This window comes from Schistocerca americana, chromosome 4 (genome assembly GCF_021461395.2).
Source record: "Schistocerca americana isolate TAMUIC-IGC-003095 chromosome 4, iqSchAmer2.1, whole genome shotgun sequence".
Lineage (NCBI taxonomy): Eukaryota > Metazoa > Arthropoda > Insecta > Orthoptera > Acrididae > Schistocerca > Schistocerca americana.
The window spans coordinates 176,061,485-176,133,573 of record NC_060122.1 but is presented as its reverse complement, the minus strand read 5'-3'; the positions used below and the strand labels follow the sequence as shown (position 1 = coordinate 176,133,573).

The window sequence follows — 72,089 nt, the reverse complement described above, 5'->3', positions numbered from 1 at the left end:
GAAGTGATATAGTGCCACTGCTTGCGCCGTAGTGAGGGGTTCGTCGTGTATGACATCAGGCCATGGATGGCAGTGATCGAGGGATATCTGATGGCAGGGCACATTACATCACAGCCAACCTACACATGCTGCCATATCATGGTCCCATTTTCCAACAGGACCATCCAAAAGTGACTCGTACCTGTGCATGTTGAGTTGCTCCTGTGGCCAGCAAAATCACACATGTGTGACCAGCTTAGCCATCAACTCGATTAGAGTCCTAGTAACCAGGATACTAAGGAACAGTTGAAACAATTATGGGTAAGCTAACCTCAAGAAGGATTATAAGGTTTTTGACACCATTCCCAGTGGAATCAGTGCATGCATGCACGCCAAATGGGGTGCGTCACACTGATAAGTGGTATCATACTGCCAAATTATTCGCAAGTTTGACTCAATGTTATAGTCATTGAAATATCATCACATAGCTCCTCAACCCATGAACCTTCATTTCGTTTCCTTCCCCCTTCATGTGCACCCGAGGTGACGCAGTGGTTAGCATTCTGGAGAATAGCTCAAGTCTCTGTCCGGGCATACAAATTTAGATTTTCTATGATTTCCCTAAATCGTGGCATGCAAGTGCCGAGATGGTTTCTTCGTTTCTAAGACTAGGGCCGATTTCATTCACAGTCCATGAAACATACCAAGCTTGTGCTCCATCTCTAATGACCTGTACAAAATGAAATAAGCTCATTTCAGTCGACGCCACTGTGGGCGACTTGCGTGTCGGTGAGGAGGATGAAATGATGATTAGGACAACACAATACCCAGTCCACGAGCGGAGAAAATCTCCAACCCGGCCGGAAGTCGAACCCAGGCCCCTCTGCATGGGAGTTAAGCACGTAACAGCTCGACTAAGCAGGCCAACTAATGACCTGTATGTCAAGTGGACGCTAATCCCCTTCCATTTCCTCCCTTCATGAATGCTTCAATTTTTTGTTAAGTTGTTTATTTCGCGAAGGGATACAGAGTTTTATTTCAAATCTACAGTACCACAGAAAGAAGTTAAAATAGTTTCATTAAAAGGAAAGAACAAGCTGGTATAGATATGAATGTATTTACTATTAGTGTGAAAAGAGACTTTAACATGCTCAGGGTGGACATTCTTGCATTTATGATTTTTGGAATGGTTCCAGAAAGCAACGCCTTAGGTTACTCGTCCTCTAGATGACAACAGTTGATTCGAATCTTTCGCTGGAGTGCAAAGTATCGGGCCACAGCGCCGCAACTCCCACGAGCTCTGGCAGTCGTCAAACCAATAAATACGGCGCGAAACAGTAGGAATGAAGTTTTATGACCACCCCAAGCACACATTTCTTGTCCACGTCAGCAGACACGGTGGTCCGGAACACGCGTTACTCTGCTCCAGGGAGAGAACCGTATGTTACAGGGGAACAAACCCCCATCACTTGCCCGTACCCACAAATCCTGGCGTTCGTTTTCCATTCCTCTTTGAACGCAGCTTTCCTTTGTTTTGCTTCCTCCCTCCCCCATTTTTTCATTTCTCCTTTCTTCCACCAGTGGCCCCCCGTTTGTCGCTAAGCGCGGTTCGAGGGTCCGGCCTGAAGTACACAGGGAATGACGAATGGGCCGGCGGAAGGATATTGGGAACTCGGCCGAACGTGCGCGCGCGGCGGACGAAATGATGGATGCGGCGGGCGCTACGTGAAGCGACGCGACGCCGGTCCGCCCCCGCTGCCGCCACCGCGCCGCTTGACGGATGGCGGAAGGACGCGTCCGGACGCGGCGGCGGCTGCTCGAGGGTTCCCCGGTACCAGGCCTAATTAGGCACGCGATACCCCCATCCCCCCACTGCCGTGACGTCTACTATTTCACGTGTACCATCGGACACAAGGGTGGTAACGTTAAGAGTGGAATGTGGATTGCGATGTTAAACGTAGAGGAGAGAACGATAGGTGGAAAGAGTACACTGAAGGTCTCTATGAGGCTGACGACTTGTCTGATAACGTAATAGGAGGAGCAACTGGCTCTATAGGGAAGACATGGGGAATCGAGTAGTAGAGCAGAGTTTGAAAGATTTCTGGAAAACTTGAGCCGGCCGGGGTGGACGACCGGTTCTAGGCCCTTTATCCTGGAACCGCGCGACCATAGTGCTCAGAGCCATTTGAACCATTTGAAGACTTGAGATGAAATTTGTTGTGGTTGGTGTGGTCTTCAGTCCTGAGACTGGTTTGATGCAGTGCAACGATATCCTGTGCAACCTTCTTTATCTCCCAGTACCTACTGCAACCTACATCCTTCTGAATCTGTTTGTGTATTCATCTCTTGGTCTCCCTCTACGATTTTTACCCTCCACGCTGCCCTCCAATACTAGATTAGTGATCCCTTGATGCCTCTGAATATGCCCCACCAACCGATCCCTTCTCCTAGTCAAGTTGTGCAACAAACTCCTCTTCTTCACAATTCTAATCAATACCTCCTCATTAGTTATGTGATCTACCCATCTAATCTTCAGCATTCTTCTGCAGCACCACATTTCGGAAGCTTCTATACTCTTCTTCTCCAAAGTATTTATCGTCCACGTTTCACTTCCATACATGGCTACATTCCATACAAATACTTTCACCAACGACTTCCTGACACTTAAATTTATACTCGATGTCAACAAATGTCTCTTCTTCAGAAACGCTTTCCTTGCCATTGCCAATCTACATTTTATATCTTCTCTACTTCGACCATCCTCAATTATTTTTCTGCCCAAATAGCAAAATTCATTTACTACCTTAAGGCTCTCATTTCCTGATCTAATTCCCGCAGCATCACCCGATTTAATTCGACTACATTCCATTATCCTCGTTTTTCTTCTGTTGACGTTCATCTTATATCCTCCTTTCAAGACACTGTCCAATCCGTTCAGCTGCTCTTCCAGGTCCTTTGCTGTCTCTGACAGAATTACAATGTCATCGGCGGACCTCAAAGTTTTTATTTCTTCTCCATGGATTTTAATTCCTACTCCGAATGTTTCTTTTGCTTTCTTTACTGCTTTCTCAATATACAGATTGAATAACATCGGGGATAGGCTACAACCCTGTCTCACTCCCTTCCCAACAACTGCTTACCTTTCCTGCCCCTCGACTCATAACTGTCATCTGGTTTCTGTACAAACTATAAATAGCCTTTCGCTCCCCGCATTTTACCCCTGCCACCTTCAGAATTTGAAAGAGAGTATTCGAGTCAACATTGTCAAAATCTTTCTCTAAGTCTACAAATGCTAGAATCGTAGGTTTGCCTTTCCTTAATCTATTTTCTAAGATAAGTAATTAGTAATAAGTGATATTTCTAAAGCCATTGGGGGAAGTGGCAACCAAACAGCATTCAAGTTGGTGTTTGGAATCTATGAGACTGACGATGTTCCGTCAGAGTTTCGGATGCATGTCATACAATTCCGACAGGTGCCAAAAATCGCACAATCATCCAAGCTGCGACAAGAATGGGAAAAAAAGTAAGGGAACTGGTTCGTGCATGCAAAAGGAATTCTCAAAAAATTGTTTATTTACTAAATAGTGTAGCTCAAATTTGGAAATCTATGGTAAGTTCGTATGGGACAAAACTACTGAGGTCACGGGTCCCTAGGCTTACACACTACTTAATCTGACTAAAACAAACTTGCACTAAGGACAACACACACACCCACGCCCGAGGGAGGACTCGAACCTCCTACGGCGGAAGCCGCATGAACCTTGGCAAGGTGCCTTAAACTGCACTGCTACCACGCGCTTCTTTAGTTTAGAGAATAAGAGTTTAAGACCGTGTAAATGCTTACCGTCTTATAACAGACCATTTGGGAACAATTTCATGCATGAACCACTGCTATTAGTCTCACATTGTTTTCTGAATTGTATTTTGTGTTGCAACTGAAATAAAGCAGGTTCATATTTTATGTCCAACATACTTCGAAATGAAAACAAAGTATAATTTAATTTTTTCTGGAAGCTCTCTATATTATCACGTTTCACGAACACTTTTAAACACCTATTGCTGCCATAAATTATGGTTCAGAAAGTTAACGGCCATTACCAAAATTTTCAGTAATTACTCGTAGTCTTTCTTCAAAGAAGTCCCTAATTTTAAAATTTAAGTCATGCGAATTGTTGTGGATTGGCAGGAGCCAACCCACGGGGTTTGGAGGAAGCCTAAAGGCACGCGTTTAAGCTCACGCAGGCTGGCGTGAGGTCTGGAACAGGACAAGGTAGTTAAACTTCAGAAAAAAGGTGGTACTTGGTGGAATACTTAACTTTAATCCATTAATGTTGAACGTAGCTCTTGTCTGTACATTCTTTACAATATCAATAGCAACTGATAATGGCGCCTTGCTAGGTCGTAGCAAATGATGTAGCTGAAGGCTATGCTAACTAACGTCTCGACAAATGAGAGCGTAATTTGTCAGTGAACCATCGCTAGCAAAGTCGGCTGTACAACTGGGCGAGTGCTAGAGAGTCTCTCTAGACTAGACCTGCCGTGTGGCGGCGCTCGGTCTGCAGTCACTGATAGTGGCGACACGCGCGTCCGACGTATACTAATGGACCGCGGCCGATTTAAAGGCTACCACCTAGCAAGTGTGGTGTCTGGCGGTGACACCATACGAATAGCATATTTTAAGTTCTATTTTAAGATAGCACAAAAAATATAGCCCTTGTCTCTATTTAACCAGTGTGTATCATAATATCAAAAAAGTGAACTTCCTTGAAATCCAACTTCAAGCTTGTTTATCTACCCACCCTGCAAAACACTAATGCGTTCCAGATCCTTATTCATCTTATTTATGGTGTTGTTCTCCTTCCTTTTTCTTTTTCAGACTTCTCGAAGAGTCTCCTGCGTTCAGTCGTAATTAAAGTTCTTTGCATAATTGGTTCACCAAGCACTTTCATCAATTCCATATCCTTGAACCTCGACGCTGCAGCATTACTGAAGCCTAACAGAACATCCATCACATCTATTTTCAAAGAATTTAGTCCCACTAGAACAGTTTCTGGCGTATGTCCCCACATAAAGTTGTTAAAAACCTGATTCGTGCACCGAGTCCCACTACTTTGTTAATTATCTAATAATCTTGTGTCACTATGACATTAATGACCGTAAGGTCATAAGAAACAAACAAGTCAGAACAAAGTTCTGCTTTTAACAGAGCTGTTTGCGTGACATTGGGGCGTCATCATATGAGCAAAGACTTTTAAATTCCTCTGATTTAGAGACTTCCTTCTGTACAATTTCCTCGAAGTAAACCTTTTTGTGTTTAGAAAAATACAGACAATTCTTAAGCTAAAAATTAAAAATCGATTTTTCGACACATTTACGTACTAACCCCCTTAAAAAAGTTGAGGGCACCATGGAAGCCGTTCTGGTTGGTAGGTTAGTGGTGTTTAACGTCCCGTCGACAACGAGGTCATTAGAGACGGAGCGCAAGCTCGGGTTAGGGAAGGAAATCGGCCGTGCCCTTTCAAAGGAACCATCCCGGCATTTGCCTGAAACGATTTAGGGAAATCACGGAAAACCTAAACCAGGATGGCCGGAGGCGGGATTGAACCGTCGTCCTCCCGAATGCGAGTCCAGTGGGAAGCCGTTTTGCCTTTTCGCTTGATAAACGGACACGCTCATGTGATTTGTCGATCTACAAAATGCGTTCATCTGTGTTAAATGGTACAAGACGTTCGAAATTCCGAGAAAAATAGGGGTTAATCTGTAGGGAAAAACAGTTGGGTATACAATATGTACGAGAACAAAGAGGAAACAGTAAGATTGGAAGACCAAGACGGAAGTGCTTCGATCAGAAAGTACGTAAGACAAGGATGCACTCTTTCGCTCCTAGTGTTCAAATTTTCATGGAAGAGACGATGACGGAAATAAACGAAAAGTTCTAGAGAGTAAGTTTCCTTTACTTTACGTCTATGGTCACAAACTTTTTGTTAACAGATTACCGGTTTCGGTCTATAATGACCATCATCAGATCTGTTTCAAAAGTCAAAATGTACTCTTTTTATGAAACAACTCTGATGAAGTTCATTGTAGACCGAAACCGGTAATCTCTTAACAAAATGTTTGTGACCATAGACGTAAAGTAAAGGAAACTTATTGGGTATACGGGTGACTAATTTCTTCGCGACAATGCCGCAGCTTGTGAGTTCTAGAGAGTGATTAAAATTCAGAGTGAAAGGATATCAATGACGGGCTTCACTGGTGACATTTCTATACTCAATGCATGTGAAGACGAATTACAGGATCTGTTGAATGGAATGACCTGTTTTAAGACTCGTCCTAAAACTACAGAATATGGATTGAGAATAAAATGGAGTAAGACAAAAATAATGAGAAACAGCAGAACTGAGAATAGCGGGAAACTCAACATCAGAACTGGTGGCCACGAAGTAGATGTAGTTCAGGATTTCTGCTACTTCGACCGCAAAATGACTCATGATGTACTAAGGAGGGAGGACTTAAGAAGCAGTCAAATACAGACATAGGGAGCATTTCTGTCCAATAGAAGTCTCTTTGTATCAAACATAGGCCCTAATTTGAGAAAGGAATTTTTGAGAATGTAAGTTTAGAACACAGAACTGTACTGTAATGAAGCATGGAGTATGGGAAAACGGGAACAGAAGAGAATCGATGAATCTGAGATGTCGTTCTACAGGAGATTGTTGAAAATTAGGTGGAATGGTAAGGTAAGAAATGAGGAGCTTCTCCGCAGAATCGACGAAGAAAGGAATATATGGAAAACACTGACAACAAGGACAGGAAGATAGGACACTTGCTAAGATATCAGGGAGTAACTTCTACGGTACTAGAGGGAGCTGTAGAGGGCAAAAACTGTAGAGGAAGATAAAGCTTGAGATACATCCAGCAAATAATTAAGGACGCAGTTGCTACTTTGCGATGAAAAGGTTGACACAGTAGAGGAGTTGGGGGTGGCGAGCAACATCAAACCAATCAGAAGATAGAAAACTAAAAAAATTGGTAAATATACTGATAACAAAAAATAAACAAAAATAACTAATAAGAAACGGACACGTCTGTCATCAATAGTACCGTCGTCTTATAGGTAACATTAGCTGGAGCACGGAAGGATCCAATTCGACATGGGTTAGGAGTCGGTAGGGCATTGTAGGAGAAACCATTCCACCCCCAAACCCCCACCCCACGCCCTCCTCTCTCTCTCTCTCTCTCTCTCTCTCTCTCTCTCTCTCTCTCTCTCTCATTCACACACACACACACACACACACACACACACACACACACAGAACATTTTACTAAATTCGTTTATAATTTTACTTGCATTAACTCTTACGTCTCTCCATTTTAATGATGAAGTAATGTAATACATTATGATATGACATTGTCATCAAATTCTAAATACAGATATGTTACTGTAAAAGAGCATTAACTGGAAGGGCTGAAGGTAGGCGTGATACAACAGTTCTAAACATAATTTCATTGTAACTAACCATGCAGTAAAATCAATTGATAGTCTCAAAACCAAACTTTTAAAAACAACACGAAATAATTGATTTAAAACAATATGTCAAAAAACCTTTACAATGAAACGTTTAATTTAATTTAATGTGGTACCTTGGCCAAGAAAAACTTTACAACCAGATGTGAATATAGTATATGCGCTCATCCTATCAAAATTACTGAAGGTACTCATTCGTCTATCTTTGCTCAATGCAAACTGTTACAACAGAATTTGTCTCTGGAAGGGACACGAAAATAACTATCTGAATACACTATATATCAATAGCATGACAAGTTTTCGGACTCCCCCTCCCTCAGAGTTCCCTTAGTTGAACATACTCCACAGCGGAGCCACATAGAACACGCCCGGTATTTAGATCCCTGGGCGATGACCGTTCCAATCACCATAGCTCACTGTAGCTCAAAAAGGTAAATGATCGGTACTTTTCACGGTGTCACCGATAGCTACCAAAGGCATCTTTTGTCCGGAACACGTCGTGTAGCAGGTTGTCGCAGTCCGGAGCTCAGCTCTTCCGTCGTCTCGCTCCCTGGTTGCAACCGTTCTCCACGTAGCTGGCTCCGGCCGTCCCTCATGACAGTCGGCATAGGGCGACACCTGAGTTGCGCTGTTCGCGCCACACTGTAGTACCTGCGCAGAAAAGATGCGCAGAGCATGCATAGGCGTCGCACATGTGGTGGTGATAGCATCGGCGCAGTTATGAAAACATGCGAAAGTTATAACATTATTGTTACTATCATTTCTAAAGACGACGAAGACAAGCACGTAAGAAACAGATATGTGTCTCGAAAATCTGAACTGTCGTGACATGTTGATAAGTAAACTGCTAATCACTAATTTTTAAAAGTGACAGAAAACCCACGATCTCCTCCTGAAGTTATCTGTAAAGCTACTTGACACTTGATATCCCTGGGGTAGAGAGAAGCCGCCTCTACCAGCTAGAGGATTCACGTTTTCCGATGGAAAATCCTGAATGGTTTGCAACCCATCAGTGCCACTTTGGCTGTCAGATAAATATTCCGCCCCCAATTCAATGTATGAACAACAACATACAATAGTTACCAAAGTCACAGTTTCAGTTTTTATATACACTGACGAAAAAAAATCGCAGCATCAGAAAGTAATTAATGCAGAGTAATGAAATTTAGGGAATATATTTGTCTAGGTAAAAGGTTTGTCATTAGCATTGCAAGATCGTAGGTTACTATAAGCGCGAGATAAGCCATTGCAGATGTGAAATTCTGCTACAGCCGGTGTAACCATAATATTGTTGAATGGAGGCATGTAAACATGACTCGTTGTTTGTGCAGGTGGCGGATGTCATATGAAACCGCAACTGGAACCATAACTCGAGGTGTAGGTCCATTCTATCTAGCACGCAGACAGGTAGGTTGAAGGCCGTCAACTGGCCTCGTCCCATTCAACACACGGCCATCAGTGGAACGGAGGCAGAAAGAGCTTCCATTAGAAAACACGATAGACCACCGCCCCGATCTCTTCTGAGCTCTCGCTCTACACCACTGAAGTCGTAAAAGGCGATGGTTTGGGGCCAGTAGAACGCATGCTACGGGTTGTTTGGCTCGGACTCTTCTTGTCGTGACCCACTGTTGACAGTTGTGTTACTGTGGTGCCAACTGCCCCTCGAATTCTTGCTGCTGATGCAGTACCACGCGCCAGAGCAATACGCCAAACACGATGGTCTTCTCTTTCAGTAGAGCCAAGTGGTCGTACGGAATCCTGCCTTCTTGCGACCGCCCATTCTCGTAACCACCGCTGCAAGCAGTCATGTACAGTGGCTACAATCCTGCCAATACTTTCTGCAGTCGTACAGAAGGAGTATCCAACTTCTCATAGCCCCTAGTACACGACGTCGTTAAAACTCAGTGAGGTGACGATAATGGTGTCTTTGTCGGATTAAATGCATTCTCATCAACATCCTACTTCCAATCTCAAAGATAACTAACGCTCACGACCGTTACAGCATGTGTTTAAAGCGCCAATCTTATACGGCTAGCACACCTACAAGCTTTTGTTCATGTCGGACAGCTCTTCCTTGCTTTTGCTTGTATGGGAGTCATGGAAACTTGGAAAGTGGCACCATTTTTCGTTTGCTGAAGCTCTCCTTTTCTACTCACGTGGTATATATGTGTTAGTTTTCTTGCATCATCCAACACTTGCTTTTTGCAATATGGTTTATTGACATTTTCGCTCAGCATAAGGGCTTCGTTATCTACTACCACTTGTGGCAGCAAGATGATCGAACCAAGGGAAAGCTGTGGTGAAAGAAAAGTCGCACCTTCTTGTACAAAAAATCTCGTTTTCTACTTCCTAAACATGTCAGTATCCCGTTCTTTATTACACGAACTTACACCAATAGTCAGTAATTAGGTATTGTCATCACCCACAGCAAGAAGCACAGTTGAAAAATATCCTATGCAACTGAAGAACAAACTTCCAGTATTTGCGGGTGCAACTAATATCAGATGCTTACTATCAATGGCTACAACACAGTTAGGAAATCCCAAACGAGTCCAAATGTCTTTAGCTTCTATTTAGTCAGGGGGAGAAAGAAATACACAGACTTGTTTCGAAGAGCTGTCACTACTTATAGACAAACGTTGATATGATGATGTAAACAAATGACAGTGGCCGTTCCGATTCACTTCTGACAATGGACCTAAAACAAAATGTGTTTGCGTTGGTTAGATTTCAAATAACTGCCCCACGATGTAACAATACTGTACAGAATATTACCACTGTGGTTAGAGTAACAACACTGTGAACATTCTTTCCCTATATCACATGTGGGCTCAATAGTTTAAACGCGTGCAGTTTCATTTTCTGGGAAGGCCTAGATATGCGACGTATCAAAGTTTTGTGTTCCTATCGATGCAAAACAACCTGCCCTATTCGTCTGGCGCGAAGTTCCCGCCAATCCCGTGTTGCTTCAAGTGTAGAAACAGCTGCAATACGTAACACATATGAGAAGGTTACTTTGTCAAGGTGTTCGAAGCCAGCTATTGTGTTGCCATCATACGTTATTCGAAAGGTATTTTATGTTATTATTGTAAAGCCAGCACACCCTTGGGATCGTCACCGGCACTTTGTTTGGCACATTGAATTTCTGCAAACTCTTGGTATGCACGCAGCTGTAGTATTAATTTACTGAACAAATAGTCTCTGTCAGAAACGGATCATCGTCTAGTATAATGTTAAATCATAATAAAATGTAATGCGAGATGCCCGGGTGGAGAAGAGTTAGTACCTCTTTAATTTTGGCGAATTTTGCATGAGAACTGGACATACTCTCGCCCCCCGCCCCCCCCCCCCCCCCCCCGCCCCCTCCTTACCTACCGCCCGAGTGATTATGTGCACAAAGGTAACGAAAGGAATTGATGGTTGACCCTGCTAGTTGGTAAAATAAGGTGTGCCCCACTCACAATAATTTAATAAAAATCATCATCTACTCAGTAAAGAAACAGCGAAATTTTATCATAATAAACGACAGGAAATGAGATTCCGCATCAATCTATGAAATGATATGCCGATTAAATATTACAATGTGATTTATTAAAATCAGAACACAAAGGTACTTGATTGTCAATACGAACAGTAGGCTATAGGGTAGGTTATACAGAACTATTATGAGAATAAGAGTTGGCTCAAGAACAAGGGTCTCCTCCTCTCTGTGATGCAATAGATTGACGATAATAACTGGAGATCAAAATGAATCTAATACTACTCCGCCGACAACAATGCAGTATTGCGATTAGTAGTGCGAGCTGAAGTGTGGTCATATGGAGAAACAAGCAAGGTGAGTGGGCGTGCTTTGAGGGATTTCGTATAAAAATGATAGGTCGTACAATGCCGAAGCCGCAAAATACTGTGCCAGACCTGAAATCTCCAGCACGTCGTCAGTAGGCAGCGTTCTGATGATGTAGGCGCCGACTTTTCCTGTGCAGCAAGTATCAACCCCTGGCCTCGAAGGCTGTCCGAGAATTCTAAGTTCTGCTGACACAGTGCGACTAAGACTCATCACCGTCTGACTTCAACGAATAACAGATCCCGAATGCGCTGCCCTAACAAGAGCGGAGCCAACATTGCCCAACTCCCTACTACCCCCGAAAACCGCGAATCAGCATTCAGTGATGATTCCAAAATTCCCCCACACTGTCTCAGAACATCATTCGCGCCAATAGCGACTGTTCCCTCCAATTTCGAGCAGGGCTTTATAACGTCAACTAGCCTCAGCTTATGTTGACCAATCATGCCTCTGCTATTCAGCTGAGGGCACTGAACTTTTCGGTTGACCGGCTACGAAAACAACATGCCTAGACCACCGGCCATCCGACGCCAGACAGTCGCGCCCAGCAGGGCACAGTCCTCAAGTATTCTCAGAATCATGCGGGCAAAGCTGTCAGTCGTCGCCAGCAGTCTTCGTTCCAGATGCGCCGGAGCGGTAAACATCTAAATTGCGGCGACAGTCCGCAGCTCGTGGTCGTGCGGTAGCGTTCTCGCTTCCCGCGCCCGGGTTCCCGGGTTCGATTCCCGGCGGGGTCAGGGATTTTCTCTGCCTCGTGACGACTGGGTGTTGTGTGATGTCCTTAGGTTAGTTAGGTTTAAGTAGTTCTAAGTTCTAGGGGACTGATGACCATAGATGTTAAGTCCCATAGTGCTCAGAGCCAATTTTTTTTTTTTTTTTTTTTTGCGGCGACACTCAGACGTCTCGCAGATCGTTTCGCCCTGCAAACTCGACCGACGTCAGCCAGGCGCTTAAGACCACTGATGTACGACCCTCTCAGTATTCGCAGAAGTGCAGACCCCAAAAAGAAACGCGGTTTGCCGCGTCCTCCGATGTTTGCCTTGCACAGGCCACCCAGGGAAGTAAGCCAACATGCACAGGAATCAAGTAAAAAGTATTTTGAGCTCTCAGTACAAATACTCTCATTACAATAACCTTATTTGGCTTGTTACCACCGTGAAATGACATAAAACATTAATAAAATTGATGAAAATGAGAGGCGACGTGCAAAAGAGAGCATGGAATCTCTCAGTAATACAAACCAACTTATTGAAAGTATCGTGTCATAAAGTAACATATTCATTGAACTATAAATCGGGTGAACATACAGATTACAGAAGAGCTGTGGAGAAACATATCGCCGAACATGGTCATCCGCACATTCTTCATTTACGTTTTCTGTGATTGCCCTCACTTGCTGTCGGAATGGTCCCTTTAAATAGGGCACTGCTGATTTACTTCCCCATCCTTCAAAATTTCCAATGACGTCACTAACATAGGGAAACTAAATTCCAGTCATCCTTCTTTGTTCTTGAAATAAAAAATAAACAGAAAATTTGCAGGGCACTACACAACATCTAAAAACGTCAGAGCGAAATTTTGCATCTGTTGCTGTGCATGGGGTGGTTATTATTAAACATTCGCTACTTCAGAGGGCCCCCATGAAAAAGGAGAGATCATGGGACAATGAAACTTCGTGGAAACATTCTCAAGGACATGCGGAAGAGAAAGAAGTACATTTTAATTTCCACATGAGAGGGTAACGTTTGTTAATCGCGTATCGTGTTAACGTTCCGGGTTACAAATGTAGCTCAAAGTGACTACCATCTTCGTGCAAGAAAGCCTGGAACTGCACTAGACAGTTCATTTCGCAACTGTTCACAGCAATTTTTGAACGGTGAACCATGGAATGTTCAGCTGTCGTGACACAGCTCGTGCACTGCTTGAAGATCGCACATTACGTCCAGCATCCTCAACCATGGCAACAATATCTTCTTCAACAATTCGTGGCGTAGTTACGCCACGAATTGTTGAAGAAGATAGGCCTCTCGCAGGAGAGATTCCCAAATTGTCAGTTTTTCATACTTCCGAATCTGTTCACCACCGCTGTGCGGAAAGACGGCCTCTCAGTGTTCCTTTAATGCGTCGCTCCTCGCGAAGAGCATGAGGACTACTGCTGTTGCTTTGGTGAAACAGCTTTACGAGTAAAGCCCTGCTCACTGTAGTTCCATGTTGAGTGGTTGTACCGGAATGTACCGTGGTGCTTCTGTTTGAACCAAATGTCATGTCAGCAGTACCGGAGTCTAATGGTAAGTCACGACACGAATACTACTAACGGAGCAAATCCTTCAGCGCATAGTGTGAATGTGGTGTCACCGCCAGACACCACACTTGCTAGGTGGTAGCCTTTAAATCGGCCGCGGTCCGTTAGTATACGTCGGACGCGCGTGTCGCCACTATCAGTGATTGCAGACCGAGCGCCGCCACACGGCATGTCTAGAGAGACTTCCTAGCACTCGCCCTAGTTGTACAGCCGACTTTGCTAGCGATGGTTCACTGACAAATTACGCTCTCATTTGCCGAGACGATAGTTAGGATAGCCTTCAGCTACGTCATTTGCTACGACCTAGCAAGGCGTCGTTATCAGTTGCTATTGATATTGTAAAGAATGTACAGACAAGAGCTACGTTCGACATTAATGGATTAAAGTTAAGTATTCCACCAAGCACCACCTTTTTTCTGAAGTTTAACTACCTTGTCCTGTTCCAGACCTCACGCTGGCCTGCGTGAGCTTAAACGCGTGCCTTTCGGCTTCCTCCAAACACCGTGGGTTGGATCCTGCCAATCCACAACAGTGAACGCCATTCCTGTAAAGCTGGGTGCCGATATGACAAATAATCTCCCGTCTACAACGGCTCACGTAGCGAAAATTTAATTGTGTCCATGCTGTACGAGTTACAGGGATAATAAGGCATCGTAGAACGTTCTAATGCACTGGGGAGCTCTGTCGTTTCTAGAAGAGTCAAATACGAATGTTTTTATCTCACTTACACTTGTGCATAATACTAGCTACGACCTCTACTGATGATGAAGAGAGATTTTCAGACATCCAGTATGCTTGTGGAACAGAAATTTCGGAGCACTCTAATTGCTTATAATTTGCGCAACCAGTAGAAGTGTGGAATCGGAATTGAGTTCTATTTTGAGTACCTATTTAATAATGTCTAAATGTGTGAAACAGAAGCTACGGGAGACACTTTTAAATTAAGGTCTCCATAAATCTCTGAAACTGTGAAACAGGAAAGTGTGGACCACCCTGTGACTATGATGATACGGGTCGAGTTTGAATCACTGTTGCCACCAGGCACATCCTCTGAAATCCTGTTCCGCTGCAAAGCGATCGCTCGCGGTGCACTGCCTCCCAGGTGCCTTCCGCCCCCGCCAGCTGTGAAAGGGCGGCTGCTGACCGCTGACGCGTGACGAACGGCGAGCACTCGGCGGCGGCGCCGCCCCCACACGCCGGGGCGGACGACCACAACGCGCCGCGGGCCCCCGCCCCGGCGGCCAGAAATTATCCGATTGATTTCTGATAAGCCTGCAGACAAATCCCCGGGACCACCCCTGGCGAGGCTGCCAATACTTCCACACCCTCGCCGGCCGCACCCCCCTTTCAAACTGTATTGATATTCACGCATATTGATTCAATGTCCGGTTCCGCGTCGCACCGCCGGAATCCTGATTAATGAGTTTTGGCGCCGGAGGTGACTGGGCGGCCGCGGCGGCGGCGGCGGCGGTGGTGGAGATCACATCTCGGCTGCGTCACTGAGAGCCGCCCGTCTGTGGCAGCGTGAAAAATTGGGGGCGAGCCGCGGGGCGATGTACGCTGTCTGTGGGCTGGTCTCTACGAGTTGATCTTTATCATTCAGCTGTGGCCGACAGAAAACGAAGCCACGAGGTGCTACATGCTGGCTTTCTGTAGGTTAATCTCACCTCGGTCATTCAGAACCTGACACTAACCACTTCCCTAAAGCGCATTCGGATTTTGATACATTATTAAGAAATATAAAAGCAATAAACAGAAGTTACGCAGATTAGTGAAACCAGAATTACCTGCTGTTCAACCAAAGGAAAATGGTCTTAATCGTAGATCTTGGAATTGTATTAAGGTGAATCATTTTAGTATATCGACGTTTACTTGCTAGTATGACCTGTAACTCTTAGAAGGAATACGATTAATAACTTAACGATTTCGAGAGATGTAACACTAGGACAAAGATCTCGGAAAGCATTTTGTGACTGTGAGATATGATACTCAAGGGCTGCTAATTTTTATCACATGGACATTGTCCGAATAGACTGAAAGAAGAAGAAACAGCGATTTCATCACTGAGGAGAAGCTGTTCACGGAACTCACAAGTCAAAGCAGTCACTGATTTTTTTTATGTCATTGTTAGTTAAATGGAGAGATTCTTCAGTTCGCGTTACAAGTAAAAGTAAATAGAGAAAATGAAGACAGAGCCCAAAAGTTCTATCTGTAGTATCATTGCCACACATACTACTACAACGCCGCGCAAACACATAGTTAGCAGCCCGTCGTCTGCTGAGCACAGCGCACTCTAGCGGGCTCTGCAGCTCGATGGAACTGGAGTGTGCCTCGTCCACTTCTTAGCTAGATTTCAACCTAGGCAGACGCACTTTCATAATCGGCCCTCAGCCAGTTCTGTAATGTTTGCATTGATTCTCTGAGGAGGGCCCATCAGGCTTAGTCCCTGAGAATATGTTGTATTAGTTCATGGTATTCCATGTTACGAGATTGTCAGTTCATAGCCGCAGCTGCAGTCCTACAAACTACTGAAGATAAGTAACTTCATTGTACTATGTGTTTCTTGAATAGTAATCCTTCTTTCTAACCTGGACTCCTTCAGCTCCTATCAACTCGGCCTCCTACTTATTTGCATTTGGTAACGAGCTGAAAACACCAACGCGTTTTGTGCCTCTAAACAGTGAGACACAATACTATCGACGTCGAGCCCCTGTCGCATTGGAATGACCCACAAATCTCGACACTGTACGATTCGACAGCCAGCCAAACTGACACCCAGTGTTGTTGCTTTGAAACTCTAGCGCTCACATGAATATGTGGTATCTACGTGTTCTTCATAGTGAACACTCACGCTGTTCACTTCCTTTACATTCCCTACCAGGACTGGTAACGACACTGAACACGAACAATACTAACGCATTTGATGCCCTTTCTACGTTCCACAGAAAATTTGAACACACTTCACTTATATACCCCCCAATGGTGTGTACGTCTACGAAGTAACATTGACGTCCCACCATGACAATGGGAACGCTTTCCAACCCTATGTAAAGACGACTGTCCCGTGTGGGGTAGCCGAGCAGTCTAAGATGTCTTGTCACGGTCCGTGTGGCTCGCCTCGTCGGAGGTTCGAGTCCTCCCTCGGGCATGGGTGTGTGTGTTGTTCTTAGCATAAGTTAGTTTAAGTTAGATTGAGTAGTGTGTAATCTTAGGGACCGATGACCTGAAGAGTTTGGTCTCGTAAGACCTTACCACAAATTTCCAAAAAGAAGAGGAAATGAACGAGGAAAAAGGGCAGTACAAATTCAGTCTCCATACACTCATTCCGGGTGAAGTTCCACGGCGATTGATAACGTTGCCGACAACGTCTGTGGTGATAACAATTTGACAGCCTGCCACTCCTTGGAAATTGAACTCGGGATGTTCGTCAAAATTTCTTAACGCGGTTTCCCGCAGACCTTACAGTGAACTTGTTAAACCCTGATCGTTCAAAAAGCAATATGCCTGGAGCAACAGGATTTAAGCGTGTCAGAACTCTCAAACGTGCTACTGCGGTTTACATGAAACTGATTCAGAAGGATTTAGATTTAACCAGCAGGATTTAGATCTCAACACTGATTGCAAACGCTGTGAAACAAGCTTTCATCATGTATTATGCCGTGCTTTGTAAACGCGACTCGTGCAGGATAAGTTTGCTTGACGTCAGTCACCCATACTGCATGAAAAGACCTACTATTCTTTAATTTGCTGTGGTAGAATGAGTGAGCTGTGGTGCTCCCGTTTCTACAGCTGCATGTCCAAGGGAACTGCGGCACGCAATCTACATTGCTCTGAAAATTCTTAGGAAGACAATAGCAAACGCGCTGCACAATTACGTTGTACACGGCAGTGACAAAAGTCATGGGATAGCGAAATGCATATTTATAGATAGGGCTCGTATCGCACAAACAACGTATAAAGTGGCAGTGCATCGGCGGAGCTGTTATTTGTATTCAGATGATTCGTGTGAAAAGGTGTCCGACGTGATTATGGCTGCACGATGGGAATTAACAGGCTTTGAACGCGGAGTGGTGGTTGTAGCTAGACGCATGGGACATTCCACTTCGGAAATCGTTATGGATTTCAGTGCTTAGAGAAGCCTAGTGTGAAGAGTGTGTCGAGAACACCAAATTTCAGGCGTTACCTCTCACCACGGACAACACAGTGACCGACGGCCTTCACTTAACGACCGAGAGCAATGGCTTTCGCTTAGGCTTGTCAGTGCAGAAATCTACGTGGGACGTATGACAAGCGTACCCGTTAGGACAGTGCGGCTAAATTTGTCGTTAATGGGCGATCGCAGTAGACGATCGACGCGAGTGCCTTTTCTGACAGCACGACATCACCTGCACGACATCTCCTGGTCTTGTGACAATATCTGCAGGGTTCTAGACGACTGGTAAACGGTGATCTGGTCAGATGAGTCCTTATTTCAGGTAGTTTTCGAGTGGCGGAGAGGTCACGGAGCCCTTGATCCAAGGCGCTGTGCAAGCTGATGGTGGGGTTGTGTTTACGTGGAATGGACCGGGTTCTCTGGTCCAGCTGAACCGATCATTGACTTAAAAAAGTTATATTCGGCTACTTGGAGGTCATCTGCAGCCACTCGTGGGCTTTATGTTCCCAAACGACTACGGAAATTTTATGAATAACAATGCCCTTGTCTAGAATGTTCTTCAAACCTATCGCGAACAATTCGAGCGAATAATATGACCACCTACATCGTCCGTCATGAATCCCATCGAATATTTATGGGCCGTAATCGAGGGGTCACTTCGTGCACAAAATCCTGCACCGGCAACACTATCGCAATTATGGGTGACTATAGAGGCAGCATGGCTCAGTATTTCTGCAGGTGGACTTCCAACGCATTGTTGAGTTCATGCCACATCGAGTTGCTGCACTACTCAGGTAAAAAGGACGTCCGACACGGCATTAAGAGGCATCACATGACCTGTCACTTAGTGTATATTCCTTATTAAGTCTGACGACAACACAAAGCACGAAACACGTTAACGAACTCTGGTGGCCGTTTACTTGTCACAGAAAACTGCTACTCTAATCGTTTTTATACCCGCCAATGGTGTGTGAAATTCCACTGATATTCGGCAATGACGGAGAGAATGCGTTACAACTCAATGAAAAGAACACCGCAAATCACTGAGAAAAGAAGGGCATTTCAAACCGAGTCGCACAATTCAGTCTTGAGTAAGTTCCACGGCGAGTGATGATGATGCGGCCCCTCCCGTAGGAGGTTCGACTCCTCCCTCTGGCATGGGCGTGTGTGTTGTTCTTAGCATAAGTTAGTTTAAATAGTGTGTACGTCTCGGGACCGATGACCTCAGCAGTTTGGTCCCTTATGAATTCGCACTCGTTTGAACATTTTTTGATGATGATGACCACAACTTCAATGGTGAAAACAGTTTGGTAGCCTGCCAACACTTGAAATCTTAACAGCCTTTGCCCTGATATTTTCCCCAATGTTATTAAACTTGGACCCTTCGAAACAGCCTGACTGGGGCAGTAGCATTTCGGACGTGGCAGAGCTCTCGCAAGCGCAACTAGGAGTTCGCAGAAGATTTTAACACTGACTACAAACAGCGTACAGTAAACGTTCTTCACGTATTAAGCTGTGCCTTGTGGACGGGACTCGTCCATGACAAATATGCTTGCCATTTGTAACCTGCAGGTATACAGCATGCAAAGACCTACTACTCTATAAGCTGGAGTAAGTTCTGCTGCTGAAGTTTCTGCAACTGCAAGTCTGAAAGAACAGCGTCATATGGTCTTACATCTAATCCCCTGAAAATTCAAAAGATGACAGTAACAAAAGCATAATTACGTTCTGTGATCAATTATAGCGTAGGTGAGTGACACACACTTCTATGACACAACTCTTAATAACCGTATGAGCAGGTGAGGAACAAGAGGCCGAAAGCATACACAAAATCAAGTATGTAATAACTAACAGCAATAATGCAGCAAAAGCGTTATAATGATCGAATTGAAACCACAGAATTAATTATTCCATACTGACGATTCCAGTACATCTGATTCGTCATGTATGAGTCAGAGAGAGAAAGAGAAAGAGAGAGAGAGAGAGAGAGAGAGAGAGAGAGAGAGAGAGAAAGAAATAATGAGTTACTTGTAACTTGCACGAACTAAAACCAGATACCGGCTTCCGCGTGGTTTGGTGAAATCGAAGGGACAGCAAAAGAATTCTTTTCCCACAGTGATACGAATGAAAAGGCGTTATGAGAAGTTAGTTCGATTTTGCATAACCCTGAAGCATTTGTAAATTCCAGCAATGTAAAGGAAACGCGAATGCGCGAATGTAGCTGTGGTCTCACAGAATTCTGTGATCCAGCGGGTTGAATGCTCCTTTCTCGAAGCACACAGGACAATCGTCTGTATTACAGCCATTCGACGAAGAACGAGGAGCTACAATAAGCGTCAGTAGGCAGAAGATGGTTGATGTTATCGCTATAGCAAGTAGAGATCTACTAATAGCAGTATTGCTGGCCCCTGTTTTGATCAAAATCGAGGTGGAATCTTCCTACAGGTCGGTCAGAGGCCTGGAGATGGTGTAGTCAATCACCGAAACTGGTAGCCAAATAAAATAAGTTCGAAAACTGGACTGCTGGAAGGTGTTTAATTTGACATCTCGTATCGAACATCCGAGGCCCGCAACCATCTACGAAAAGATGGGCATACAGAGAGAATAGGCTTTATCCTTGCCGCGCAACTGAAAGTTTGGGGGGCTGCCATCTGATTGAGCGTCACTCGGCAAAGCTTAGCGAGCGAAACATGGTGATTATGGTGGCGATAATTTTTATAATGATAAAGAGGTAATCAATGGACGATGAAGCACTTCCCTTAGAAACAATTGCGAGTTCCTGTTGTTACATAGAAGACACATCACTGATCGGGCTATATTACCCTGTGTTGTCGACAGGTCTTAGTTTCGTTACTTCGACGTGATATGAGATAGCAACAGCTCCCAGGTGCACCAGTGGAGGAAGGCGTAAGAAATTCCGTAAGTATATCGGTTTCAGTAACCTAACATGTTTTCCTAAGGTTACAACTAGAGTCTCAGTGCCACCCGAATTTCACGAGGTTTCGTCCAAAGAAGACCCATGCCCTTTTAGAATTTGCGTAGATGTCAGCCATGTGTAACGACTTGTCCCGCTACTTGTCAGTCGTGGCGATTTTCTCCAACGTTCGTACCCTCCAGTTATGGTGATCCTGCACCGAAGGTTATCACTGTATCTGTGGTGTGAGGTGAGGTATGAAGGAGGAACTGCATTCCATAGCGAGAAAGTAGTACTGGATGTTCTTATGAAGAATTGACGAGTGATACGCTGCAGTACGGATGTTCCTCTCCGGTGCTACGACCGCAGTCAGTCAACAGGGAAATTTGTGCTGCGATTTAGGCAGTAACAACGTACACTTGACACGGTGTTCCGTGAAAACTCCAGCATCAGCAAGATCTCAGTGTGGTCGTGTGTTGTGCACCCAATATTTACGAGCGAACATATGTACAGAGGTATCTCACTTTTCCTGTCACGTATTCGACTGTAAGCTGTACAAATATTGTTTATTAAAACTTTGAACAGTGTCAGAATTATATTAGAACAAATAAGCCCTTGGTCACAAATATTAAGTCAAAATTATCCAGGTTTCGACGCTACTATGAGCGTCGTCCTCAGAATTAGACTAACTGTTCTAAAACATATTAAGAATATAATACATTAATAAAATCAAAGTTTGTACTTTAGTGAACAAGGGTTTGTACTTTAGTGAACACGGGTTGCAACAAGACTGAGCAGCCCTTAGCGGCTCGCCATCTTACTTACAACTATTCATGACATCGCCTTTCCGGCTTAGATCTTTTTTAATATATGACTTGTAAGTGCTGCATCTTTTTCCAGTCAGTACAAACTTTAATTTTATTAATGTATTATATAGTTAATATGCTTTAGAACAGCTAGTCTAATTCTGAAGACGACGCTCATAGTAGCGTCGAAACCTGGTCAATTTTGACATAATATTTGTGACCGAGGGCTTATTTCTTCTAATATAATTGTTTATTAGTTCACCGATTGGTTCTACATACCTTAACTACTGCCCCACGTCCACTTGTACCTATGAACTTACCTGCTACGTTCAAGATTCGGACATTTCTAAAAGTCTCACTATCCCACTTCCCTCTTCTAATTTGCCTTTCTCCCGCCCCCCGCCCCCCGCCCTCCGCTGGCTCCTCCTAAGTTTCACATCATCATACTCTTCAAGAAAAGTATTTCCAATGCATAGATAGATACTCAAATCTCTTTTTCAGGAGAAATTTTCTCTCTTCTGACATTCTGTAATGTATCTCCTTGACGTTACCTATTTTCTGGTGTGTTGCAGGCCAAGTAACAGACTTTTAGTATTACTTTTAGTGTCTCATTTCCTATTCTAACGCCCTCCTAATTACCTAATCCGACTACGTTACATTACCCTTGCATTACTTTCGTTCCACATCTCCGTAAACCACTTTGAAGTCCATGGCAGATGGTAGTTCAAACATTGTACAACTTACAGGGGTTTCTTCCCGGTCCATTCTCGTATACAGCGGGAGAAGATGGAACACATTCCTCAACAACCGAGCCTGAAACTTGGTAAATAGGCTCGCACTGGAGATTTGTCAACCACTTTCAAGTGTCTTCATGTTCAGATTCTTCAGAATTTCCGCAACGCTCTCCCTTGTTGATAACAAACCTGCTACCCCACTTTGTGGAGTTTCAGCATTTGCAGTGTATTTGCGTCAACTGTTCTTCCTAAGATCCTGTCGCCTTTGACAGAGCTCAACATCTACAGGATTACTCTGCATTTCACAGCTAATTGACTGGCAGAGGGTTCACCGAATCACTTTCAAGAAATTTCTTTACCGTTCCACTCTCTAACCGCACGCGGGAAAAACGAATACTTCTATCTTTCCGTGGGAGCTCTGTTTTCTTTTATCTTGTTATCATTATCATGTTGATGGGCACCAACAAAATATTTATGCATTCTGAGAAGAATGCTGGAGAATGTTATCTCCTGAGAAGATCCTGTACCAACTAAAAACGTCTTTATTTTGATGACTGCAACCCCAATCCGCCTATCATATCCGCTGCAGTCTACAGCTACATCTGCATCTACCTACGGCGCATGGCGGAGTGTGCCGTGTGCCATTTCTAGTCTTTTCCTTTCCTGTTCCATACGAAAATAGAGCGAGGGAAATGGACTGTCTATATGCTTCTGTGCGATCTCAAATCTCTCTAATCTTATCTTCTTGGTCATTGCACAAAATGTATGTTGGCGGTTGTAGAATCGTTCAGCAATTGGGCTCACATGTAGATTCTCTGAATTTTCTTAATAGTGCTCCTCAAAAAGAGAGTAGCTACCTCTCCAGTAATTCCCATTTGAGTTCCTGATGCATTTCTGTAATATTTGCGCGTTGTTCGAAGTTACCGGCAACAAATCTCTCCCCTGTTTTGCGGTCATACAAAACAAGCTACCTTCTTCGAACTTTTTTGATGTCCGCCGTCAGTCCTATCTGGGCAGCAATACACCGGAAGTGGACGAACAAATGTAGGGTAGGCAGTCTCTTTAATAGACCTTTAGAATTTTGTAAGTATTCTGCAAATAACTCGCAGTCGTTTGTCCGCTTTCTCCACAACATTTTCTATGTGGTCGAAGAAAACTAAATTAATATAAGGATTGGTGATTACGAAGTAGATGAAGTTATGGAATTCTGTAATGTAGACAGCAAAATAACACATGATGAATGGAGCAAGGAGAACGCAAAAAGCAGACAAGCAATGATAGGAAGGGGATTCTTGGTTAACAGAAGTCTGCTGGAATCAAACGTACACCTCAATTTCATTAATAAATTTCTGATGATGTACGTTTGCAGCACAACATTCTGTAGTAGTGAAACTTAGACAGTGGTGGAACTGGAAAAGAAGAGAATCTAGTCGTTAGAGATGTAGTGCTACAGAAGAATGTCGAAAATTAGATGGACTTCTAAGGTAAGGAACGAAGAACTTCTCCCGTGAATCGGTGAGGAAATTAATATATGGAAGTCATCTGACACGAAGAAGGTATAGGATGGTATAACATTTGTTGAAAGATCAGGGAATACCTTGCGTGTAGAGGGTACAAATTTAGAGGAAACCAGAAACTGGAATATATCCAGTTGAGGAAGTAGGTTTCAAGTGCTACTTTGAGATGAAGAGGTTGGCACAGGAGAGGAATTAGAAGGGTTCCGCATAAATAATTAAAAATTGTAGCCTCGAGTTATTAAACAGATGGTTCGCTTCTATTCATACCTGTCACTACCTATCTGTATAGATGTATATCATATTCTTCTTCGAGTTTGAGAGTAGTTCGCCTGTCACAGTACACTGAGAAACCAAAACGCTTTGACCATTGCCCTCAGAGCGTTACGCGCACGTGACGTGACAAGGAATGTATATAAGCGCAGTAGAGACGAATGAGGAATTATGCAAGCGAGCATGAGAGCCACAAATTTGGGAAATTCTCTGACGTCCGTGGCCCGTCTTATAGTGCAGAATATTAGGTCATGGCGTCTGGGTACTAGCATTTTGCCAACGGTGAAGGTGGTTGGATGTTCGTTTACTCTTCTCATGAGTATCTTTAGTGGCTGAAATACGGTGAAACCACGAATAAGCGGCAAGGTGTTGGACGTCCAAGCATCATCAAAGAACGTGCGGATCGGAGGCTGGCCCTCTCTGTAAATTCGGGTAGGTGGCAGATTATTAACACAGAGTATTAACACAGAATACAGAGTATACCGAATGCAAAGTCGGCTGCAATCCATGCACCAAAATTTAATGCGCGAAGTCAGCCATATTTAAACCGAGTAAACAGCTGTGTTGAAAGCAAAGGTGAACGGACACGTTTTGTTTATTTTATTAATTGTTCATTTTAGCTGCTAGCATCACCTACAAGTAAACAATTGTTGTACTGTAAAAGCTAAAAGTGTGCAAGGAGCAGTAGTAGGAGAGAATATCACAAAGGAACGGTTGATAGCAGTACATGAGAAAAATAAGTTTTTCTCGTTTTATTTCTGTAAACGGTAGAAGCTCACCCATTTGTAAAGAATGCTGTGTGTAAATTAAGCAAAGCTGCATCAAATCCTGGAGTTAGTTTCTCTGCAGAGGTTCTCCCCCTTCCGTACAAAATTAAGATCAACTTGTTTCGCTCTTGCGCGTTTTCTTCGATAGTGTATGTAATACCGCACATTCTACTGTGAGGAAAGTAATTGGTACACAAATCTGATTTCTTTCATATCTTGTAGTTTCATCTCTTCTGTGTACTAAATGTAGCTAACATACCGAAACCATTTTAAAGTTGAAAGGATACTCACGTCTCACTACAGTATGTAGAAAATAGAAGACGAATTGTGAAAAAGTTCACGGGTGAATTGCCAGATGTGAGTGTCCTACGGTCACAGTATTTCGGCAAAAACAACCACGTTGTCATCATCAGGGGTGTTGAGGGACTGACTTATGGGGTTCGTTCGTTCAATGTACAGAAACTACAGTTCAGAAGAATTGGAAGGATGATCAGATACATGTTGGGACGTCCTTTACCACTGACAGTTGAGTCACGAACGGCAAGCTGTTGCTGTGTCCCGTGCCTTACGAAACAGTTTTGTAGAAGGAAACAACCACACACAGATATTTACGATACACGCTATGCGGAAAGGAATACACTGCCTCGCTGTCTTCGCAGATTTTCAGAGGAGATAATTTTCTGTTGATTACAGGTTGGTGTAAGTAGCCGAACCTCAGAGACTAATTCGTTGCTATTTAATGTGGCGCAGCTCTGTTAATGCTGTATTGGAAGCGATATCTCGTCAGTGATACACAAATAATGTTGAACAGTAACCGGTAACTGTACTTGTGGTAGTTCGATGTTGGCTACCTTCCTTGTCTGCTTCCTCTGAACGGTGGCATTTAATGGGCAAATGGCAGTAGCTACTGCCAACAGTTCTAGCAGATGGGGGCCGCTTGCAGCAGGAATCTAGAGTCGCGCACAATATCAACAGATTCCCAACGTTATGAAAACGTTTTTGGTGTTGTTCTTGCATATTCGCTTTGAGACAGTTTTATTCTGTTGCTGAAATATCTCTGTTCATTAACGTCCTTGACTACAGATACACAAATGGAACATAATAGAGACGTTCTTATGAGACGCACTTGTTACTTCGTGTATTTCTGTACTGACACACACCTGACTTCACCACCCTACCATAGAGTCACTACTGTTCGGTCACTTGTGACTGCTGGATGTGATTTTACGAAGCTGAATGACAATGATTCAATAACTAATTTAACTGTCCATGTTTCTTCTTCCCCTAACAACTGGTGATAGAAATTCTCACCTGTGATTCATGTGTTTACCTGACTGCGGCCTACATCAGACTCCATCACGTCTCTCTGCGTTTCAATTATGTATTGATAAAAAAAGGGGCAACATGAGGAATCCCCAGACCAACAAAACAAAGATGCATGTTTGGTATGATGTTGCATATATTGAGTCAAGGCAACACGTTAAATGAAAGGTAGCCTTTTACATGTGAACAACGGTTAGTCCTCACCAAAACAATTAAGAAACTGGCAAGCCTCGTCTTGCTGCAATTCAAAACACAGTAACAGTCAATTAATACAAATTACGGTCACAATACTGAATGGTCTGGCCACTACATTAATAGAGTGAACCGAGAAGTAGTTGAAATAGTAAAAGTCGTAAGAATTGACGAGACCACACAAGGCAGGGGCGGTTGAACTCGTAAGAATTCCACTGGGAGCCGAAACGCACAATAACCCTGGGTTCGGTGTGGGACGGCTGTGGGGCGGGTGGACTGATGTGTCCTGTTGTTCCTGTTGTGGGGTTGTAAACAATACGACACTAAACAGGAGTTAAGAGAAAAGAGAATATTTTGAAGTAATCGTAAGAATAATAATCTATGCAACGTTTATTGAGCGAAAGAAATATCGGCACATCGATTCTCCATTACCAGATTATTTACTATTAACCGATTAACAGAAATTACTGAATATATCTGACGTTGTCATAATTGCAGAAAGCGATCGTAAGCAGATAATCAGTTGTAAAATTATTAAAATTTTAAGTTTCCTAAAAAACTTTGAAAATGTTATGTATATTGTCACAACAGCATTTAATGCTAAAAATTATTTACAAAGGGATGACCAGTTTCGGTAGGTTGACTACCCTCTTCAGATCTGAAGACATACAAAAAGAAATATTACCCTAAGAAATAAATGTACGCCAAAATTGCTGTTGGCTAGCTTTTGAAACATTTTTACAGGGAGAAATTTGTGGTAAGTTCTTATGGGACCAAAATGCTGAGCTCATTGGTCCCTAGGCTTACACACTAATTAATGTAACATAAACTAACACACACAGATATGCCCATGGGGAAAGGAGCACTCGAACCTCCGACGGGGGGAGCCGCGCCAATCGTAGCAAGGTGCTTTTGATCGCACGGCTATCCGGGGTGGCTTTACATCGCACGGCTACCCGGGGTGGCTTTACAGGGATGTAATACCACTCGTAGTGTTATGAATGCACTTACGGTGTACAAGACCTTTGCATCGTCTATAACACTCTTGTTTTAAATGTCCAGGTAAAATGTGACACGTACAGCTATGTTATCTATGATAGTAATTGATAAAAAAACCCTGTAGAGCATCATAAAAATTTTCTTATACATTAAAGCGCCCATTTAATTATTTCCGTTACTGTCAGTAACATGTAAGCTGTACCTCAAGTCAATAGTAAAACATATTTATTTACTTATTTAGCGTCATCGTCACAGTGGGTAACTTGTCGGAACAGTACACTGGTTGACACAATTTCCCCCCCCCCCCCCCCAAGTATTACAGCAATAGTGTGGCGATGGATATATACTTTATGTTTACTATTGACTTCAGGTACAGCTAAGCATGGCAAATTTCTGCTTCCAGTAACTGACTGTGACAGAGATCATTACATGGACGCTTCAGTGTATAAAATGTTTTTTGCGGTGCTGTACAGCCGTTTCCGTCAGTTGCTGTCATAGATAGCATTCCTTTAAGTAACACATCTTACCTGGACATTTAAAATAAGAATGCTATGGAGGATGCAGTGGTCTTGTACACGGAGTACTTTTAAAACTACGTGTGATATGTTAATTCCCTGTAGAAAGGTCTTAAACGTATGCCAGTAGAAATTTCACATAATGTTGTTTCTTAAGGCCATACTTCTTTTGGTTTGTCTGTACATAAACCTGAGCTACCGAAGCTAATGTTCTCTTTGTGAATAATTTTATGTTAAATTCGACTGAGACAAGATATGAAAAAATGTTTGAAAGTTTTAAAGGATTTATGGGAAGTTTTTTTATAATTTTTATAATGAGTTAATAGCAATTAAACGCTCATGGAGAGCAAAGGGGTTGGAAAACTCGCCGAAGGAAAACGTATCATACATTCTTACTTTGCTTGTCTGCATGTGCTCGTTTCTCTAGATATTCGTGATGGTATAGTTGACGGGCTATTGAGACAGTTGATAATTTCGTGAAAGTACACTATTTGCTGAAAGGTATCCGGACACCTGGCTGAAAATAATTTACAAGTTCGTGGCGCCCTCCGTCGGTAATTCTGGAATTCAATATTGCGTTGGCCCTTCCTTAGCCTAGATGGCAGTTTCCACACTCGCAAGCATACGTTCAGTCAGGTGTTGGAAGTTTCTTGAGGAATGGTAGCCCATTTTTCACGGAGTTCTGCTCTGAAGAAAGGTATCGATGTCGGTCGGTGAGGCCTGGCACGAAGTCGGCGTTCCGAAACATCCCAAAGGTGTTCTATAGGTTTCAGGTCAGGACTATGTGCAGTCTAGTCCATTCCAGACTTGTTATTGTCGTGTAACCACTCCACCAGAGTCCGTGCATTATGAGCAGGTGCTCGATCGTCTTGAAAGATGAAATCGCCATCCGCGAATTGTTTTTCAACAGTGGGAAGAGATGCCTAAGACATTAACGTAGGCCTGTGCGGTGATAGTGCCACGCAAAACAACAAGGGGTGCAAGCCCCCTCCATGAAATACACGAGCACACCATAACACCATCACCTCCGAATTATACTTTTGGCACTGCACACGCTGGCAGATGACTTTCAACGGGCATTCGCCATACCCACACCCAGCCATCGTATTGTCACGTTGTGTACCGGTATTCGTCACTCCACACAACGTTTTTCCACAGTTCAATCGTGCAATGTTTACGATCCTTCCAGCAAGCAAGGCGTCGTTTTGCATTTACCGGTGTGATATGTGGCTTATGAGCAGCCGCTCGACCATGAAATCCAAGCTTTCTCACCTCCCGCCTAGCTGTCGTAGTACTTGCAGTGGATCCTGTGTGATGGCCTGGATAGATGTCTGCCTGTTGCACATTACCACCTTCTTCGACTGTCGGCGGTCTCTCTCAGTCAACAGACAAGGTCTGTCCGCTTTTGTGCTGCACGTTTCCACTTCTCTATCACATGGGAAACAGTGGACCTAGGGATGTTTAGGAGTGTGGAAATCTCGCGTATAGACGTATGACACAAGTGATACTCAATCACCTGACCAAGCTCGAAGTCCGTGAGCTCCGCGTAGCGCTCCATTCTGCTCTACCACGCTGTCTAATGACTGCTGAAGTTGTTGATATGGAGTACCTGGCAGTAGGTGGCAGCACAATACACCTAAATGGAAAAGTGAATGTTTTGAGGGGTGTCCGGATACTTTTGATCACATAGCGTAGCTGCCGCTGTCGTGTGCTGCTGATGGCGACCGGCACAGAGCACTGCTGCCGGCGTCTGCCGCCTGTGTAAACCGCCGCCTCTGAATTACGACGAGGCGTAGCCCGGCCGCCGCAAGGCCACCCACGCGCTCAGCAGCTCGCCACCAATCCGGCGGCCCCACAGGTGCCAAACCGCAACCTGCATGGCCTACGCACAGCCCCTGCCTGCCACATCCTGTATTCAAAGCGGCGCTGCTGGAGCCAAAGCGGCCGGCAGCTGGTGCGATCACAGCGCCCTTTCGGTCTTCTTCTATCATCACACTCCATGTCATAGGCCCGTCCCGCCTTCTAAGTATCCAGTCATCTTCTTCTTTGTCGTGCTACGGATCTTGTATCTATAGGTAAGAAATTTATAGCCTGTTCTAGTACTTTAGAATCCGGCATTCTTTGTAGAAGTTCTAGCCAGCTTTGTCGATTATACTTGATCACACATATAGCATATATTCCAAGTTCTGCTCTTATGTCTTCTTCTGTAGCCTTTCACTCCTCTTACAAATTTCGTTGCTACTGCTTGGATTATTCTTTTTTCCTATTTAGCAGTTACCCAAGTTTCACTTCCCTACAGCAATGTGGGAGCGGCCATTACTTTATAAAACTTTATTTTTGCATATTTCCTCACTTTAGTTCTCAATGTTCTATTGATTGTTCCCCATATCATTAGATATTTCTGCAGTTTGTTGTCACTGTCAAATTCATTCTGATGGTTTTTAATATTTTCCAGGTAACTGAAATGACTAACTTGGTCGATGTTTTTAGTTCTCAACAGCATTGTCCCTTTGAAAGCCATCACTTTAGTTTTTGGAATGTATATTTTCTTATTAAATTCTTTAGAATCTTCGCTAAGTTTATAGATTGGCTTTATAGCAAAGTTTAGCAATCCTGTACAACGTTAACGTCGTCTGAAAAAATCATTGCATTAAGAATGTGTTATGTGATAGTCTTAATCCCAGATCAGTTTATTGTTCCCATTTTTCAATCATATCGTCAGATTATACACTAAAAAGTATGCTGATTATCTGCAACCCTGTCAGCGCTTTTGGGCTATAGGTATATCTTCTCATATAGTATAGTGAATGTTTATTCCTGTTTTACACGGAAAATCGAAAGAAACTAGTACAAGCATGCGTGTTCAAATATAAAGATATGTAAACTGGCAGAATACGGCGCCGCGGTCGGCAACGCCTGTATAAGACATATGTTAGACGCAGTTTTTAGATCGGTTACTGCCACTAGAATGGCAGGTTACCAAGATTTAAGTGAGTTTATAGCTACAGTCGCCGCACGGGCGATGAGACATAGCATTTCCGAGGTAGCGATGAAATGGGGATTTTCCCGTACGACCATTTCACGAGTGTACCGTGAATACTGGGAATCCGGTAAAACTTTGAATCTCCGACATTGCCGTGGCCGGAAAGAGATCCTGCAAGAACTGGATCAACAACGAGTGAAGAGAATCGTCCAGCTTGACAGAAGAGCAACCTTTCCGCAAATTGCTGCATATGTCAGTGCTGGAGCATCAAAAAGTGTCAGAGTGCGAACCTTTCAACGAAACATCATCGATATGATCTTGATGACTGTATAGCACAAAGCCTTACGCCTCACCTGGGCTCGTCAACACCTACATTTGACTGTCGATGATTGGAAACATTTTGCCTGGTCGGACTAGTCTTGATTCAAATTTTATCGAGCGGATGGACGTGTACATTTATAGAGACAACCTCATGAACCATTGACCCTGCATGTCTGCAGGGGACTGTCCTAGTCGGCAGAGACTCCATAATGGTGTGGGGAGTGACCAGTTTGAGTGATGTGGACCCCTGATAAGTCTGGACACGACTCTGATAGGTGACATGTACGTAAGCACGCTGTCTGATCACCTGCATCCATTCTTGTCCTTTATGTATTCCGACGGACTTGCGCAATTCCATCAGGACAATGCGACACAGCACAGGTCCAGAATTGCTGCAGAGTGGCTCCAGGAACACTCTTCTGAGTTTAAACACTAGCGCTGGCCACCGAACTCTCCAGATATGAACATTATTGAGCATATTTTGGGTGCCTTGCAACGTTCTGTTCAGAAGAGATCTCCATCCCCTCGTATTATTACAGATTTATGGACAGCCCTGCATGTTTCATGGTGTCGATTCCCTCCAGCATTACTTCAGACATTAGTCGAATCCATTCCACGTCGTGTTGCGGGGCCTCTGCGAGCTCCTGAGGGCCCTGAGCGATATTAGAAAAGCGTACCTGTTTCTTTGGCTTTCCAGTGTTATACCTCTATAGAGGCCTCCTACCAATTCAGTTATTTGCTGAGGATATCCTTCCTTGTGTTCCATAAAAGTTTCCTACCTGCATGATCGATGGCCTTCTCTAAGTCTATAAATGGGATGTGCGTTCCCCTACTGCATTCTCTGCGTTTCTCTATAACTTGTTTAAATGTGAAAAAATTATCAGCACGCCATCTCCTTTTTCTCAAAGCATTTTGTCCTTCAGATAACAGATTTTCGGCAATAATCTGTTGAATATGATTTATTATCTTTTCGTTGATGTACGCTGCGTCTGCTGGTGTTATACCACGGTAATTATTGCATTCATTACGTTTTCCTTTTATAAAAGTTGATATGACATCTGAATCTGCCCATGGTTTCGGGAATTGGCATCTTTTCGAACACATGCTGCAAAAATAAGAAGTCCACACTTTAAAATTAACCACCCATGTTTAACTAACTATGAGTTAATGCCGTCGGATACCGTTCCTTTTCGGTTTCTTGTTTTATTCAGGGCCTTGTTTAGTTCTTGGTTCGTTACGAGATCGCTGTCACGTGATTTGTCAATTTCGGTTGGTTTTCGCTACGCCACAGTTTATCATATGCTACCTATTTATATTCTTGTGTCATATTTAGGTCTGTTGCCCCTTTTTCAGTTTTATTTAAATGGAGTATCATCTTGTAAGCTACAGACTGTCTTCCACGGATAGGGTGTTGATATCTATCGCCATCTAAACTCCCAGGAACAGTTCCTGCAACACTGACTGGAGACAGCAACGAATGCAAACTGTAGAAAGGCGAATGGCAGCAGCGGCGCATGACGCATGACGCATGTAGTAGTAGAGACTGGTATAATATACATGTCGTTTTATACCAGTAAACCCCGATACCATAAAGAATCGAACTATCTTGAATAAAAAGCGTGTCAAACTTCAGATTATTTCACAAAATGAGTTAACATGTTAAATATTTGACTTTAATCGTGTAAGCGAGAACATAAATTGAAAGAACTGAATTTTGGCTTAAAATTTGTTGGAAGTCACTCAGTGTTCTCGTCATGAAACAATACAGAATTATACTCCGGGTAGTCAGCACTCAATTCTAAGCAAAAGCTAATTTCTTGCGCACGTCAGTGTTTGCAACGTCCTATATCCTGAACTATATGCCATAAAACGATGTAATTTTGCTGGTGCACTGACTGATATACGTTTATACTGTCTGCAAATTGTGTTGTGAATATAGCAGTGGTGAGTAATAAATTAAAACATCACATGCAGTGTTGAAGTTTTACCGCATACGATTTTAAGCAAAACCTTGTTTTTCAGGCATCCCAAAGATAATGATTTCTTATCTCCTGGTTTGTGTGTCGCACAATGATACAATTTTGCAAGTACATTCAGTGATATATGTAGACTCTATCTGCAAAGAACGATGAGAGTAGAGTCAGTAGTAAGAAAGTAACAAATTAAAACATCATTACCTATGCTGAGGTTTGATGCATAAATGGGACAAACGTTGAAAGCTATAAACTTCTTTCCATTCATCGTTTTGGGGAGGGGGTAGTGACAGCGAAAAAATTTCTTAACTGTTTTAAATTGTATCTAAAATTTGTTGGAGTTCGCTAAGGACTTCCATTCTCAAACAGTGCGTAAAATATTCCGGGTATTTTCACGCCATCAGTTATACTGCATCAAGAAAAAGACATAATAGAAGTAAGGCGTTACAGGTCATTCATTACCCGCGTTATATAAACTCGCAAAGCATCTATATTTCTTGCCCTTCATTCTGTGTGTAAGCAGTAATTAGCACTGTGAATGTCAATAAACAACAGTTCAAATAATCTGTCAATAAACGAGAAATAAGGGTTCGGTCTGAAACTTGGACGAATTACTACAGACGTACTCTTATCTCAGAAGACAACTGAAGTTACTCAGAGTATGAAATCACCTCGACAGTCGACACTATGTCGACAGTGAAGGAAGTGGCAGTTAATGAGAAAGAGGAAGTAAGTGAAACTTGCCCACACAGTTAGCCGGGCGGTCTAACCCACGGCTTTCAGGAGTGGGAAGGAGCACCTGGTCCCCGGCACGAACCCGCCCGGCGGACTTGTATCGAGATGCGGTGAGCCGCCAGTCTGTGGATGGTTTTTAGGCTGTTTTCCATCTGCCTCGGCGAATGCGGGCTGGTTCCCCTTATTCCGCCTCAGCTACACTATGTCGGCGATTGCTGCACAAGCAAGTTCTCTCCACGTACGCGTACACCACCATCACTCTACCACGCAACTTAGGGGTTACACTCGACTATTGTAGACGTTCCCTGGGTGGGTAAGGGGGGGGGGGGGGGGTCCACCGGGGGCCGAGCCGCACAATAGCCCTGGGTTCTGTGTGGGGCGACGGTGGGGTGAAGTAGACTGCGGTAGTCTTCGTGGGGTTGTGGACCACTGCGACTGCGGCGGGGACGGAGCCTCTCCGTCGTTTCTAGGTCCCCGGTTAACATCCGTCGTTTCTAGGTCCCCGGTTAACATACAACGTACATTTGGAGATGTTCATATAGGTAGTCAGGCACTGTACCACTTAGCCACCAAAAACATTACGAATTATGGCATTCAATACGCACTAGACACAGTGTACAACGCATTAAATGAATGATTTTTATTATATTTGTTAGTCAACTATTAAACTCATCGTTTGATAACTGTTTGATAGCGAAAATTTGGTATTTCTGTTCTTTCTTCGGGTAGAAAAATAAAAATCGTGCACTATAGGACTGCAATGTTTTTGAACAGTAGAAGATACAACTAAATGTCGTTGATTAGAAATTACTAATGGCCCCTCAAAGCAGTAAGGAAGTAGCCCGCACAGAAGTAACTAATTTTTTGCTTTCCAGTAAAAGCGTTTCTGTTTTCCTGATTAACTTGCCCAGTGATAACGTTGTTCTTCTTTCATAACAAACTAGCTGCGTACCCGCGTTGCCCGGGTATATACTCATTACATTTCTGTTAGTCCAGCTCCTCCTTCTCTCTACTTCCTACTTTCCCCTCTATATCTCTCTCTTTCTTCATCCCTCTCTCTCAACCTTAACACTCCCACCACAACAGGTAGTTGCTGGTTCTTGCTCCCTCTTTATTCCTTTCCACATAGTAAGTAGTATGTGTACAACGTTTGGTTCACCCAACTACCCACGTGTCACATAAATTTTACACATACTATCATATATCATATATGTTTATGCACATACGTCTTTAGCGAATTTCGTCATGCAGTTTCGTTTATACGCAGCTCGACATCTATTACGTCGTATCTCCGTAGCTATGTCACACGATGATATAAGATTTCACGGACATGCAGTGGTATACGTGGACAGTACCCGCAAAACGAAACATGTCATGAATACAGTTAGTGGAAAAGAAGTAATAAATAAAAACGTCATGCACGATGCGGTAGTTTTTCACGCATTTCAATGTTTATGGTGTTATAGCCCCTGAAATACGTGTCCTAGAATGATATATGTTTTTCAGGTACATTGATAGTTATATGTGTATATTTTCCGCAAAATTTCTTGCGAATAGACGTATTGGTAAAGAAGTAAGAAATTAATACCGCATGAGCTGCGAAAACATTGAGAGCAACTTTTTTTTTCCTTTCATCGTTTTTTGAGTCTGCGAGTAAAAGTCTCGCAAAAGTTTGAAATTACGTGTAACGTTAGTTGGCCGCAAGTCACTAAGCGCGTTCATTCACGAATACTGGATGAATATAATCTGTCTATCTGCGCGAAGTGAGCTGCGTTCCCTTTTCACTGCGAGAGGTAGTTGCTCATTATACCCATAGCCTCTCGTTTGTGACAGTAAGTGATATGTGTACCCAGTTTTTGGCTGAAATCGATCCAGTAGTATAGGAAGAGATGTAAAAGTTATACTCATTCACTGTTGTAATATATGTGGGTAGTAGCGTCACGCAGACTCGTTCCCTGTTGTTTTTAAAGTCACTACCAAAACAATGCGAAATAATTCTTTGCTGTGCTTAAAAATTAATTAAGCCATATTAATTATATTCAATAAATCATTCATCAACCAAAATTTAACATACAAAAATTGGGCTGAAAAGTTAATGCGACTTACAAGGCAATTCTTCTATTGACATTAAATCTTGTAAAATGAACCGACGAAGAACAAACAGAAGTGCATAAGGACTTCCTTTATTGCTATGTGCAACTAATCATGCCACGTAATATATAAACACAATATAACGAAATACATGACGTCTTCAATAATCAGACAGTCAACGCTGATATCACTGTTGGTCTCTCTCTCTCTCTCTCTCTCTCTCTCTCTCTCTCTCTCTCTATCTCTCTCTGTAGTGTCCTTATCCGCCCCTAGATTAACAAACAAATCCGGCCGCCAAGTGAAAATCCATTGACATGACAATATTCATAGGAAACCTCCTAACATCGTGTCGGATTTCCTCTTGCCCGGAGTCGTGCAGTAGCTGCACGCAGCAGGGACTCAACAAGTCGTTGGAAGTCCCCTGCAGAAATAATGAACACTGCTACCTCTATAGCCCTCCATAATTGCGAAAGTGTTGCCAGTTCAAGATTTTTCACCACTTCATATTTGTATTATAGTTCATAAATATTCAACGTGTGCCAAATCATTCGCTCGAATAGTCCAATCGCGAACGATTGTGGCCCGGTCACATGACGCACTCTCCTCAATAAAAATTCCGTCGTTGTTTGGAAATATGCAGTCCAAGAATGGCTGCAAATGGTCTCAAAGTAGCCGAACGTTGCTGTTTACAGTCAGTGATCGGTTCAGTTGTACCAGAGGACCCAGTCAACGAAAACGCAGCCCACACGATAATGGAGTCACCACCAGCTTGCACAGTGCCTTGTTGACAACCGGGGCCACACTCGAACCCTGCCATCAGCTCATAGCAACTGAAATCGGGAATAACCTGACCACGGTTTTCGAGTTGTCTAGGGTCCAACCGATATGGTCACGAGCCTAGGAGAGATGCCGCAGCCGATGTCAAGCTGTTAGCAAAGACATTCGCGTTGGTCATCTGCTTCCATAGCCCATCAATGTCAGATTTCGCCGCTCTGTCCTAATGGATACATGTCTTGCACATATCACATTGATTTGTGCGGCTGTTTCTCGCTGTGTTGCTCCTCTGTTAACAAAATCGTTCAAATGGCTCTGAGCACTATGGGATTTAACTGCTGTGGTCATCAGTTCCCTAGAACCTGTTGTTGTGGTCTTCAGTCCTGAGACTGGTTTGATGCAGCTCTCCATGCTACTCTATCCTGAGCAAGCTTCATCTCCCAGTACCTACTGCAACCTACATCCTTCTGAATCTGCTTAGTGTATTCATTCCTTGGTCTCCCTCTACGATTTTTACCCTCCACGCTGCCCTCCAATGCTAAATTTGTGATCCCTTGATGCCTCAGAACATGTCCTACCAACCGGTCCCTTCTTCTCGTCAAGTTGTGCCACAAACTCCTCTTCTCCCCAATTCTATTCAATACCTCCTCATTAGTTATGTGATCTACCCATCTAATCTTCAGCATTCTTCTGTAGCACCACATTTCGAAAGCTTCTATTCTCCTCCTGTCCGAACTATTTATCGTCCATGTTTCACTTCCATACATGGCTACACTCCATACAAATAATTTCAGAAACGACTTCCTGACACTTAAATCTATACTCGATGTTAACAAATTTTTCTTCTTTAGAAACAATTTCCTTGCCATTGCCAGTCTACATTTCACATCCTCTCTACTTCGACCATCATCAGTTATTTTACTCCCTAAATAGCAAAACTCCTTTACTACTTTAAGTGTCTCATTTCCTAATCTAATTCCCTCAGCATCACCCGATTTAATTTGACTACATTCCACTATCCTTGTTTTGCTTTTGTTGATGTTCATCTTATATCCTCTCCCTAGAACCTAGAACTAGAACTACTTAAACCTAACTATCCTAAGGACATCACACACATCCATGCCCGAGGCAGGATTCGAACCTGCGACCGTTGCGGTCACGCGGCTCCAGACTGTAGCGCCTAGAACCGCATGGCCACTTCGTCCGGCCTCTGTTAACTATGACAACGCTACGAAAACGCCGCTGTTCTCAGTCGTTAAGTGAAGGCCGTCAGTCACTGCGTTGTACTTACTGAGAGGTAATCCCAGAAATTAGGTATTCTCGGCACACTCTTGACACTGTGGATTTTGGGATATTGAGTTCCGTAATAATTTCCGAAATATAATTTCCGTTGGGTCCAGCTCCAACTACCAATCCTTTTTAAAATTTGTCAATTCCTGTCGTGCGGCGATAATCACGCCGAGAACCTTGTCTCATGAATCGCCCGAGTACAAATGACAGCTCCAACCATGCCTTGCCCTTTTTACCGTGTGTACGCGATACAGCCACCATTTGTGTAAATGCATATCGCTGTCCGACAACTTACGTCAACTCAGTATAAATTTTCCATGTACTGAAAACAGCGGGCACTATACCATAAGATAAACGCTCGGAAAGGCAGAGAGCCCGTTACGTCGTTGCATTGTTCTGCTCAGATACTCCAGACAAATTCCATGACTCCACTGATACGATGCAATAGAGCAAAGTAGGAGCGCGGCGCTGCGTAACGATGGCGTCGTTCTCGATGTGGACGCTGACGCTGTCGCGAGCGTGTGTACGCCAGAGACGAGTCGTGGCAGCCCGGTGTTGTATATCGCGCAGGCTTAGCCCGTCGCAGACCGGGAGACGTCGCCCGGCGAGTGTCGGGCTAAATCAGCCGCACTTAACGCGGCCGCGTGTCCAGATTACATCGGCGGCCGGGATCAGCGGCGCCGGCAGTACGTTTAAGCGGATTACAAGGTGGCCGGCGGCCACGCACCCACGCCACGCCACGCCGCGCAATGTCACCTCGCAGCTCGCCACCGGATAACTGCGCAAAAGGGCGGCGCCACAGGAAAACGTTCCGCTCTGCCGCCGAACACCCGCCTGGCTGAACCGCGTACCGCTACCCACCGGCTGACCACTGGACAGTACGTGAGACGACGAGCTCTTCCGTGGCAGTCGCTCTAAACATCTGAAGCGCTCTACTCACTATTTATTGACAACCACTAAATTCCCCTACCCCAAAGAATTCATTTTTCTTTATTGTTATTTTGATCACCTTATACAAAGGCGGGCTGGCAACAGCTCTTCAGCCGCGTGTGGTACAATAAGTATTACATATAGGTGGCACAGATAATACAATAAAAAAGGCGAGTAAAACCTGTAGACACGAAAAACAATAAACATGGAGCCGTTCACGCTGGACGAGAAAAAACATTAACACTAGTTGACACGGCGCACATAACACGGATGACTGCGACGGCACACGTGAACAGTGGTGGCGTGACGGCGAAAGAACACTTCTTCTTCTTCTTCCGTGTCCGGATGCACCAATTATATCTTCCCTTCCCAGTAATTAGCAACGTAGATTGCTTTGTCATTGACTTTCAAAATATCATCTTTAGTGCATGTTATAGACATGTCTGGGCAGATCAATAGGTGGTCCAAGTCCTGTATTGCTCCGCATTCACACCTATCGCTATCACTGTAACCCCATTTAAATAGGTTTGATTTGCACCCAGTTACTCCAGTGCGCAGCCGGTTTAATGACCTCCAAGTTGTAAAAGGTAGTTGAAATCCTGCAGATCCCTCCTCAAGTAGTTCCATATTGGAGTGTGGCACCATTTCTTCCCAGAGAGATAGTCGCCTTGCGACGGGCTTGGTGGCGAGCTCTTCAGTAGTTTCCATGAAACTCCTGCGGGATTTCAGCCGGACACGTTGTTTTCGGTGCATATACATCGGGTGTCGAGGATCATTCTTTTGTTTTGATCTTTCGATATCGGCGGCTACTTGTCTGCGGATAGTGGGTGGTGCTATGCCTATGACGGGGTAAATGATGTCTGTGGGAGTTGGTTTGAGGCATCCTGTGGCAATACGTACAGTTTCGTTTACGGCGACGTCAACTTGCTTAGCGTGGGCAGAGTTCCTCCAAACTGGCGCCGTATATTTCGCAGCTGAGATACTCAGCACCAGACCTGTGGTGCGCAAAACCTGTGGTTGAGCTCCCCACGATGAACCTGTTAACTTCCGCAGTATGTTGTTCCTGGCACAGACCTTTTTTTTAGTGTTGTGACAGTGCTGCTTAAAAGTAAGTGCTCTGTCCAATGTTACTCCCAGGTATTGGAGGAAAGAACACTAAACACAAAACGAAGGCACACACACGAGACACTGATGGCGATGATCTCCAGCGCGCGAATGTTCACTGAGCGCGTGCGAGTCCGGGGACCTGCCAGGAGAGGAGGAGGGGGGGGGTGGGAGAGGGAGAGGGGAGAGCAGAGATGCCACGGGCAGGGGAGAGAGGGCAAGGGAGGAAGGGGCAGGGGAAGACCAGGGGAAGAGGGGTCGTGGAATGGGGGATGGGTGGAAAAGGAGAGAGAAGGGAGGGAGGGTGCCCACAGGAAAAGACACAGGAAGTGGGAGGGGAGGATCAAATTTGATAGGAGGGGTAGATGGAGGGGAGGTGGACATCATCAGGGAGGGGGTCCCGGCGGAAGCCACCTTGGGAGAGGGTAAGGAGGGTGGAGAGATGGAGACAGGGTGGGACGTGGGAATACAGGCGTGGCAGCAGGTGGGGGTGGGAGAGGACGGGTGAGACCATCGGGTGAGGAGGATCGAGTTTACGGGAAGTGTACAGGATCTGTATCCACTCAAGGAAAAGGAGGAGGTGGGGGAACGGAATGAGGGCATACAGGATCCATGTGGGGGAGGGGAGACGGATGTGATAGGCGAGACGGAGCACATGGTATTCAAGGATCTGAAGGGATTTGTAAAAGGTAGGGAGGGGGCGGAGATCCAGGCCGGATTGGGGTAAAAAAGGATAGGGCAGATGAGGGATTTATAGGTGTGGAGTATGGTCGAGGGGTCCAGACCCCATGTACAGCCGGATAGAAGCTTGAGGAGACTGAGTCGGGAGTGTGCCTTGGTTTGGATTGTCCGGAAATGGGGGGTCCAGGAGAGGCGACGGTCGAGGGTGACGCCAAGGTACTTATGGGTGGGGGTGAGGGCGATAGGACGGCCATAGATGGTTAGATAGAAATCGAGGAGGCGGAAGGAAGGGGTGGTTTTGCCTACAATGATCGCCTGGGTTTTGGAGGGATTGACCTTGAGCAACCACTGGTTGCACTAAGCGGTGAACCGGTCAAGATGGGATTGGAGAAGGTGTTGGGAGCGCTGCAGGGTGGGGGCAAGGGCAATAAAGGCGGTGTCATCGGCAAGCTGGAGATGGTGGACAGGGGGTGACGGCGGCGGCATGTCCGCCGTATAAAAAAGGTACAGATGGGGGGAGAGGACGGAGCTTTGGGGCACACCGGCGGAGGGAAAAAATGTGTAGGAATCCGTGTTATGGATGGTGATGTAGGAAGGACGGTGGGAGAGAAAGGAGCCGATCAGACGGACGTAGTTAATGGGAAGGGCGAAGGTTTGGAGCTTGAAGAGGAGACCGGAATGCCATACGCGGTCATAAGCACGTTCGAGGTCCAGGGAGAGGAAGATTGCGGAGCGACGGGTATTACGCTGTTCGGAAAGGAGATGAGTGAGGTGAAGGAGAAGGTCATCGGAAGAGAAGGACGGCAGAAAACCCCAAAGAATCGCACACTGTCTAAAGCAACCCTCATTATCCAACTCCGCATGAGTACAGTCCGACTAATTTTTGCCCCATTTTACGGAAATATAGTTTTACACGCATCTCGTACTTTATCTAAATCAATCTCTACTAATACGAGGCTCAGTCAAATGAAAACTTTAAATTTGTAATAACAAATCGAAATTTCCCGCCGTTATCCTGTAAGTTGGTAAGCGTGCTACAGAAAGCGTGCAGAATGGCCTGTAGATGGCAGCATAGTGCAGATGCACACATACCGTCGCTGTATAAGTATAAAGATGGCCGCCCCACTTGCGACTTGCACCAGGGAAGAACAGCGTTCTGTTATTCGGTTTTTGCGAAGTGAAGATGTGAAACCTATTGAAATTCGTCGACGAATGAACGTTCAGTACGGTGATGCATGTTTGACACAGCAGCAAGTCTACGAATGGAGTAGGAAGTTCGAAAACGGTGTGACTTCAGTGGGAGATGCTCCTCGTCCAGGTCAGGCACAACGAGTTGTGACTCCACAGAATATTTCAGTAGTTGAAGCCATAGTGAAGGAAAACCGCCAAGTGTCACTGAATGACATTGCAGCATGTTTACGGATTAGTCATGGGTCAGCACACCACATTGTGCATGATGTGCTCCAGTTTCACAAAGTGTCTGCAAGATGGGTGCCACGGCAGCTGACTCCGGAAATGAGAAGACGACGTGTTGATGCTTGTGAAGAACTTCTTCGGCACTTTGAACGAGAAGATGATGGCTTCCTTGCAAGAATCATTACTGGGGACGAAACCTGGGTTCACTTCCACCATCCGGAAACGAAGACAGCTTGCAAGGAATGGCGGCATTCCTCATCACCAAAACCAAAGAAGTTGCGAACAGATCCATCAGCAGGGAAGGTTATGCTAACTCTCTTTTAGGACGAAAAAGGCGTCATTTTGGAGCATTACATGCCTAGAGGGATCACTGTCACCAGTGCATCATACATAGATCTCCTAAAACATCATCTGCGGCCTGCAATAAAATCAGAGCGACGTGGATTGCTGTCAGCAGGTGTCCTTTTGGAACATGACAGTGCAAGGCTCCACACTGCCAGTACAACAGTTGCAACAATCACAGACCTGCATTTTGAGTGTTTCCTCATCCACCGCACTCACCAAACCTTGCCCCAGTGATATTTTGTTGCTGGGCCACTCAAAGACGCAATGGGAGGAAAGAAGTTACGGTCTGATGAAGAGGTACGCTACGCGGTGCACGAGTGGTTGCGCGGACTACCAAAGGAATTTTTTTCTAAAGCAATTTATGCACTTTGTAAGCGCTGGAGGACTTGCATTGAGCGTGGGGGAAATTATGTTGAAAAGTGATACAGCTTTGTACCACTTCTGAACAATAAATAATATTCCTGCATTATTATCTGTTTGAACCAGCTCATTTCTAAAACTAACAGACGCATTTTCATGGCATTTTCACAGTTATGGGGTGACAATCATTGAACTACATAAAAAAAATGTAAATTTGTTACAAACTACGGCGTGCACACATTTTATTCTACATGCAAACGTCACTACAGATATTGAGATTTAGGTTATGACATGTTCGATAACCGTGCTGTCATTGACGATGATATGGCGCAGACGAACAGCGAAATTCTGCATGACCCTCTAAAATGTCGGAACATCAACGTTGTCGATGACCACCTGAATGGCTGTTTTCAACTCATCAATGGTTTTGGGGTTATTGCTATACACCTTGTCTTTAATATAGATCCACAAAAAGGAGTCGCATGTGTCCAGATCCTGAGAATATGACGGCCAACTGAGGCCCATGCCAGTGTTCTCTGGGTATCCCAGAGCCAGATTGCGGTCCCCAAACGCTTCTCCTGGACATCACTCTGCTGCTTTGATGGGGCCGACCTCCATCAACCACATCTTGTCGAGATCAGGGTCACTTTGGATAATGGGGATGAAATCTTCTTCCAAAACCCTCACGTATCGTTCGGTAGTCACCGTGCCGTCAACGAATATTTGCAACGATTATTCCGTGACTGGACATTGCAGCCGTCCGTTGTGGCCGAGCGGTTCTAAGCGCTTCAGTCCGAACCACATGACTGATTTGGTCGCAGGTTCGAATCCGGCCTCGGGCATGGATGTGTGTGATATCCTTAGTTTAGTTAGGTTTAAGTGGTTCTAAGTTCTAGGGAACTGATGACCTCGCAGTTAAGTCCCATAGTGCTCAGAGCCATTTGAATCATCTTTTGACATTGCCCACCACACAGTCACCCGTTGAGGGTGAAGAGATTTCTCGATCGCTGAATGCGAATTCTCAGTCCCCCAAATGCGCCAATTTTACTTATTGACGAACCCGTCCAAATGAACGTGAGCTTCGTCGCTGCGCCGAACCATACATACCGTATTAATTTCCATCACTCCTCGCAGTCAACCGTGTAGTTTGAACGTCCGAAAGCAAACCGTTCAGAAATTATGATAATTTTTGGTCATATAGTTCAATAACTGTCACCCAGCCACTGGAGGCTTCAGTTTATTATAGCTAGATTTTATCTAAAATCGTCTGCTCAGCTCAGCTTACAGCAGTGACATGATCGTCACGGCAGCTGAGAACACCAAAGAATCGCTGTTACTTTTATTAACTCAGTAACAGGTGTGTTTAAAAAGTTTTTCAATGACAGAATTAAGTACCGCAGTCTCATATTTACGAGTGTAAACTAACATTGAATGAACTTGACTAGAGTATACAGCTTTACCAATTTCGATTTATTTGTTAGAAATTACTAACATTGTTTTGGCCTCTTTCGATAGGTTTTTTAAATTATTTCTTAATAAAAACGAATTATTTGAGTTTGCTTCATGATTTGGGTGGCTAAGCCTTACACCTTGATTTCGGTTTCTTTATGAATAACCCCAATCACACTACTTCAAATCTTATATAAAAAGAAGCTTCCATGCGTATGAAGTCTCTGCCAGTACTGTATTTATCTACCCAGGCAATGTCAGTTTTTTCAACTGTTGAAATCATATGTTATGAATACGGGTTGCTTCCTGAAGGCCATAAAACAGGAACCAAACTGTTTCGAACGGACAGGTCCATTTTCAAACTGATCTTCAAGTGTAATAAAAATTTGTTAACGTTTATATAGCTTTTCGGCTGTTTATCCCTCCCTGCGGCAAAAGTTCCTTGGGATGGGGTTGCAGGTTCGAATCCTGCCTCGGGCATGGATGTGTGTATTGTCCTTAGGTTAGTTAGGTTTAAGTAGTTCTAAGTTCTAGGGGACTGATGACCTCAGCAGTTAAGTCCCATAGTACTCACAACCATTTGAACCATTTGAACCATCCTTGGGAACCACCAGCGATAATCCCTGTTAGAAAGACCTAAAAGCGACTGAAACAATTTAAATAACTTTTAATGCAAGGTGTAAGTAATGAAACGTTATAATTCATAAATTTCTTGCCATCACATCGACAGACGTATTCTAATAACTCTTAGAAACAAATTGTTTGATACTGTTGTATTTCTAGTATCATCATCTTTTTATACATTATCCCAAGCGGCAAAAACGTTTAGTGAGCTTGTGTTGCTCTGCGCTATGTGGACCCATACACATGAAATAAGTGTTTTATATATTGGGCAGTATTTCGTGAACACAAGTAAATAACTTTGCAACAAAATGACGTATCAATTTCGACGTAAGTAAACTATAACAACACCAAACCAACTTTAAGGATATTTTTACATTGTGTTCATTCGTTATTAGGGATATTTACGCTTAAACAGGTTGTTTCTAACAAAGTTTTTTGCATTAGGGTACTGACGTCGGAAGGAACTTTCACCACAAGGGCGAATAAAGAGATGAGGCCAAAAGTAAACATCAACAAATGTATATCTTGACGGGAACGTCAGTATATAATAGCACCATTTGTTAAATAAACACCCTTATCAATAGTGGCTGGTTGCTTTTTATCTTCTCTGCAGGAATCGGTCTGTACTTTCTTCACTGCCATGGTCTCAAAATGTCAGTTTTCAACAAAATGGCGTCGAACAAAGACATGATCTTGTTGGTTTATTGATATATGTGAATATTTCCACTAAGAGGTATGGCGAATAAGGTTAATACTAATGAAGCAATAAAGTAAAACGTCTTACATTGTACTGGACGGTATAAGTAGCAAAAATGTGGCCGATAAACTTTTTATTCCTTTCTACAAAACAATTGCAATTAGGTACTATGATCACAGAAATGGAAATACAACCGTTATCATAGAACAGCATTTAAAGAAACCATTTGCATGTCGTAGACGCGAACTGTTTCACGTCACTGCATCTACTAGATTCCAAACACGTTTTCTATTTACCATTGACCATTGGTTCAATCGAAGTTATTTGGAAGGCACGTTGCTAAACGTACTACTGACGTAAGGCCCTAACAAAATGCCATGGACCTTAACTTGGCATGAATTATAGGCGGTATTAATCGATGGGACCATTGGGGGAGGGCACACACAAAACAAGTTTGGAATCTACTAGATGCAGGGGTGTGAAACGATCAGCGTCCACGACATGTAGAAGTTTCCTTTAAAAATTGACCAATGAAAACGATTGTATTTGCATTGCTGCGTTCGTAGTACGTAACTGCAAATGTTTTGTAGAAGACCCACTGTAATCGCTATACGACAATTAAGACGCCAGATACCGTACCACGCAGTCTACTTTTAACTAATAAACCTCTACCCAGAATCGAACTCTTGGCCTCCTGTATGCTAACTCAAAACGCCACCCCTGCACCAACTGCACAGCGCTGTTGTGTCTACTGACATAGGCAGTTACCGTTCATGTGATTACAGTGTTGGCAGATTGTCAATCTTTAACGCCCATTTACTGCCCTTAATAAACATAGGACGAAATTTTGTCACAGCTGGTTTTGTATTGTCAGTACGTGACATTCACGCTTTCTTCACTCTTTATACCCTCCACTGTTAGTGTCGTCTGTGAATGGTTATTGTACGTCGACGTCTAACATAAGCGGTGGCCACAGTAATGTGAATGGACTATGTATTCGGATGCAGAATCTTTGGTGTATATCTTCCTAATCAGAAAAAGGCTATCATATATTAGAATGGTTGAGTCAAGTTCCAGTAAAAAGAAAGTTAACCAGTGGACAATATTAAACTATTTGATGTATCAAACATTATATCCGATGAGATATTTCGTAATCGGTCGGAGAACGATTACTGAGATTACCTTATATTAATTGGGGGAAAATTCAATTTTGTACGAAATAATATAGAGGAGATGGCAGGATCCAGTATTGGTTTTAGAATTTAAAAGAGCTTTGGAAAACCTAAGATCGAATAAGGCCGAAGAGATTAACAATATTCCTTGAGAATTTCTAATGTCATTGACGGAAGAGGGAACGTAAAGGCTATTCACGTTGGTGTGTAGAACGTATGAGTATGTCGATATATCTTGTGACTTTCGAAAAAACAACATTCACTGAATTCCTAAGAATGCGTGAACCTAGAATTATTAAATGAGAACTGTTGCACAATCAACTTAACAGGTCATGCACCCTGGTTGCTGTCAATAATTTACAGAAGAATGGTAAAGAAAATTGTTAGATGTGTTAGATGAGGATAAATTTGGTTTCAGAGAAGGAAAAGTCACCAGAGTGACAATTCTGACGTTGTGGTTGATAATGGAAGCGGAATTAAAGAAAAGTAAAGACATTTTCATAGGATTTTGGGCCTACAGATAGCGCTCAACTATGTCAAAAGGTGTAAGACGTTCGAAATACTAATAAAAGTAGGGCAAGCTATTGGAAAGACGGGTAGTATATAAAATATGCAAGAACCAAAAGTGAAAAGGAAGAGTGGAAGACTAAGAGAGAAGTATTCGGATTAAAATTGTTGTAAGACAGGTGTATAGCCTTTCGTCGCTACTCTTCGAAGAAGCAATTCTGAAGGTAAAATAAATGTACAAGAGTTCGAGTTCGCTGATGACAGTGAAAGCACAGTGAATTGTTGGATTTGATGAAGGGAATGAACAGTGTAATCGGGATAGAATACGACCTGAGAGTAAATAAAAGAAGCCAGCCCGACTAGCTGAGTGGTGTAACGCGCTGCTTCCCGAGCGGGAAGGCGTGCTGGTCCCCGGCGGCCGGCCGAAGTGGCCGTGCGGTTAAAGGCGCTGCAGTCTGGAACCGCAAGACCGCTACGGTCGCGGGTTCGAATCCTGCCTCGGGCATGGATGTTTGTGATGTCCTTAGGTTAGTTAGGTTTAACTAGTTCTAAGTTCTAGGGGACTAATGACCTCAGAAGTTGAGTCCCATAGTGCTCAGAGCCATTTGAACCATTCTTAGTCCCCGGCGGAGGATTAGTTGTCGAGGTCCGGTGTGCCGGCCAGTCTGTGGATGGTTTTTAGGTGGTTTTCCACCTGCCTCGGCGAATGCGGGCTGGTTTCCCTTATTCCGCCTCAGTTACACTATGTCGACCTTCGCTGCGCAAACACTGTCTCCACGTACGCGTACACCATAATTATTTTACCTCGTAAACATTTGGGGTTACACTCGTCTGGTATGAGACGTTCCCGGAGGGGGTGGGGGTCCACTGGGGACCGGCCAAATAGCACAATCACCCTGGGTACGGTGTGGGGCGGCGGTGATGTGAGTGGACTGCTGTAGCCTGTTGAGGAAGGGGGAGGGGGGGTAGAGTTGTCAATCACTGGGCATTAGGGGGGAGGGGACGAAGCCTTTTTGTCGTTTGTAGCTCCCCGGTTCAATACACAAATAAAAAAAAGGCGGAAGTAATGAGAAGAGGAGGAGGAGGAGGAGATTAGTGTTTAACGTCCCGTCGACAACGAGGTCATTAGAGACGGAGCGCAAGCTCGGGTTAGGGAAGGATGGGGAAGGAAATCGGCCGTGCCCTTTCAAAGGAACCATCCCGGCATTTGCCTGAAGCGATTTAGGGAAATCACGGAAAACCTAAATCAGGATGGCCGGAGACGGGATTGAACCGTCGTCCTCCCGAATGCGAGTCCAGTGTGCTAACCACTGCGCCACCTCGCTCGGTAAGTAATGAGAAGTGGTAGGAATAAGAACAGCGAGAAACTTAATATCAAGGTTGGTGATCATGAAGAAGATCAAGTTAAGGAATTCTGCTACGTAGGCAGCAAAATATCCAATGACGGACGCAGGAAGGTGGACATAAAAAGGAAGGTAGCGCTGCAAAAAGGGATTTCCTGGCGGAGAGAAATCTACTACTATCAAATATATGTCTTAATTTCAGGAAGAAATTTCTGAGAATGTACGGTTAGAGCATAGGAAAATTCGAAAAGAAGAGAATCGAAGGATTTGAGACGTGTTGCTAGAGGAGGATGTTGAAAATCAGATGGACCGACAAGGTAAAGAATGAGGGGGTTCACTGGAGAAGCGGCGAAGAAAGGGGTATATGGGAAACACTGACAAGAATTAGGGATGGGAAGGTAGGACATCTGTTAAGGTGTAATAGAGGGAGCTGTAGAGGAAAGAATTATAGAAGGAAAATGAGATTGGAATACATTCATCAAATAATTGACGACAGTGGCTGCAATTGTTGCTCTGAGATGAAGACGTTGGCGAGGACAGAAACTCGTGACGGGCTCCATCAAACCAGTCAGAAGACCGATGACTCAGAAAAAAGGATCGATAACGTTTGTGTGGCACTAGTTTACCAGCGAGTGTTGCACTCTAAAATTCATGAAAAACTCTTCACTACACAGGCACCATACGTTGTTGCTAAAAATCGAGATGTTTATTCCTCCATTCTCCAACATCACTGCTGCTTTTGTGCTTAGCTGCGCCAGGTCACTCTAGCTAATGACGCTCACGTCATCAGGAAGTTTAACTGTCGACCTCAATCTCAGCCGGAATGTATGAGCAAACTTGGTGCCACCCCTTTAGATACGGAGCAATATCACTGCAGGCTGCTAAAGTTGTTCGCGCACGCGGACGACGCCAGTTAGGCCTACCGCGAAACACGTACGTTCCAAACACCGCGGCGCCACGGTCGCATCGCGGGCCAGAATTCAATCTGCGAGCCACGGGCAATTACTGTGCTGTGTAAACGGCGCGGCAGCTGCTCGCTTCCCAAGGCATTATTTAGCCGATTGCGTGATCGCCGGACTGCCGCGCAGCCGCGCCGCCCTAGCCGAATGCCCCGCGTCTCGCAGTAATAGCCTCCCTCCGTGCACCTATTTCTCCGCGCCGCAACTTTAAGTAATTGGCCAAGTGCAGAAAGCAATTACATAAATCGGTGTCAAGTTATCTGTTTACCCGACTTTACTTGTTTCGTACTATCGTCCAGACGCCTTCTGGTGCCTTTCCTTTCCTCCTTGTTCGCTTCTACTTCTGTTAACTGGATAAAAGATGTCTTGCGCTATGCAGCAAATTAACTGCTTTTGCTGTGATTACTACATTGTTTTTCTTTTTTCCTTTTTTTCAGGTAAGATACGAGTCGCTACAGGAAAGCAGGGACTCAGCTCGCAGTGGCTGACAATTCAGAGAATGCGTGCATCCTGGCAGGGTAAGAAATGGATGTTGTTACTGAAACACTGTGATATCCTGAAGGGGTCAGGATACGACTCTGTAAGAGTTTTCTTTTCTCTACATGACAGAAATTCAAAATGTAATTCATCTTCTGAACTTGTTTGTCTCTTGTATTTCGGCAGATATTTTCACGTTTTTTCTCCGAAAGGGTAGCCCAACAAATACAGCTCAGAGGAAAGAAAACATGTTTATACCTTTTTTCATTCGTAACAGACAATATGTTTTAAAAATGGAGCTTTCTGTGTCGATTTGATACGGTGGTTCCAGATTAGTTTTGTGCGATAAGCGGTATATATTGTCACTGAACACATATTTACAACTTGTTATCCAAATCCTCTATGCCCGACTTGCTGATCCTTGTAGGCGAGCCGCGACAAACTGTTTTACGAACCTGCAGCAGCGCAACTGAGTCTGCTATTCTTCGCGTTGATTCCTTGTTAATAAACGGATATCGCAACATGTATTATATGGAGGTGGTGCTGTACATCTTTGTTGAATGTTAGGAACAGCATTATACTAAACGCAGCTGTATCAGTATGTGTTATCAGCGATGACAGATTTATCTAGGATCAGACCCTAAGTGGGCCAAAAAACATCTCAGTTTCGCATTTGATTAACTGGAGTGACAATTAACAGATGTACATTTGTTAACTGTTATACCAAATACGCAAATGCATGGCTGAGATAATTTTTGTCTCCGATGATGGTCAAATCCTAAAAGAAATCCATCGCCTTTTATAGAATATGCTGAGACAGCTGTGTACTGCGTAATCCAACTCTTAGCACTAATTTATATATTACCGTATGTATCAGGTCCCATGACACAGGCTGAAAAATACAGACCGACGCTCTTTGATTCCATTTTATACAGCAGGCGTACCGATAATGGAAATCTACTTACAACATGAGGTCAATCCACAAAGGTACACAAGTTTTAACTCCGTATATTTTACACCGAGTATCACACTTTTCGGTAATAGTACTTATGTGATCATTATCCTCCAATTTGTGTAATATCGCTATACCCAGCGTAGCTTTCCATTGAAACTTTGTACCTATATTCACCTCTAATACTTATGTTTCGTGCTTCATTTGAAGTACATAAAATATCTGTACAGTGGAAATTATTTACGGCGTTGAGTACAAATATTTAAAATCTGGACAGATAATGCATTCGGTCTTCAGGAGCTGAAATCTGAATTCTACAGCCATTTATACCAAACCATACGTTTTAATAGTAAGAATCCGAACATCAGATCAGTTATCCTACATTTCAGGATTCCTGGATGCATCATCAGTGCCAAAAAAATTTTTAAGGTACTTTTACTAATTTTGTCATCCAAAAGGGACACTCAATGTAACGTGCTTCAGTTCAACATAATCATAGCTTATGACATGACTCTGAGGTAATTTGTTAATGTATTAATGGATGTTAGAAAATTCAAACATTGGAAAGCATGAAGATCAATATGTGTGGAATGCAAGTAAATGCTATAGCTAGATTTAAGAAGAAAATGGAAAAGTATTTTAAAAGAACAGGTAACTTACGGAAGTATCACATCACAACCTTCAGAATAGAGAAAAATGGAATTGTTCAAGACAACTTAAAAGGATCGTGTGGTTATATCTTCCTATTTTAATAATCAGATGGTTCAATATTTAACATTAGTTCCTGAAGGAAACTATAAGATCTACAGTCCACGAAATAGTTTATCCCATCAGCTAAAAATTATTTTTATGATGGTTTCACTCAAGCAGACAGCCCATATTCCAGTGAGCATGCTCGAATAAACTGGCACGCTATGTCTTATTTGTATTTTGAAAAAATTTCAAGAATATTATTTGAAATTATCTATTTATAACTCAAATGAACTTAAATAAAATGATTTTTTGTTGGAGGAATAAGAAAAATTAAATTTTTTATTAGTTTCATGTATTTTTAATTCTCTGGAAGCTACAATAAATAATTAGACTTTTTCAACAAAAGATTTTTTGGTGAAATCTTGGTTTTTCTCAAACGTAGTGATGTGTGGAATAGCTTCCTTTTATAGAAGGCGCAGCAGTTCTGGTAGTAATGCCAATATGAAAATGTCTGGTTTCTATCCTTGAATTACTTTTTGCGACATAATTTTCTGGATGCACCAACTAAACAGAGAAAACATCTCTCGGTGCCTACGCGGATGAGCTGCAACCTGAGCTTTCCCACTCGGCGGAGCTGCAACCTGCGCTTTCCCACTCGGGCGATTTGTCGGTCTACAGCGGACCTAATTAGTGAAACACGCTACAGTACTCAGCGCTGGTCGGTGCATTTCAGCCCCACGTCACGAACATCCCTCCTGTTTGCTGACATTCGGGATCCGATATGAACAGGCCGCTCGTATTCGTTACGTTTAATGCCGCTAATTGAGGTTGAACCCGACATCAGTCAACAGGTGTGCAATTAAACCCCCATAGCAGACGCGTTACGCCTCTTCTAATTATCCCATGTTTTAAAATATTGTTGCAACATTGAAACGCTTTCGTGCGCAGTGTGAAGGCGCGGTTTTGGCAAACCCAGCGGCACGCTTGTTCATTTGATTGATGCCCGACAATTAGCAATCAGCTAGCGAATGAAAAACGATGTTCCCTTGGAACCTCGTAAATACGGATATCAATAAAATTCTCATCCGATACAATCTGACTGACTATACAGCCCGTATGTACCTGCTTGTTGCGTGCAGATACAGTAGGTAAATACTTCAGGAAAACATGTACACATTTGTGAACTGAAAAACGTCCTTATAAATCATAACTACTGGGTGATCATTAGAATTATTACATGCTGACGAGGTCAGATATTTGTAATTATTTGCGAATGAGTGTTTCCACGAGATAATGCAAGTACATAAATGTGAGGTAACTTTCCGGAAGAGATTATTGTAGTTAACATACCAGGTGTTTTTTTTTATTTTTGTTTTTTAATCAAAAGCAGTAGTAGTGAATGTGAAGTTTTACACATAATAAACGGTTTGCCATAGAAAAAATATTTAAAAACATAAAGCACCTTGTGCAAAAGCTAAGTGCATATATATATTGCTCAATGGTGCTTTTTACATTATACAAACACGGTACAGAATGTAATTGTATGATGTAACAAGCATCTGTGAGCAATATGTATATGAGTATGGCCTTTTGCACAAGGCGTTTTAGGTTTTTTTAATATTTTATAATGTGCTGTTTTACCCACTTGACATCTTGTGCATGAGGTTCAGCGTTCAGGGAATATGTTTTACAACAAAAAAGTTTAAGACCTGAAGATGACAGCAAAGTCTTTTGAAACCGGTTGTCCTCATTAAAGAAATTTTTTGGGAGATCTTGGGTACTGAACGGTTTCTAACAATTCAAGAATTCTAATTGGCTCAATGCACACAAAAAATGAGTATTGATCTAATATCTGCGTAATAGTTTTAGACGAACTTTTGAAGCTTTCGCGACGCAGATGATGACATCTATGCTCTAAAAGTATGTGTGTGTGTGGTTGGGGGGGGGGGGGGGGGGAGCGGGAGGGGGGAATACGTGGCGTACCAGTGGCACATGCGCCTTTTGTTCCCCCTTTTCCTGTTCCATTCACGTATGGTTTATGGTAAGAACTATTGCTAGTAAACCTCTGTGTGGCCTCGAATCCCTTTTATCTTGATAGTCTTTTAGTGAGAGATAAGTAGTTGAAAGCAGTATATTGGTGGACTCTTCTAGGAACGTAAGCTCTCTGAAATTCGATGGTCAACCTCACTGTGATAGGGAACGTATCTATTACAACATTTGCCATTAGTGTTGGCTGAGCACTTCCGTGACTTCAGCGCTTATTAAATCAACCTGTAACGAAAAGTGGTGCTCTTCTTTGGATATTCTCTATTTCCTCTGTCAGTCCTGTATGGTTGGGATACCTTACTGATTTGCAATATTCTAGTAATGGATTCTTCCAATCAATCTGTCTGACATCTGCCTTTCTCGCGATTAATATTATGTGATTGTTCCTCTTCAAATCGCTCCTTACGCATGTTACTAGGTTTTTATGGGGGTAACTGCTTGCAGTGATTGATCTGAAATTTTGTAATTACAGAATAAAGGGGTTTTGTATTCAAAATACGATACATTTCTTGGTGTTGATGGTTAATTGTTATTCCCCGCACCAAGCATCGACCTTCTACAGGTCTTCCTGCATTACGCTACAATTTTCTAGCGTCGGGACTTCCCTGTGTACAACAGCATCACACACGAAATGCCTCATGGGCTTTCAGACGTTATCAACTTGGTCATCTACATAAAATTGGATAAGTAGTGGTTCCATAATTCTCCCCTCGGGGCACACCCGAAGTTACTCTTACATCTGAAGACTACTCTCCGTTGAGAATGACAAGCTCTTTTCTACTTGCTAGATTTGATTTAAGAATCGCACAGCCTGTTTGCTATTCCATACGTTCGTACTTTGGTCACCAGGCGACAGTTCGGAACTGTATCGAATGCCTTCAGGAAGTCAAGCAACCCATCATCTACCGGGGTGCCTGTGTCTACGGGTTTTAGGGTTCCGTGGGCGAACAGAGTGAGATGCTGATCGAAGCTGACGAAACGAATTAAAATTTGTGCTGCGGCCGAGACTCGAACCCGGGTCTTCTTGCTTCCTAGGCAGAAGTGCTTATCATTACACTACCACAGCACAATGGTCAACATTGCTGCACGAACTACCTGAGTGCCCTCGCCAACACAAACTTCAACACTGATCTCCTTACAATGTAAGAGGGCTGCTCATTTTGTCTCCTATATCGTCCATAAAGATGGCGAATAGCAAAATTCCTAAGACAGTTCCTTGGGGAAACACAGATATGGCTCACTCGATGACTTCCCGTAAATTACTACGAACTGTGGCCTTTCTAACAGGAAATCACGAATCTAGTAGTATAATTTGATTATAAGCTGCTTGGGAGGAACCATATCAAAAATCTTTTGCAAATCTAAAAATATGGAATCAGTTAGATATCCCCTGTCGATTGCACTCGTTACTTCGCGAGAATAAAAAGAGCTAGCTGCGTTTCAGAAAAACAATGTGTCAATAGATTGGCCGCCTGGAGTGGCCGAGTGATTCTAGGCGCTTCAGTCTGGAACCGCGCGACCGCTACGGTCGCAGGTTCGAATCCTGTCTCGGGCATGGATGTGTGTGATGTCCTTGGGTTGGTTAGGTTTAAGTAGTTCTAAGTTCTAGGGGACTGATGACCCCAGAAGTTAAGTCCCATAGTGCTCAGAACCATTTGAACCATTTTTTTGTCAACACATTGTTTTCCTCGAGGTGGTGGAGGAGACATAGGAGATTAGTGTTTAAAGTCCCGTTAACGGGGCGGGGGGGGGGGGGGGGATAATTAGAGAGGGGACACAAGCTCGGGTTAGGGAACGACGCACAAGGAAAGCGGCCGTGTCCTTTCCAAGGACCTATGCGACATTTGCCTTAAGCGATTTGCAGATATCACGGAAAACCTAAATCAGGATGACCGGTGACGGATTTGAACCGTCGTCCTCCCGAATTCCTTGAGGTGATTCATAATATCTGAACACAGTACATGGTTCAAAACTTTACGGCAAATCGACATCACTGGTAATGGGCCTGTAATTTCTCGGATTACTCCTACTTCCTTTCTTGAGTATTGGTGTGAACTGTGCAACTTTGTAATCCTTAGGTACGAATCTTTAGCCGAGCGAGCGGTTGTTTATGATTGTTAAGTACACAACTGTATATATCAGCATACTGTGAAAGAAATCTAGTGTGTATGCAATCTGGAGAGGAGGACTTATTGGTTTAAGCTGTTTTGCTACACAGTGGATACCTACTTCCAGGTTATTAATGTTGGCAGCTGTCCTCGATTCAAATTCCGGAACACTTACCTCGTCTTCTTCGGTGAAGAAACTTCGGAAAAACGTTACTTTTTAACTCTGCTTTAGTAGCATTGCCAACGGTAACATTGCCAACGGTAACATTGCCATCGTTATTGCACAGTGAAGGTACTGTCGCTGTCTTGGCGCTGGTGTACTTCATATTCCCCTTGCTACACGAGCTGTAACATCTTCTCACAAACAAAGACTTTCGTATCCGATTTCTGAAAACGAAATCCGCTGTGCTGTATTACGCTGTCTGCGGAATGCAGATGGTCTTACTAGTACCCACAGTGTGTGTAGGCACTCAAGGGCTAATCATTTGCATATCCCCTATCTCGTCCATTTGAAACCGGTTTGACTTTCATAGTCTTTGTGATAACAGAAGGCTGGAGTGATTAAGGTGCAAGACATAAGAAAGTAACACCTCGCCTACAAAAGACAAAATGATTTTATTTAAGAAATAGTGCATGCTGTTAGGTGAATATTATTTCTCAATGTGGAAGTTGACAAACTCAAATGAATGCAGTCCAAGAAAATGAGCAATAAGAATTTAGTGTTTCAAATTTGAGCAGTGTTAATTTGAGATTTCAAATTATAAACCTATGTAGAGCTGATCTCTCTCGGATGGTTCTGTATTAAAATAAATTCACTACAGCACAATGTGAATTCATGTGCTACTAGAACAGACATAAAAACATTTCATGTAACAAAAGTTCCAGAATAATACAGCAGGTGCAATAAACTTTTGGTGGATAAATCAGTTAACATCTGTAAGCACCCCACATACCAATAGGCCATCAAAAGTAAGTAGAGGCTGCCTCGTTAAAGAGCCCGAGATTAGGAAAACCATGGTGTCAGCTAGGCTGCAAATATCAACCAAGAAAGCATATGCAGATATGCAAGGCTTCGTTTTAAGTTGCGGTAACTCAGGCTAGTTCAACAAAAGAAGTAATAAATAAAACTTAGCGCCGGCCGAGGTGGCCGAGCGGTTCTAGACGCTACAGTCTGGAACTGCGTGACCGCTACGGTCGCAGGTTCGAATCCTGCCTCGGGCATGGATGTGTGTGATGTCCTTAGGTTAGTTCGGCTTAAGTATTTCTACGTTATAGGGGACTGATGACCTCAGATGTTAAGTCCCATAGTGCTCAGAGCCATTTGAACCAAATAAAACTCGCCCGGGTTCCCGGGTTCGATTCCCGGAGGGGTCAGGGATTTTCTCTGCCTCGTGATGGCTGGGTGTTGTGTGCTGTCCTTAGGTTAGTTAGGTTTAAGTAGTTCTAAGTTCTAGGGGACTGATGACCATAGATGTTAAGTCCCATAGTGCTCAGAGCCATTTTGAACCAAATAAAACTTAACAACAACGCAGGTAGTAAATTGAACTTACATTAATGCTGAGTACGAAATACATTACACAACCAACACATGTAATGTTCAAGCTCGACAGACAAAAACAGGACCACCTGCAACGAATAACTGCTGCGTAAACAATTTGAACTGTGTTAGCTAGTCAAATCAGAACCAGTAATATCTATAAATAAAACCGGGTTAAATCAGACAAAAAACAGTATAAGGAATCGTATGCACAACAGATAACTTCGAAGTTGGCATGATAGAGAATCACACACACACACACACACACACGCAATCTCATATTCAACTTCGGCAATTTTTCATCGCATCCACGTGCCACTTGACTGACATTACTTACCCTAGGGTGTCCATTCTGTTCGTTTTCCCTGTTTTATTATTAGTTATCGCCATGCGAATTATTCCTTACTCTTTTTTTACAGTACTAGCCCCACCGCTGTTAGAATTTTGTAAATGACAGTTCCCGTCTGTTTCATTTTATGCTCACAGGATGGCACCAAATATATGTTAGATACTACTACGACGTAACAAGTTATGATAAATTCTGTTTATCATAATATACTGTAGCAGAAACCTGAAATTTAATACAAAAGGTTTTCAAAGTGGTTTCCATCCCCAGTAGTTACAGTGTAGAGCAAATAATTCTGTTGGAAGAACATCTGCAACTGAGCATTTTAGCAGAGGTTGAAAATACCATTTCAGTTGTAAATTTCAGGGAGACTCCCTGTTCTGCGCTCATAGCAGCACACCACGCCTGGTACACGCGGCACACGGGGACCACAGCACAGCTACGACATGGCATCATAACAGTCCAAAGTCGGTCGTGTGAAAATAAAGAAATTTACAATTGAAGTGGTACTTTCAACCTCTGCTACAATGTAGAGCTTTGAACTGAATTCCGTGATGACTTTCACAAGAACGTCATATTCGGATGCACGACTCACCCTAGAAATGGCAGTACGGAGGTCTTGGAAAGTTGCAGAAACGTCTTTCAAGAAACTCCACACCACCTCCAGCCACTGCTGAGGTGTCAAGGGCGACGATTCGATGTCGGAATGTCGCGTGAAGAAAAATAATGACGACTGCAGTACAGTGTGGACATGCTCCATTTTCTGTATGAACCAGTAGTTTCAAAGCATTCGACGGTGTCGTTCATGTACTTTCATAACAGAATGCCAGCATCCATTACAATGTAAGACACGAAGGAATTACAGACACTGATTTCATGTGGGTATCGATTGAAATCAATGGGAAAAACTGAAAATTTCTGCCGTACTGGAATTCGAACCCGGGTCTCCTACTTACAAAGCAGATGCCCTGGTTTCTAAGCCATCCGGGCACAGTGGCCGCTATAACTGCCCGGACTGCCCTAGCACGCCTCCCGCCCGACCAACATTCTAAAATTATCCACATTCTACTAATGTAGTACCGCTTGCATTGCTCGCGGAAGTTTCCCGATTCCCGTAAGACCTGGAGCTGGTGCACATCGGCAGTGAAGAGATCATTAGCCGTCTCGCCTTAATGTGGTGTCTGTTCTTTCGTACATGTCTGAGGGCATTACATCAGTAGTGGGTGCATAAGTTGAGAATTTGTGTCTGACGAGGGTCGTGGTAAGATAGTCCGTGCAGTTACGATGTCGACTATGTCTTGCTGACCTAGTGGTCAAAGCATATACCTAGTAACCAGCAGCCCCGGGCTCGAATCCCAATCAAGCCCAAATATTCCACTTCCCCATTCGTTTCTGTCAGTGTCCACTTACAGCCAATGTCTGTAATTCATTTGAGTCTACTGCGACGGGTCCCTCAGTGCAAATGGGCCTAATAATGCATTGTGCATAGACTGTGCGACAGTGACTTTTTGTGAATAAAGTGGAGCAGCAGCCTGAACGTATTGATCCACAGTACTGGTGTTCCAGTGTTAGTGCTTCCCTTCTGAAATGTGAAATGAGGCATCTGTACGAGAACTAGAGAATTTTCGGAGCTACAGCACAACGATGTCGCAAGGGGATTATTTACGGCATACCATTGAACCGTAGTAGACAAACACTTTCTCAAACGTAGTTTACGCCACCATATCTACATCTACATCATACTTCGCAAGCCACCTAATGGTGTGTGGTGAAGGCTACTTTCGGTACCACTATATGATTTTCTTCCAACCCTGTTCCACTCGCGAATACTCGTAGTGCGAGGGAAGAATGATTGACCGTAAGCCTCTGTGTTGGCTCTAATTTCCCGAATTTTCCCCTCGTGGTCAATACGCGTGACGTATGTGGGGGGAAGTAATATGTTGTCTGACTCCTGAAAAGTTCTGTCCAGAAATTTCAATAGTAAATATCTCCGTGATGCACAACACCTCTCTTGTAACGTCCGCCAGTGGAGTTTGTTCAGCATCTCCGTAACACTCTCTCGCCAGCTAAACGATCCCGTGACGAAACGCGCCGCTCTTCGTTGGTTCGTCTCTATCTCCTCAATTAGTCCTACCTGATAGGCATCCCAGATAGACTGAAAGATCCCCTTTGAAAAATTAATTAATTACTGTGCTGGTAAACCTCTACGTTATTTGATTTTCAAACAGCTGAGCAAAACTGAACGTACTCAGACATTTCTCTCTTTACTTGTTCTGATCAACACTAAACTGACACACAATATTTTTAGCGCAACGATATCTTACTTTCAATAATCCCTACAAAAGAATGGCCTTGACTAACAATAACCTATACCTTTCATGAATCACTTACCTCACAAAAATCTTCGTTGAACTACTGCAATACAGCGAACGCCAATACTGCCAGCTAAATAAAAGATTCTAAATACTGAAGCACTAACTACTGATAGGCATAGTTAGCAAATGAATGATTTTTATAAAGAACAAACAATGTACTTACCTTAATAATGTTCAAAAGTCATTACATCCAGTATTACAAATTTACTCTTTCTGGCGGACAAACGCCCAGATCGTCCGCTCTTAAAATTCTGCCATCTCTCTCCCCACATCCACCACTGCTGGCGGCTCACCTCCAACTGCGCAACTCTACGCGCTGCTCACATCCAACTGCCCAACACTACAATAGCGAATATTCCAACAATGCTAATCAGCCACAGACTGCACACAGCACAGTCAGTGATTTTCATGCATAGCGCTACGTGGCGTTACCAACATAAAAACCTAAACAGCCTACTTACAAGATAAACAATACAATCATATGTACAGATTATTTGTTGTTTCCTATTATTGCACTAGACAGTGGGCATTTGTTAGCTCGAAACCGTTCGTGAAGTTAAAAATAAATGCTTTACAAACGGTACGGTGACTTATACGTATTCCGAAGGTAAGATCCTATCGGTTGCAAAACGGAAACCACAGTGAAAATCCGATAAACCATTATATAGGTGTGTTGGACAGTGTCTCTGGTATACCTACTTATCGCGTAATGTCTGTCGTTTCACTTTTGAGCGCACAGTGAGCACGAAAAGTTGCCTAGAAAACAGTGTCTCCCGTCAAGTATCACTGCCCGTGACAGGTTTCGCTTGATCTGATGCAGCACAGACGACATAAATTTCATGTATTCCCTTCTTAATGACAGTTCTCGGCCGCTATCTGCAGGGGGAATGAGGACACCCCTGCAGCGTTTTCGATTGGAACTGTTTGATCGCCCTCTAGACAGTCCGGATTCGCTCACTGTAATTTTCATCTCTGCTGAGATGAACCGCTGTCTATGAAGTCAACGTTTCGGCACAGACAGCGAACTGCAGATCAGAGTAGAGAAACGTCGAGAAGTGTAGGCTGCTGCCTTCTGTGACGAGGTTATTGGAAAGTTGGTACAACGCTGCGACAAGTGTCTCAACGGAGCGGCGACTGTGTAGAGACGTTTCTGGAAAGTGTGGCTAATTACTGAAAATAAAACACTTCTCATTTTCACTGCGGTTTCCATTTCGCAGCCGATCTGACTCTAGTTTCGGTATACTCCTCGTATTTCTATTACGATGCTTAGCAGCGGATGTTTCCCCAACAGAACTGTTTGTATTTTGGCACGGTTGACGTTATGGGGTATTAGGTTGTCATTAAATATCCTTTCGGTGCGATTACCCGTTAGGGCTCTGAGGTGATGTAAATATCTTGTTATAATGTTTCTGGATGATTTCCTTACGTATACTGACTGTCAAGAATTGCATGCATGTTGGTACGCGCCTGATTTGTTGAATGTGTCTGTGAGCGTACTGGACCATGGTACTGCCCAGTTCTATAGAAAATCAAAACTACAATCTCACCACATTTAATTAAGAGAAATTGGAAGCCCGAGATCACTGGTGATGGACAAGCTTGTGATTGTTTTACAATTTTAATTTGACTCAAAAGAGACTTTGTTATAAACTTCAGTGCCGACCCTTTCCCTCTTATTGATGCAATATACAAATCTTCAATTTGATTGAATTACATAAACAAGAATAAGAATGATATTATTTTGCGTCCGCAACCAAAAGGTTACACAGCCACGTAATACCACAACTCCATAAAGAACAAAGAGATCTTAAAGCTCAATAAAAGTGAACTGCCTACATAAAGGTCCACAGTGAAAGATGCTTATACTAAAAATACAAAATGGGCCAACCAAGGTCGCGAAACTTGCACACAGGAATGATAACAATTTACACGTTCATTAAAGATACACGAATAATTAACGTAAGTGTTACATAAGAAGGGCTAGTAATAACTCAACCAATAAAATGACTTACTGAAACGCCAATGTTAACAAGGTGGCCTCTCTTAACTGACGGACATAATGATTCAGAATGATTCCCAAATTGCACTTAAGAGAACAGCGTTAAGGCCCACAGCAGTGTTGCGTGACGACTGGGAACGAGCAATCTTAACAAATGGCCTACAACACAAACAGATTGCAATGAAAACAAGGTCAAATCACAGCCGCATTGGAATATACTATAATAAGCACGCCACGAAATTCTTAAGGAGCAATACCCTAACATTACCCGTCTCCCAGTAAATCAGCAGGAAACCTAGAGATCACTTCCAATTACCTTAAGGCACTTCCAACATTAAATAAACATACCAAATTCTGCCGTGACAAATGAATAAACCACTAACTCTACGGCTGCCGGGCACGTACACAACCGCAGCCAATCCCAAAGTGGACAATATGTCCTGAAACAAGATAAAATTGGCATGAAAACCAGTTAAAACACACACTCCACGGATGATCAAAACGGGAACGAGGTACATCCTCCTCCTTAAACTAGTCGCTGTGGAACCGAATTCAGAACAACCTCCGGCAGCTACACATGCCACGATAAGTTTCAACAATCTTCTTAGTCAAACACAGAATAAAAGTCATATGTAACTTGCAGCTTGCAAATTACGAGCTGTGAAGCTGTTCAGCGTGAGACGACGAACCCACCACAATTTTGCACGTCAAGGCGCCCAGTGATCGGCACCGTACACCCGGCGCGCGCCAAAAGACAAGGGCGGCGAGCACGGCGAGGCCCACGCACCACGGTTAGCGACGGGGGCTTGTTTTCAACACATGTTGGCTCGTTGAACGCCGACCGGGGACTCACTCGTCACACGTTCACCCGGAAAACCCGCTGGGGGAGCAGTCAAGGACAGCAGGACAGCCGAATATCGATATCAGCGATACAAGTCAAACACCCTGGTGCCAGCCGCCACGTCTCACGTACCCTGTGATCTGAGTTTTCGTCTCAGTTTATTAATAGAATTCCTGCCTCAAGTGTGTAGTGCCTTTCACTAAACTGAAACGTAGTGTTTCCAGTTACAATGTAATCTGCGCTTTAACATGATGTGAGTGCATACTTTCCACACTGATCATCTCAACTGCTACACGAGGACCCGTGCAGTCGATTTCGTAGCATTCCTGGTTTCATACCTACATAGCCACTGCTGCTCGATTCTTCTCCATCTCCACTGATCTGTCCTTCCACATTCTGGTCTTCTCTGGTCCGTCGAATATCGATATCATCGATTAAGTCAAACACCCTGGTGCCAGCCGCCACGTCTCACGTACCCTGTGATCTGAGTTTTCGTCTCAGTTCATTAATAGAATTCCTGCCTCAAGTGTGTAGTGCCTTTCACTAAACTGAAACGTAGTGTTTCCAGTTACAATGTAATCTGCGCTTTAACATGATGTGAGTGCATACTTTCCACACTGATCATCTCAACTACTACACGAGAACCCGTGCAGTCGATTTCGTAGCATTCCTGGTTTCTTACCTACATAGCCACTGCAGCTCGATTCTTCTCCATCTCCACTGATCTGTCCTTCCACATTCTGGTCTTCTCTGGTCCGTCGCCCTCCCCTCTTTCCTCCTTTCCCCACCCCTCTTTGCTGCTACCGTTCTGTCGCATCGCCCAGGTCGAGGCGGCGCCAATTAACCACCTGAGACAGCGGGTGTCTGGACGTCGAACATCGGCTGGGGGCGGCGGTGGGAGGCGAGAGGCGAACCCGGCAGTTTTATGCCTTATTAAATTAGATCGGGCCTACGGGGTGGGGGGCGGAAGACGGGGGCGGACTCCGGCGGCCCCATTTCTTGTTGCCGCTCACGTGCTCTCCTGTTATTGGTACGTGTCCTGCAGCCGCGATCGAGGGCTAATTTCTTTTTAAAGTGCAGCGCGGCCCGTCCCGTCTGGGAGAGGACGCGGGCGAACTGTCTTCTTCCGCTCGCGCTGCGAGGGGCCGGAGGAGAAAACCAGCCAGATGCGCCCCGGAAAATTCGGAGGTTCGGAGAGGGTGGCCCGCGTGCCGAAAAACCTAGTTAGCTGATGAGCAATGGTCTAGGAAAACATCGCAGGCCCGGCCCCATACGGTGCTAAGCCAATTATGACGTGGACAGTGCGGCGGAGGGGTGGCGGTTTGCATTTTCCACACGTAGGAGGCTTATTTGTGAGGCGGCGTCGGCTGGGGCTGGAGGGAGGGGGGTAGGGGGTGAGGGTGGCAGCGTGGGGTTGTGGCCGCGGCCACAACGCCGGCAGGAGCCGTGAATAAACATGAGCGCCGGACACGAGGCCATTAAGTCCCGTGGCTACGAGTTGGGTTATTAGTTTCGTGGCTCCGAGCCAGGATTTTATCTCAAATTTCCATCGCGCGCGATACGTCGCGGCCGACCGGCTGCGTGGACGCTGTCTCTGATGTGGGCCGCTTCCATTTCCACGTTTAGAGTGGCTCGCGCGTCATCTATTTAGCAGCGCTCAATTACAGCGCTGGTGTAATTACGTATTGATCTAGTTCGCCACAGGCAATTATAGCTTCTAGATGCTAAATTGTGCAGCTGTTTGTATTAATGGCGTTCTAATTTCAGTCTTTAATGTTAATCTACTTGTAATAAATCGCGCAATTGGCCATGTATTGCGAGCAGCTCGTTTAACGGAAATGTTGCGAGTACTGGTCAGCTAGTAGAAGCAGCTCAGCTTCCACTAAACTTGACTTTAATTTTCAGTTATCAGTATCGTGTCTGGTTGATGCGAATCATCACTAATTCTCTTCATCTCACAGTACCATTTCAACCCTACATTTTGAATTATCTGTTAAAACTTCCAGTGAAGTTATTCTCCGGAGTCTCATTACAAGTATTACCTTTCTGTTCATTCTTCTTGTCGTTGTTTTCCACACATTCTTTTTTTAGTTGAATCTGCGGAGGACCTCCTCATTTCTTCCTAGCCCACCTAAATTTCAACATTCTTTTGTAGTACCTCCTCTCGAACGCTTCAGTTCTCTTCTATTCCTGCCTTTCCACAGTCCATCACTGACTCTGATACATTGCTGTGTTCGGAAACGTACACTGTCAGAAAACATTTTTACTACCATTAAGGTCTATGTTTGATACCAGTAGACTCCATATGGGCAGGAATGTTCTCTCTGTATGAGCTAGTCTGCCTTTTATGTCCTCCTTGCTTCGTCCGTAAGGCTTAGTTTACATCCAAGGTATCAGGTTTCATTCATCTACTTTCTCCTTTTCTCTTTTCTGTTTTAATCTTGACTACGAAATTTCTCGATGAACTTCTCGAAATAAAGCTTTCAAATGACAATTCTCAAACCTCTTTTTTTTCGTATCCTTAGGTAAGAAACCGACTATCATATATGCAGATATAAGTGTTTTGTAAACAGTGAACTTTATAACAGTGCATCGTTATGTAAAGTCAGAAGTTTATCTAGGTTTGATCGCCCTCCGTCCTTCGTCGTTAAGACGCCATGAACGTCCGCGTGGCTCGAAGCATGACAACACAAATCTGGATCGAACCACAGATCTTCCCAATTTGTAGTCTGTCAAAATCTTTAGCAAATATTTCCATTATTATAGGGATATTCATGAATGAGCTCTTGTAATTTGAAGTGAGATTCGTCAGACTTTAAGAAGACTGAAATAATACCAAAACGAATGATGACAGGCTCTGAAAGCGTCGATATTAATCAACCATCTGTCATGGCAGCAGGAGGAACAGACACTACGACCCGTTTTGGAAGCTGGCATAAAGAAACACTAACCTACATTTATAGGAACCTACATTTGTATAATGCTTTTATCAGTATCATTTTTTTTTTTTTGGAATACGCTCTTTATAACTTTCAATATAACAGCGATAAATACACTGAACGTTGTTTACCATTTCTGCAGAAAGACTAGTGTTGCAAGAGGTGTAGAACATAAATGGGAAGCAATATTCGCGGAGGAAAAGCACAAGGCCGTTGCTTATCCTTGATATTATTCAATCTTCACACTGATCAAGCAGTAAAGGAAACAAAGATGAGATTTGAAAAGTAACTTGATATTCAGGAAGGAGAAACCAAAACTTTCAGATTTGCCGATCACATTGTTATCTTGTCACAGACGACATAGGAACTGAAATACAAGTTGAACGGAATTGATAACGTCTTGAAAAGAGGTTATAAGATGAATATAATCGAAAGTAAAGGAAGAGTACCATAGCAGAATTAAATCAGTGGATGAAAAGGAATTTTTAAATGACACTAGAGGTTTCGCTATTTGGAAAGCGAGAAACTGACAGTGGCGGAAGAAGAGAGTATGTGAAATAGAGACTGACAACAGCGAGACATACGTTTCTCAATGTGGTAAAATTTGTAACGTCGAATCAGAAGGTATTTCTGTAGCTCACGGAACATCTAATTGGATATAAGACTATTAATTAGTTATATAGTGAGAACATGATCTCAGCGAAACAAGTACGAAAATTTTGCTACATTGCAGCACTTATAATTCATATTGCAATTTTAACATATTCTATACTAAATTAAAAGGAAGGTCAGAGTTGGCCGTAATATTGATGTTTTATTGATATTGATATCAATATTACGCCCAACGCTGACCTTCCTTTTAATTTAACATGTATGGTCGTTGTGCACACAGCACTCCATGGAGTCGCCAATGAATACACATTCTATACTTCAAAGATATTGGCAAAATTAAACACCAATGCAATAATACCTTAGGTAACAAACTTGATGTAAACGATGAAGCTGTATTTCCTAATAATAAAGACATTTTTCAATTATCCATGATGTAGAAGTTCATGAAAAGGTTACAGCACGACTATCTCAACAACGAATTGCGAAATCTTGGCCTTCCAAGGAAAACTACCAATCAGAAGTAAGTTTTATATAGAGAATTCAATAATACTCGAAATCAATACCTTTTAAATACTTGAGATACAACCCTTCATCGAGAAGCTCAGGCGTAGCTAAGAGAACTTTCGTTGAGTTTGAGAAAGTGGGAGGAGGCACTGTAAGGTTCTAATTTTCCACGAAAGACCACCATCAAATCCGAGTGCAATACCGAATTTTGGTCTATCGGGACGTCAAGTTAGAGCAGCAGAGGCGAAGTGGGTTTTGCTTCCGTGCAGCACTGCAGACCGTATTGTAGGAGGAAGTGAGGGCACACAACAAACAGTGGACTCTTTCTCCTCTGTTAGATTATCCGCATACACGCCGGTCTGTCTGTGCCGAACATATCATACGTAGAGTGCAGGAATGTTTGTCCGCCCGGACCTATCCGTTCCGCCATTCGCCTGTGTTTGCTTTGCATTGCAGGCTATCGCCAGCGGTCGGGTCTGCTTGTTCGCCCTGTTGGTAGCTACCGGCGGAAGCTGGTTGAAAAAGGCAGAGGGCAAAGTGCAGAGGAACGTAATGCTTAACACACAGCCCTCCGTCGAAAACAGTGGCGTAACGCGTGACGTGGACTTAAAATTCAGATAGTTTATTGTTATGCATGGTAAATGATGAACATCAGAAGTGCTCAGAAAGGTTAACAAGTTTTAAATATGTTTCTTACTAGTTTTCTCAGCATTATTATTGATTCCTTCCATCGAAGGACTGTGGCACTGTGTAATGAAAATACATTCAGACGTCATTGTGGACCATCAGTCTAGATGATGTGTTGTAGTTCAACATAACATTATATTTTGTGTAGAGTGTGACTGAGCTAAGCTGTTCGTCTCAGATATATTTACTGAACCCGTCGAGATATTATAACTGTTTTCTCTCCAATCAATTGTGAGAAGGCCTCATTAAATTACTGACAGTCACTTTTCGTAGCAATATTGAGAGATATCTGCATGTGGCATCCTCTATTTTAGTAGTTTTCTCGTCTTCAACAAGCAAGCTACGATCTACTGTGCTAACTTACAAACAAAATCGCTGCTCCCGTATGATAACAATCATCAGCTGATGCACTGGCCAGTTAACCATAGTAATTTGTTGACACAATGATGAACATTGCAATGGACTATAGTTAAAATCTTCTGGGTTATTATGCCGCATCATATTTCTACTAAAAGGATTGACGTTTCGAACCCTCTGCTGTGATCTCCCTGTGGATCTTGTGGTTTCCACTACTGCTAGAATACTGTCAGAGACGGGTGTGACGCCCTCGTATAAAGAGGAGTTTTCTCGCGTTCGTGTTGGAGAAGTGATAGTATTGGTTAAAATTCATATGGCTAAAATTGGTGGGCCATACTCAGAGGCTAATATTCCCGCTCTGATTGCAATGGACTGTTAATCAGTGCACTGAGTGACTGATAGAAAAATTCATGAGCTATGCCCAACTGAAAAGGATATCTTCGATGTAGCGGCGTTATGTGTAATGGGTAAATATGTTTGCCGAGAGATGGTTCAAATGGTTCAAATGGCTCTGAGCACTATGCGACTTAACTTCTGAGGTCATCAGTCGCCTAGAACTTAGAACGAATTAAACCTAACTAACCTAAGGACATCACACACATCCATGCCCGAGGCAGGATTCGAACCTGCGACCGTAGCGGTCGCTCGGTTCCAGACTGTAGCGCCCAGAACCGCACGGCCACTCCGGCCGGCTTTGCCGAGAGAGGCCGTAGTTGTACTACAAGCTGCACAGGTGGAGTTAATGTCTTGGCAGCAATTTACTCATTTCTGGATACCTGCTTGCTCACTTCGTTGAATGATGGGTTCCTCCTGATCACCTCAAAGAAGTGGAGCATGCTTAATAAGTTTTCAGTTGGCTTCTGGGCGGTCTGCACTAGGCGCTTCTGTGCCATGCTGTCCAGACAGCTGCTAGTATTACGCTCATGGCCCACATGACTGACTGGCCCGAACGCCACACATTTATATTCCCATAATTATTTGGTCGCTCCTGAAGATTACGCTTTATGCTTTGAAACCGGTCGTGCGATAAATAAAGAACAGACAACTGAAACGGATTTCCATTCTGTAATTGTTCCTCAGTTGGGGATGTTCACCCGATAAAATTTTTTGTGTAAGTTTTAGAGTAAACTATAACACATTACGGCACAAGTATTGCTTCAGTACAGTTGTACAGGTGAGGAAGTGTACTGTAGATTTTTCGCGACAGCTCTAAAAACAGTATTTTATCGACTCACCTTTGTACATGACGGTTGGGGAAACTGTGGCAATATTGCCGTTTTACTAGTCCCTGCTGATGTTGATTCATATACTGTATATCGCGTAGGATAGGCGTCCACTAAGGACGTGGCACACAGGTGAACTGACAGGTGTGCGTGAGGGGGGATCTCTACTTGATCATTACGTAGCATATCATGATTCTCAGTTTTCCACATCACTCACACTTAATCAGAAATGGTTGCTGGCGGACCCGGGTTAATACTCTGCTCCGCTACTCTATCAAATCTGTATAAGTATTACCAGCCTCGGTTTAGCCCGCGAGACAGGGCTAAACTCCTCACAACTAAAAAGTCAATAACTAAGAGTAGTGACGATATCTAATTACGAGGGCAGTTCAATAAGTAATGCAATACTTTTTTTTTCTGAAACAGGGGTTGTTTTATTCAGCATTGAAATACACCAGGTTATTCCCCAATCTTTTAGCTACACAACACTATTTTTCAACGTAATCTCCATTCAATGCTACGGCCTTACGCCACCTTGAAATGAGGGCTTGTATGCCTGCACGGTCCCATTCCACTGGTCGATGTCGGAGCCAACGTCGTACTGCATCAATAACTTCTTCATCATCCGCGCAGTGTCTCCCACGGATTGCGTCCTTCATTGGGCCAAACATATGGAAATCCGACGGTGCGAGATCGGGGCTGTAGGGTGCATGAGGAAGGACAGTCCACTGAAGTTTTGTGAGCTCCTCTCGGGTGCGAAGACTTGTGTGAGGTCTTGTGTTGTCATGAAGAAGGAGAAGTTCGTTCAGATTTTTGTGCCTACGAACACGCTGAAGTCGTTTCTTCAAATTCTGAAGAGTAGCACAATACACTTCAGAGTTGATCGTTTGACCATGGGGAAGGACATCGAACAGAATAACCCCTTCAGCGTCCCAGAAGACTGTAACCATGACTTTACCGGCTGAGAGTATGGCTTTAAACTTTTTCTTGGTAGGGGAGTGGGTGTGCCGCCACTCCATTGATTGCCGTTTTGTTTCAGGTTCGAAGTGATGAACCCATGTTTCATCGCCTGTAACAATCTTTGACAAGAAATTGTCACCCTCAGCCACATGACGAGCAAGCAATTCCGCACAGATGGTTCTCCTTTGCTCTTTATGGTGTTCGGTTAGACAACGAGGGACCCAGCGGGAACAAACCTTTGAATATCCCAACTGGTGAACAATTGTGACAGCACTACCAACAGAGATGTCAAGTTGAGCACTGAGTTGTTTGATGGTGATCCGTCGATCATCTAGAACGAGTGTGTTCGCACGCTCCGCCATTGCAGGAGTCACAGCTGTGCACGGCCGACCCGCACGCGGGAGATCAGACAGTCTTGCTTGACCTTGCGGCGATGATGACACACGCTTTGGCCAACGACTCACCGTGCTTTTGTCCACTGCCAGATCACCGTAGACATTCTGCAAGCGCCTATGAATATCTGAGATGCCCTGGTTTTCCGCCAATAGAAACTCGATCACTGCCCGTTGTTTGCAACGCACATCCGTTACAGACGCCATTTTAACAGCTCCGTACAGCGCTGCCACCTGTCGGAAGTCAATGAAACTATACGAGACGAAGCGGGAATGTTTGAAAATATTCCACAAGAAATTTCCGGTTTTTTCAACCAAAATTGGATGAGAAAAAAAATGTGTTGCATTACTTATTGAACTGCCCTCGTACTTTAAGGAAAAATTCCGAGATCTGAAAAAAGGACTGCTGTTTCTTAACCACTGACATTTCATTAAACTAGCTACAAGTTTGGTAATCCCCTCAACAAGACAATGGGAATTTAGTACACAGTAGGAAACTCACACAAAAGCATCACTCCGAAATTTCCACGGAAATTAACATATAGAGCTTTGTTAAACCTTGGCAGGACCGTTGTGTTCAATAAAGCAAGACCGTCTCCCTAGCTGCTGGTTCTGCGATCTGATGTGAGACTAGTACCTGTACACTTATTTAAAGGCAGTACCTGACTAGAAAACCGGAAAATGCCTAAACATAATTCCTTTCTGGCTAACGAGCACGTCCTTACTGTCTCTGTAGACGTTTCTTACTGGCAAAATAGCTTGACTCTGAATTGCCAACTACTGACTTCAGAAGCGCATTTACGAACTCTACCCCTGCCCCAGAGAGCACAGGGTCCCATCTGCACCCGTTAGGGATGTCGGCAGGCTCTCCGTTTTTGTGAGTTCCAAACTGCTGCGCGGAATTATTTAACGCTAGCTTAGCGCCCTCTGTATCGCTCGCCTACGCTGTGTGGCCTGCATTGGATCTTTTTTGTCTTTTCTTAACGCATACTTCTTTAGAAGTCAAATACTGATTTTTAAAGGTTTAGCTCTAAATGTGTTTCAATACAATCTTCGAAGTTTTAAAGAGAGTATTAAAAAAAAAATACTGCTTAAAGCGTTGTTTTAATGCAGGTATCCTGTAAACGTAAGTTTCTCTTCTTCACGACAGCTTCCAAAACAGGTCGTTGAGTCTGTTCTTGCCTCAAATCAAATGGATCAAATGGCTCTGAGTACTATGGGACTTGACTTCTGAGGTCACCAGTCCCCTCTAACTAAGAACCACTCAAACCTAACTAACCTAAGGACATCACACACATCCATGCCCGAAGCAGGATTCGAACCTACAACCTTAGCGGTTGCGCGGTTCCAGACTGTAGCGCCTAGAACAGCTCTGCCACACCGGCCGACGTTCTTGCCTCGCCTGTTCTTACATTTGTCCGGGACCCACATTGATTTGTCCCCC

At 43.7% G+C, this 72,089-nt stretch overlaps 1 non-coding gene across 1 annotated transcript; it reads right to left on the bottom strand.

The window, feature by feature from the left end:
• Nucleotides 1–54,758: 54,758 nt before the first annotated feature.
• Nucleotides 54,759–54,831, bottom strand: Trnap-agg. Its single transcript has one exon. It is a non-coding gene; the product is annotated as a tRNA-Pro (tRNA).
• Between the last annotated feature and the right edge of the window lie 17,258 nt (nt 54,832–72,089).